Source organism: Pelophylax lessonae (assembly GCF_965119305.1).
Source record: "Pelophylax lessonae genome assembly, chromosome: 2".
Lineage (NCBI taxonomy): Eukaryota > Metazoa > Chordata > Amphibia > Anura > Ranidae > Pelophylax > Pelophylax lessonae.
In genome coordinates this window covers 588,495,902-588,567,990 of record NC_138769.1, presented here as the reverse complement: position 1 = coordinate 588,567,990, position 72,089 = coordinate 588,495,902, and the positions used below count along the sequence as shown (strand labels likewise).

Below are 72,089 nucleotides of genomic sequence, written 5' to 3'. Positions count from 1 at the left end.
CATCAAGACAGTGCTAACAGGCATTTTACTGTACAGTGTCCCATTTGAACCTAGTTGAGCGAGAGGAGTATCCCACTCATTTCCTTCTCCCATCCCCATTACAAAATAAACAAAACAAACACAAGGTGCCGGAATGGTCATTGTCTCAGTTCTCACACTTGGATTTTCAACTTAAATGTGTTGGAAGTGTTACCGGTAATGATGGCAGAACCATATCAGGCCCAATGCCTGGAAATATTGCTACATATGCAAAGAAACAAAAGGAAAAGCAGATGAAAAAGATCCAATAGTAAAGTATTGGATACAATACTGCCTCCTGACTGCTCAACTTATGGAACAACTTTGTACTCCTATTGTAGGAAATTGGATGAAAAAGTTTAGTGATAGTAAAGACATTGAAAACACCTTCTGTTACTACACGAGAGAAATTTTACATACACAAACCAAATTAAAGGCAGTACTTTCCATCTGCCTGTTCAGCCAATACTCTTTTATCCCTAAAATCTTAAAAAGTCAGTCTCTGACTGACCATTTCTACTTTCCTGAATATTGGAAGCCCGATATGTAATAAAAAAGGAAAAGGGGGTACCAACTTCCAGAAAAAATGTACAATTCAAAAAATGGGGAAGGGGATTCCAATTGGGCCTCAGTTCCCCAAAACAGAGACGCCCAAAGGGGAGAAGGGAGAAGGGTCAGGATTTTTGGGTACCAATTAACAGTACGGTACAGAAAGCGAAAAGAAAAGATAAAACTAAGATATCTTTATTAAGTACACATTAAAATCATATATACACACAGAACATTACAAAAAATCAAACAGTACAGTGACAAACTTGTGTCGATACAATCCCATGTTTAGAAGAGACCAGATTGTCTCAGCGTGTTCCTCTACATGTTTCGTGGACTTAGCCGCTTCCTCAGGAGTATTTAATGGGTAAAATATTGTATCTAGAATAACAAGAAAAAGGATGAAAGATATTGTCTATTTCTAAGGTAAGTAGCAATGAATGTGGGGAAATAAAACAACCTCACCCATGGTCACTGGTAGACAGAAACACCCAAGGGGACCGGACCATCAAAATCTCTCATTGGCGAGCATGGGAGAACTTTAACAGTAGTACACACTGGTATGAAATTAATAGTGATGTCAGAAATCATTGTCATTGGAATTTGTATGTAAATGGGAAAAGGGAAGGGGGAGGAAAGGAAGAGGGGAGGGAGGAGTGGGAAAGAGGGAAGGAGGGGGGAGGGGGGAAGAGGGGAAAACAAGGGGGAGGGAAAAACAGGGGAGGGGGAAAGGAAAAAAGGGGAGGAAAAAGGAAGGGGAGGAAGAGGATCAGGGAACCTCAACCCCTGTTCCCTGATCCTCTTCCTCCCCTTCCTTTTTCCTCCCCTTTTTTCCTTCCCCCACTCCCCTGTTCCCCCCCCTGTTTTCCCCTCTTCCTTCCCTTCCCCCTCTTCCCCCCTCCCCCCCTCCTTCCCTCTTTCCCCCTCCTCCCTCCCCTCTTCCTTTCCCTTCCTCCCCTCCCCTTTTTCCATTTACATACAAATTCCAATGATAATGATTTCTGACATCACTATTAATTTCATACCAGTGTGTACTACTGTTAAAGTTTTCCCATGCTCGCCGGTGAGAGATTTTGAGTACAGTCTACAGTATGGAATATATAAAAATATTTATTCACAAGATATGTATTCACAATAAATGATCAAACTGGAAATGACACAAAAAGATAACTACATAAAATACAAACTTCAAACAATCAATGCAATGTGATGTTTAGCTAAATAATGAAAGTGAAAGTGAAAGCAAGATTACCATTTCCCCATGTATAGCATAAACCATAGGTAAGTCTTCTATATAAACAGACCACAATTGTCTGCGAATCGCACAGCCGAAAGTCATTCTACTGCAGATGGAGCGAGAATAAGCCATGCAAAACGGAAGACTAAATTCGCAATAATGCGCTAAATCTGATATTAATAAAAATGTATAAAAACAAAAATCAGCTTTTTAGAGAAAAATCTGCTATGGTTTATACGGCTGGGATTGTAATCTTATTACCCTTAAATATGCAATATAAAACATATAAGGAAGGAAATAAAAAATTGTTAAATAAAATCAAATAACACAGCAAGGTTATATTTACCACACTTAAGATGGCTGCTAGCTTCAAATGGTCATTACCAGAGTCCTAAAATGGCTGCCTTCCCAAGATGGTGGTCAGTGAGGGAGGAGTTTTGTTTGGCTTCCCTCAAAGTTTCAGATAAATGATGGAGCAAGATGGCGTATGTAAAGATGAGTATATTGATGGATGTAGTAGTGTGTATGTTGCAAGTGTAATGTATGTTGTGTAATGTAATGTGTCATGTCTCACATCTGGCTTCTCCTTTTTATATGGTATTGAACAAAGGACTATTAAAATTACCATAAGTTAAACCCAGAGGGATGAAACATTATCCCCATTGGTTGGGACATTCTATACCTTAACTGGTGAGGTCATAGTCACACCTCTCCTAATAACCCAATATTTTGTATAATAAAATTAAAGGATGATTTCTCTATATTTAAGAGTAATCATAAAAGCAACATATAAACTTGTCCATACTCTCAGTACATACATAAATGTCCATCTAATCTCCATAATTCATCTTGGCAAGTAATGCCATTTCAATAATAATTATTTTGAATACAATATATATACTTATATTGGAAAATACTAAATTATCCCAAGACTGCATTTATTAGTATGTCCAGAGGAGGCAGTATTGTACTGTTCATTAAATTCAGTGTTTAAAATACATCATAACATACAATAGCCCACTATTTAAAGATAACCTTTGACTTGTCTGGCTAGTGAAGATCCATTAATTATTTGACCATGCCATATGCTGTCAGACATTTATGATTACCTTAAAAACTTAAACACAAACTTACATAAAGTGAGGTAATTAGTTACAGGATACACATGTCCTTACACTTAATAGAAAAGTATTCTAAGTAAGATTTGTTATTTAGCAAGAATATAAACCCAACATATCGTAGACAGATAATTTCTAAATATGTATATGCCTTACATAATATAATGACATAATTATTGCTAATATCTTCTCACACATGATAATGTATCTTTAAAACTTATATATATATATATTTTAAATGTCTGATAGAGTATACTGGGCTATTGTCCATTGTTGCAATACTTACTACTTACAGACAGGCTGGCACTACCATTATGTCTTATCTGAAGAGATGTCTAAAGGCCTCTTATTTATGACTACATAGATACAGAGATCTTCTATTGCAATTCTAGACTGTTTTGTAAGAGAAATCTTGCAACAGAACATATATGAACTTTCATTCACCTCCAAACAAAATGGAACCTGCACTGTTAAAAATCTATATGAGACTGAATATACATGGCTTTTTAAATCAATTTTTTTCTATTATTTAATCCCCAATAATCCCAACATATCCCCCCCCCCTTCTTCCCAGTATGCAGGTAATCAGCCTAGCCATATCTGGGAAGAAGCTTTAGAAGGAACAGCAAAGAAAAAAATGTCTTGTCCTCTTTTTATAAGAGAATAGTTCATATTGGGAATTGTTCATAACTTTTAAGTAAAGCGGTGAAAATGAATAAAAAAAAATCAGTTCCAAATGTTAGTTCGTAGCGACTTTGCTAGTGTTAGCTATGTCACAAACTGTTCCTTATTAGTTTTTTTTTTTTTAATTTCGATCTCCTGGTAAAGAAACTCAAATTTTCCTTGAAATCTCCATCTCCAGCTTGCAAAGTCTTAATGGAGACAGAAAATAACTGCTGCGATGGTATTAGCAACTACCATTCAAAGCGCAGTAAAACAATGCTGGCAATCAGGAATCCGAGAAATCTGTTTGGACATTCAACCTTGTATGTTGGTTGGATAATGAATGGTTTCAGCATGGTCTACAGTGTCATACACCTAGACTGAGTTTTGCTCACATATGCAATGCACCATTCTCACATCTCCTTCAACTGAAAACAGGAGGTAGTGCGATTCCTCTTAATGGATTTCCTCAGATCAAATGCACAAAGATCTTTGAAACAAATCTTCCTCTCTGTCAACTAGAATCTGGGGCGTCTAGCAGCACGATTCCTAAAGAAGGACCCGATTCAATGAGGGGTTCCGTCCTGAGCTGGGCTCTAAGGAGTGAGATGACCCATCCGATCGCTGCGTTTTTGGCAAACATTATCGTCTGTACCAATCAACGACCTGGCATGGAAGGTTGATCTCCCTCTATTGGATGGAATATACAGTATGAATATATATTCTCATCAATTGACATTTCAATGTGAGGTTGGTAATCTAAGCTTTCTCAGAGTTCTCCTTTAGTCCACCGTGTGATCAGCTTTTTATCTGACCACCAGGGAAGGTGAGACTATATATGTGACCTTTCCTAGGGAGACTGACTTCTGGGGCTCATTAACATGGGGATGTATTTATCGCCATGGATACTAGACATTGAACAATAATACAATGATACAATATTTGGTTAAAATTTACCTACTACTTAGGAGAAAAAATATAATATCTCCCCCTATGGGGCATCAATGCAATTTATTGTAGGCAACAAAACTACCTGACATTGAGGATTCCTTCTTGGTTACTGTATACAACCTTTACCCTCTTGACTGCATTACGTCATTAGGGTTTGATCCTCCTTGGTATCACCGTCATTGGCGATTTTTCAAAATGTGTCCGCTTTGAGCGACCTGTTTGAGTCAGAGGGATGAAGTGACCACTGAAAAATAGGAGGATAGTTAGTATCTAACAACCAAGATCCCCTGGCAGGGATTTCAGGATCCTCAATACTGTGACCTGGGGATAAAATTGTGTTAGAACCTCTGTCTCTTATGCCTCCATTCAGTGTATCCCTCTGATTCCTGACCACTTGGGCATTTAAGGATTTTGTGGCCCTTGGCTGGCCACAGGATTTGTTCCTAAAGAGGAATTATTTTGGTTCTGGGTTGCAGTGCCCTGAGTGAACCTATGCAGAATTGAATTATTGGCTCCGCCTTCTGCGGTGCCTATGTCTCTCGGGTTCAGACGGATGGGACAGATCCCCATCAGAACCAGTTACTCGGTTCTGCCGTAGGATCTGGGCCTTAATGTCTCTCGATCTTCCCGAGGATTTTGGAGAGCCCTAAGATGGGGCAAATCCCTATTTATTTATGGGTGTCCCCCCCCCTTGTTAATGGGATGTGTCCTCCTTGAGGCATCCGGTGCTTCCCTTTGGGGCCTAGGTGTCATGTCACCTGTTACTACCTTAGTGTAAATCTTGCTCCTTTGCCAAACTTATTTTTATGTACATGGGCAATGCCTCAAAGAACAGGAATTTAAATTCCAGGTGGTTGTACTCAAACTCCTTCATTGAAGGGGGTTAGGCACTTTCGAGTACAGCAAAAAAAAAATTCAGTGGGCTTTGGTGCTGTGTACATTTTAGATTGTAGATAACAGCTCTGGCAGCAGTGAGGTTTTTGTATGGGCTGAATTTTAAATTACATCCTTGAGGCACAACACAGAAAGGCTGTTTTTAAATTTCAATACATTTTTATTCGAGAATATCAAGTACAAACAGTAACTGAAATGGTACAGAAATGAAAACTGTAACACAACATGCGGTAGTAGAAATATGAAGTACAGCAAAATGGGGAGGGTATGCAGCAAGCAATGCGTATATATAAAATCCAGGAATAAGTCAGAGTAAGTGGAACCAAAACTTGACCCAGAAAAGCCTAAAAAGTGGGATACCAGCTAGTGGATAACAGGGGCGACCCCCTCAATGGCAGAGCTCCACCCCCGAGACATCCCAAAAGGGAACATACTGTGCCTTGAGGTAAGAGCACCCGACCAATAATATTGAAACGTGTGGAATCCCAATCACCAGGACTCCAAAGGAGAACCGGTTATAGGTAAGCAAATCCCAGTCCCAAGCTAAATCAGAGATGGACCCGTATTCCTGATCATAAAGAAGAACAGAAAAATAAGAAAGTATTGTTATCAAAGAACTATTCCAAATATTTGGCGGGGGCTCTGGGCCTAAACCAAGAGACCCCACCAAGTGGAGTTAGCAACAAAACTCTATGAGTACAACATAAACCATATGTGAGCAATCAAGAGGAAGAAAAGGAAAAAGAAGAAGGCAGAATAGATAGGAAAGGAAACTGACAGGCAGCAAGAGAAGAGAGGAAAGAAAGAGAGGAAGAGCAAGAGGGAGTAGAAGGTTCCAGCGGCCCGACCCCGGTCAAATGGTAACGTTAACATAAGCCGCCCAGGGTTCCCAGATCCGCTCGAATTTCGTTCTGGAGTCATCAAGAATGCTATACATCTTCTCCTGTGCCATTATCCACGAAATCTTACGCTTAGCCAGCTGCAACGGAACCGAAGTCATTTTCCACTGCCTGGCTATAGCACCGAGGAAGATGTAGAAAATGAGGGCCTGGGTGTGTTTAGGAATTTTAGGAATGCGCTGACCCAAAAGAGCATGCGAAGGGGACGGATGTACCGCAAGACCAGTGATTCGCCTGACCATACCATAAATGCGTCCCCAGAACCTCCGCAGCCTTGGGCATTCCCAGAAGATATGGAGGACCGTGCCCGTCAGGATACAATCACGAAAGCAAGTGGGTGGCGTGGAGGGATAGATGGTAGCCAGCCTAGCAGGCACCATATACCATCTCATAATTACTTTTAGGTTAGCCTCCATGAGCCCAACATTGTGAATACCCCGAAAAGAACGTCCTACACATGCGTGCCAGTTAGGGAGGTCCCATTCTATGTTGAGGTCCTGTTCCAATTTAAGCATGTAGGCCGGTTTAGTTTGAGCGTCAGTCAGTGAAGCATAAATTAGGGAAATACCCCCCTTAACATCAGTAATTTGGGCACACCATTGTTCATAAAGCGACACCCGCAGGGGCTCAGGAAAACGGAGCCTGAGGGAGTTAATATAGTGCGAAATTTGAGTCAGACGGAACTTCTCCACAGATGGCATCTTCAGCTTAGAAGTACAATGCGAGAAGGTTATGGGACCCGAGCTATCAACAAAGTGTCCGATCCTATACATGCCCTTGTCAGTCCACCACTTAAATGCCCCTATGTTTTCCCCTGGAGGGAAGGCCGGATTGTGAAATAGATGAGTGAGCGGAGCCCAATGTGAGGTCACTTTGTGCGTCTTATGAATGCGATCACAAATGGAGAAAGAATGTGAAAGGGTTGGAGACAATATTGGAGGGCGGGAAGGGGCAGGACTCCAAACCAAATAATCAATAGTGTGTCTGGGGACGGCCTGACGTTCCATATGGCACCAGTAGGGCTTCCCCCCCTGGAATATATAACAGAAAACTGTGTCAGTTGTGCTGCTAGATAGTAGTTCCAGAGGTCTGGGACACCCAAGCCCCCCTGTTTCCGGGAGCGTAGAAGTGTATGTTTATTGATTCTATGTCCCTTCTGTCCCCAGATAAATTTAAAGATGTGGCCTTGTAAACTCTGAACATGGGATTTACGCACAGGGATCGGGAGAGACCGGAATAAGTAGAGAATCCGGGGCAAAAGAGTCATTTTAACTGCGTTGACTTTCCCTATCCAGGAGATGTGATAGCGAGACCATTCAGAGAGTTCCCGCTTCTGTCGTCGGAACATGGGCGGGTAATTGGATGGGTAGAGTTTGTCTATAGTGGGGGTTAACGACACCCCTAGGTAGGGGATGGAATCCGAGTGCCAAGAGAAAGAGAAGTGGTCTTTCAACCGATCCACAAGAGAAGAGGGGAGGTTGACGTTAAGGGCCAGAGATTTGGACATATTGACTCGTAATCCGGACGCTGCCCCGAAGGCGTCTAGGAGGGAAACGATATTGGGGAGAGAGATCAACGGGGAGGTGACAAAAAGCATAATGTCGTCTGCGAACAGCGCACATTTGTGGGTCGCGGGTCCGCACTGTATACCATGAATATCAGGATGGAGGCGGATGGCTGTTGCTAAGGATTCAAGAGCCACCGCAAAAAGGAGTGGAGAGAGGAGGCATCCCTGTCTCGTGCCTCTCCGGATGGGTATGTGCGCCGAGTAGTAACCCTGCATCTGGACCTGAGCCACCGGGTGAGAGTAAAGGGCCAGAAGAGTGGTGAGGAAAGAGGGGCCAAAGCCCCAACATTCAAGAGTGCGGAAGAGGAACGGCCAAGAGAGGGAATCAAAGGCCTTTTGGAGATCAAGGGACAGGAGAAAACCATGTTGGGGAGGGCCACCATCCACCCAGAGTTCAACAAAGAGATGATGTCAATCACCCTCCTTACCTGGTCAGGTCCCTGCCTACCTGGAATGAACCCCACCTGACCCTTATGAATGTATTTGGTAACAAAGCTGGATAAACGATTAGCGAAATTTTTTATCAGGATCTTGAGATCGTTATTAATAAGCAAAATTGGTCTGTAATTGCCCACCTCGGAGGGATCCTTCCCAGGCTTGGGGATAACCGATATGTAAGCTTTATTAGATGCTTCCTCAAGGCTAGCACCGCCCCTGAGGGCATTAATGAACGTTACCAAATAAGGAGATAGGACCAACACGAAAGTCTTATAATAAGAATTTGAAAAACCGTCAGGGCCTGGGGCGGAATTGGGTCGGAGATTCTTAATAACATCAAGCACCTCCTGTTCATCAATAGGGGCTTCTAGAAGGGATCTATGTGTAGCCGATAGGCGGGGAAGAGGTACTTTGTTCAAGAACGATTCAGGATCATCCCCCTTGTGGGGGGCAGGGGCCGCATAAAGATGTGAATAGAAGGAGTGGAAGGAGTCCATGATGGAGATGGGGTTACTCGAGAGAACGCCAGAGGGAGACTTAATCTTAGGCATGGAGATCGCTCGAAATTTGGGGGAGAGTTTCCGCGCTAATTTCGTGCTCAATTTGTCCCGAGAAGCATAAGAGCGAGCAGTTTGCCACCTCAGGGCCTTCTCCACCCTGGAAGTCAGCTTAACCACATCCAGTTCTGCTAGCGAGGTAGGGTTAGGGGATCTCCTATGGGCTCTACGGAGACGATTGTATTCATTCTCCAAACGGGCAATGTCGATCAGTCTTTCTTTTTTAATTTTCGCCCCCAGTTGAATGAGGTAGCCCCGGATAACCGCCTTATGAGCCCCCCAGAGGGTAGAGGGAGACACGTCAGGAAGATCGTTGAGCTTGAAGTAGTCGCGGAGTGCAGCCTCTACCTGAGAACATCTAGCGGGGTCACTCAGGATGGACTCATTGATTCTCCAAGGCGAAGGGCCTCGGGGAGGCAAGGAGCAGGAGAGCTGAAGCGAAACCATGGAGTGGTCCGACCAAGGAACATCCTTAATTTTAGACTTCTGCGCAAATGGGACGTCAGTTGTGGGGATGAAAATGTGATCTATACACGCAAACGTATGATGGGGTGCCGAGAAATGTGTATAGTCACGGGAAGAAGGGTTAAGTTCCCGCCAGATATCAATCAGACCTAGCGAGTGAAGAGTTCGAGCTACTCGCAGACTCTGCTTGGAGGGACGGCGAAGCCGACCACCAGAGGAGTTAGATTTATCTAGGGAGCAATCAAGAGCTAAATTGGAATCCCCCCCTATGAGAACTCGCCCCTCGAAGTGAGGAGAGAGTATGAGGAACATGTCAGAGAAGAATTTTGCCTGACCCCGGTTGGGAGCATAATAGGATACAAATGTGTATAACTCCCCTTGTATGTGGCCTTTGACTAAGATGAAGCGACCGTGGGGGTCCCGAACCGTTTGCAGATGGGAGAAGGGAAGGGATTTAGCGAAAAATATGGCCACCCCTCTCTGTTTGGAGGGGGCGTTGGCAAGATAAAACAAGGGGTATTTGTGGTGGACATATGAGGGTTGATAAGAATCCGGAAAGTGAGTCTCCTGAAGTAGGAGAACCCCTAGTCCCTGGGAATGATAATGTTGGAATGCCTTCCTACGTTTAACCGGGGAATTTAAGCCCTGGGTGTTGTGTGATGCCACCTGCAAAGAAGATACCGTACTCACGTTAGACGTCATGGTGTGCCATCATAGAGTGCGCTGGGGTGAGCTCAGTAGTGGATTCCCAATGGATCCCCTGGGAGAGATCAGGCTCTGCAACGGCAGGAGAAGAAGGGACATAAATAAACCAGTCGGACCGCAGGAAACCTCTGAAAAGAACAAGAAGCCAGTGAAGGGAGAAAAAGAAAAAGAAGAGGACAGTAATAGAGAAGAAGGGCGCAAGAGCAAGGCCTTGCACAGGGATGAGGTGACCGCAGGCAAAGCCCACAGCCCCCCATCAAACGTACGGATGCGCCCTGATCCAGTCAGGACACATTCCTGTGGGAAGTAAGAGGTAACCAACTTACGTCCGACAGGAGGAGGCGCAATGAAACCTCCCCGGTCAAAGAGCACCAACCCAGCATTCCCATAAAATATTAATACAAAACAACATCAAAGCACTACGATCCCTCTAGTTACAGAGCGGGATCAACTACCCAGCATACACTGTGAGGAGCATGGGAGTAGATGAAATGAGAGGGGAAAAAAGTCTGGGGAGAGGAAGGGAAGGAAGATAAGGGAATCGGGAGGGGGGAAGGGACAGGCAGACGGTGGGAAGGGAGGGAGGATGGGGAGGGGCAAGACTAAGAGGAAGTATGAGGGAGGGGAAGGGGACCAGGAGCAAATTAGCCCAAGAACAGTCAAAGGAAAAAAAAAAAAAAAAGTAAAAACTGCAACCAGTTCAGTCGCCGAAAGTCAATACCAGAAATTACCTAAAGTATGGGAGAGCCAGTTCGCTGGAAAAAAAAAAAAAACGTAGTAAACAGTCCAAACATGGGCCCAAAAAGGGGTTCAAAAAGTGAAGGCAGGGATCAACGGGGACCCCAAATCAGGCTAAGTAGAGTAAACTCTAACAGCCTAGAGGAAGTGTTGATGGAGAATCCACACGGTCATCAGGGTGGCTTGCCATCACGGTGGCGCTTCGTATGCTGTGTGTTCCATACTGAGGACACAGGGCTGATCGGTGGAGGCCGCTTGGCAGATTCTCTCCTGGTGGTAGATGAGGTGGGGACCGGGTCCCTAGTGAGAATTCCCATCTGTAGAAGCAGGTGTTCGCCTTCCTGGAAGTTGGTAAAGCTGTAAGTCTTGTTTTGAAATAGGAAATTCAGGCGGAAGGGGAAGGACCACCAATATTTCAGTGCCCTAGCAGATAACGCTAAAGTAAGCGGCTTCAAGGATCTACGGCGTTGAATGGTGAAGGGGGAGAGGTCAGCAAACAGTTGAATCTTGTGGCCTTGGATGTTCAAATCCTCCCTACCCCTGCTCTTTCTCATGAGCTCCTCCTTAACCCCGTAAAAGTGTGTTTTGACAATAACGTCTCTGGGCAGGCCATCTTTGCGGGGCAATTGCAGGGCCCTATGAGCTCGGTCAAGTTCCAGGCGATGTTCAGAAATGTCCGGTATAAGGTCCTTAATAAAAGCTTTAATAGTGACGGGGATATCTGTGATGGTTTCGGGGATCCCCCTGACTCTGAAATTCAAGCGTCTGCTCCGGTTTTCCAGATCATCCAATTTACTGAGAGCAGTGTCCAACTGATCCTGCATAGTCTGGATGCAAGCTGTATTCTGATTGGCCCGTGCGACTGTTTGGTCCATGGTGCTCTCAATCGCTTCTATCCTGGTACCAAGATTCTGGAGTTCTGCTTTAATGGAGCCAGTAATTTGTGAGGCATTGTGACCCAGGCCAGAGGCTAGCATTTCTGAGAATCTAGCCATCATCACTGACAGGTCCGGGCAGTGACCAGGCGAGTTGAGGCCTAGCTGAAGTGGCAAAGCAGGGGCCTCAGGTGATAGCAGCCCTGGGATCCCTGGGGCCTGCTCTATGGTTCTGCTAAGCAGGGATTCTGTGGACGCTGGAGAGGCCAGTGGGGGCTGATGGATGTATGCGGGGGTGGAAGGTGATGGCCAGGGGTCTGGAGAGGGAGACTGAGAGTCCATGGGATATGCTGCAGCTTCTCCTACCTCCGGCAGGCGGTGGTTTCCTGAGGTGATGGAAGGCGCGGTCGCCATTTTGACTGAGTCCCCCTCTGGGGAAATAAAGAGAAGACGGCAGGAGACCTCGCGGCGGCGGTCCGCCGACATCCACCAGAGGTCAGCGGGAGGAAGGGGCAGCCGAGTGTGCCGTTCGTATGGCGTAGTGCGCAGGAATGCCGGTGCCGGGGCTCTCTGATGACCGAGGAGGCGCGGAGCTCCGGGCTAAGGCGCCATCACGGAGCAGCATGCGCACTCGAAAGGCTGTTTTTATAGGCCTCAAGATGATCAGTAATGTCTAAGGACCCTTTCTTAACAAAAATCGGGACAGTACTCTTTTTAAAACTTTAAAAAAAAATTTGGAGGTGTATGGTATCTTTTTAGGGGTGCTCGTCTTATTTGCGGTGACCTTGATATGACTCATACCTATTTATGCATGGCTGCCTAATTTCTGCCCTCCTATATTTAGAAGATGGCTGGGGTGGGACATGGACTCTTTGCCTGACTCGCCACCCCCCCCCCCCTTTGTCTGGGTCAACCATCAGACTGGGAATCATATCTGGGTCTATGAATAATTATTTCATATTTAATGCAGGATTAATAAAGCATTGCCCTTTTGCATGGACACCATGACCTTTTGGAACTCTCCTATTTATTTACTAATGAGTTCCTGTTCTGACTTGAACTGTTACATTTTTTTTTAATTTTCCACTGCTGATTACTCAGCAACTTTTGCTAGAAAACATTTTTCCTTGCTCAAAACTTCCTAATTGTTGCATTAATCATTTACATTTATCTTTCAAATGGTTTCTTTCATTATGGCTCTCTTGATAAGACTTCTGCCACAGTTCTACTTCATTTTGCAGTTTCACGCTACATTCTCTTAACTAATGTGTCCCAATAGAGGTTACTTTCACCTGCTCAAGGAGGTTCCTTATCTCATTCTCTTTTATTTAGAGCGGAGATTGGAACTTTACTAAATTCCATTTTGCTGAGCCTTCTAGTGCAGTTCCTCATAAAGATGCAGTAAGATTGGCCATGACTCTAAAAGCATGTGATCACACTTCCCGACGTCTTTTGGTGTTAGATAAGCTATTGGTGAGTTCATACATCAGGTTTTCCTCTACCTATGTCAGATGCCCATATTTGGCCCGACGTTTGAGGATTTTGATATATATGACTCTTACCAGCTTTTACATATTCCACCATTTCAGACTCAGAGAGGTGTTTCCACACATTTGTGATCTGTGCCGAATCTACTGGGGTTGTGGCATTACCACTAGGGACTCACACCTTGCCAGAGTTGGCAGCATGAACATTACCTGCTGTAGACATTTTTAAGGCATTTCTATCAACATTCACAAATAATAATAAAAAAAATTAATTTTTTTTTTTTCAAAGTTATTGATTATGTCACCATGATCAAAATTATGATTGGCATATGTAAGAAATTAATAATATCTCAGCAGTGCCTCCATTATCTAAGAAATGAATAATATCTCGCTGGGCCGCCTCCATTATGCCAGAATTTCATAATATCTCGCTGGGCCGACTCCATTATGTCAGAGTTTAATAATATCTGAATATAAAAGTGTCTATTTATGTCAATAAGCAAAGATCTGTGAGGAAGGAGAATCTCAACTTATTTCCACAAATCAATATGTAGCAAATTCTTTTTAATTGATTAATTTCTTTTTAAAAGCATACACCAATCTTAGTGAGTACAGTCTACAGTATGGAATATATGAAAATATTTATTCACAAGACATGTATTCACAATTAATGATCAAACTGGAAATGACACAAAAAAGATAACTCTACATAAAATACAAACTTCAAACAATCAATGCAATGTGATGTTTAGCTCAATAATGAAAGTGAAAGTGAAAGCAAGATTACCATTTCCCCAGGTATAGCATAAACCACAGGTAAGTGTTCTATATAAACAGACCACAATTGTCTGCGAATCGCACAGCCGAAAGTCATTCCACTGCAGATGGAGCAAGAATAAGCCATGCAAAACGGAAGACTAAATTCGCAATAATGCGCTAAATCTGATATTAATAAAAATGTATAAAAACAAAAATCAGCTTTTTCTTTTTTTTTCCAAATATTTTATTTATACAAAATCACACCTACAGGTTATTAACAAATCAATACATCACTTTCCTTGCTTATCCATCACTTTAATGTGATATATCAACAAAGCAAAAACAAAACAAAACTAAAAAAAAAAAGAGAAAAATTCAAAAATGAGGGGGAAAGGGTAGAGAAAAAAGGGAAGAAACAGAAGGGAAAAAAAAAAAAGGGGAGGCCGCCTTGGATTCACCTAGAATAGTACTACTCAAACCTAGGGACTAATTCCCTGACCTTCCAACTCAGTAATGGCTGTTAAACTCACGGAGCACAATAAATTCCTCCCCCGTTCTGTTAAGACAAACCTGTTCCATGCACCCCATGTTTTTTTATAAAATTGCTTTTTAAATTGTGCAGAGAGACGTAAGTCTTCCATTTTATTGATATCTTCAATTTTACGGGCACAATCACTAATCGTTGGAGGAAGAAGTGTCTTCCAACAAGATTTAGCTGCGTTCAAGATATGGAACAGGATCGATTTCCTGTAACTCTCAAAGGGCAGGGTGGAAACATGTAGTAAAAAAAAGCCGCATTATTCGGGATCTCCCTCTCAGAGAATTCTTGGGCTAATGCATACACCTCTCCCCAGAAATGAGCCAGGCGAGGGCATTCCCCAAAAATATGTAAAATAGTCCCCGGTTGCTCCTGGCTTCGCCAGCACTGATCTGAGAGACTTGCAGAAAACTCATGCAGTAAAAAAGGCACCCGGTACCATCTTGTAAGTAATTTATAGTTCATTTCCTTCACCTTGGTACAAACGGGGGTTTCCAGTGCCAAAGTAATTACCGTATTTTCCGGCGTATAAGACGACTGGGCGTATAAGACGACCCCCCTAATTTTCATCTACCGGTAATACTTATACTTAGGTTACCTTGGAGATATTATACTCGGCGTATAAGACGACCCCCCATTTTTGGGGGATTTTTTGGAGGTTCAAAAGTAGTCTTATACGCCAGAAAATACAGTATATCCCTTTCTTGTTTCGCCGTGAACCTACAGGCAAGGTCTCTTTCCCATTTATCCAGGCAGGGCAATCGTTTGCCCTCTGGAGGTAACGCCAATAGATGGTAAACTTTAGATAATAAATTCAATAGTACGTCATTACCCACACAATATTTTTCAAACGACGTTAGGTCCCTAGTTAATGACTTAGGAGCAGGAAGAGTTTGTAAGAAATGATGCAGCTGGATGGCGTTCCAGAATGGTAGACGATAGGGGCCAGATGGGTCGGTAAGGCCTGCGATAGTAGGCCAGTTATTGTCCCGAATGAAAGTTGAGGCCTGTCCAAAACCCTTTTTCTTCAAGTCTCGTAAAGGTTGAACTGTAATCCCCGGGACGAAGGCTGAGTTACCCAGTACTGGGATCAGGGGAGAATAAACTGAGGTTAGCGCTGATCGTTTTATTAGTAATCTAGCGACCTTCAAAGTTGAACAGATTATAGGGTGTTGCACAATATCTTGGGGTAGATATTTATAACACCATATAGCCCCTCCTAGATCTGCCTCTGATTGTAGTTGTTCAATCTGTGCCCATTGTTTAAAACTGGAGTGTCATCTCCAGTCAATAATTCTTCCCAAGTACGTTGCCTGATAATATTTATAAACATCTGGGAGAGCTAAACCACCTTTTGACTTAGGCCAGGAAAGCTGGGCACGAGAGATGCAAGGTTTTTTATTGGCCCAAATGAAGCGAGTGAATAGCGAGTGAACTCTTTTAAAAAAAGAGGGGGGGATGGTAATAGGTAATGTCTGAAATAAATAGAGCAACTTGGGGAGTATGCACATCTTTAAAAGATTGCATCTCCCGAACCACGAATGAAAACCCGGTTGCCAACCTTCCAGGAGTGCGCTTATGCTGGTTAGTTGAGCAGGAAAGTTGACCTTATAAGTTGCGGCTAAGTCCGAGGGGATATTTACGCCCAGGTACTGAAGAGCTATATCAGTCCATCGAAACGATGTAGTGGATTTAAGATGAGAGAGTGCACTTGACATTATGCCAATACCAATGGCTTCCGATTTATTATAGTTTATTTTCAAATTGGATAATCTTCCGTAAATATCGAATTCGCCTAAGAGGTTCGGGATGGAAATCATTGGTTTTGTTAGTGAGAATAATAGGTCATCGGCATATGCCGAGACCTTGTGCTCCGTCTTCTCTACCGAAATCCCTGAGATATCTGAGTTTAAACGTACCCTACGTATAAAGGGCTCTAAGGACAAAACAAAAAGTAAGGGGGATAGCGGGCAACCCTGACGCGTGCCATTAACTATATGGAACGAGTCAGAGAGAAGTCCGTTGGCCTTCACTTGCGTTGAGGGGTCAGAGTAGACTTGGGAAATCCAGGATATCATATTTGCTCCCAAGCCGATCTGACGTAAAACTGCAAACATGAACCGCCAGTTGACCCGATCGAAAGCTTTTTCGGCATCGGTGCTCAAAAAAATGCTAGGTATATTAGATTTCGCAACTATATGAACAAGATTTAATACTTAAATAGTATTATCTCTTGCCTCCCTCTTTGGGATAAATCCCACTTGGTCCAGATGGATCAGTGATTTCAGATGGGGCGAGAGTCGTAGTGCCAGGAGTTTCGTGAAAATTTTCAAATCAGAGTCTAAAAGAGATATTGGGAGATAACTGCCGCATGCTGATAACTCCTTCCCTTCTTTTGGGATGAGGGATATGTGAGCCCTCAAGGTATCAGGGTGGAGAGAAGCACTCAGTCCTAAGTCATTCAATAGGGAAACCATATAAGGACCAAGTATCGAAAAAAATGTACAATAATAAGATACTGAGAAACCGTCAGGCCCAGGAGCCGAATCCAACTTCATGGAGTTTAGTGCGCACCTTAGTTCCTCTAAAGATATTTTCCTCTCAAGTTCTTGTTGAACTTCTGGCGAGAGAACTGGGAGCTCAGCTAACGTAATATATTCGTCCATTTGCAATATCGGTACCCTACTATCTGATAAATCATATAGAGATGCGAAAAAGTTGCGGAAGGTCTGAGTTATATGTTGTGGCAGGGACACTTTCTGTCCTGATGGGGTAAGAATGTGAGGGATATACGCTACCCGCCTCTGTTCCCGTACTGAGCGTGCCAATAATTTTCCACATTTATCTCCTGAGATGTAGGTATGCTGACGGCACTTCTGCAGATCTGCCTTCACTTTGAAATATAGAAGATTGGTAACTTGTTTGCGTAGTGAAAATAATTCCTGTTCTACCTCTAAACTTTGACATTTTTTATGTGTTGATTCTAAATCGTGTATCCTAATAAAGAGAGAGTTCAGGATTTCATTTCTCGTTTTCTTAATATGGGCGCCGTTCTTAATTAAGATCCCCCTGATTACTGCTTTGTGTGCTTCCAACACCACGCCTTTATCGCAGTCCGACGTTTAATTAGTAGAGAAATAGAAATTAATTTCTTTTGATACCTCCTCAACTACTGACGGATTTTGTAAAAGGCTTTCATTAAGTTTCCAGAATCGCATACCTGTCGAAGCCACCTCCGACAGGGTGTAATTTAACGTAATCGCTGCGTGGTCTGAGTACGTGATAGACTCTATACCGGTCTTTTTAACTGCATGTAGATCTCGGTGTGGAATTAAAAAAAAATCTATCCTAGAATAGGATCTATGCGGGTGTGAGAAAAAAGTGTAATCCCTTTCTCCTGAATATTGCATACGCCATATATCTACAAGTTGGTTATTGTGTATCGTCTGCAAGATCCGCTTATGTATGCCAGGAGAGACCGAGGAACGCCCTGTTGAGGTATCAACTGCGGGAATCAGTGATATATTGAAATCACCTCCGGCGATCAGTCGCCCTTCTGAGAACTTTGACAGTTTAGAGAGAGTACGTATGATAAAATGATCTTAATTATCATTGGGTGCATAAAGGGTCGCCAGGGTGACCACATCTCCCACCCTGCCCTTGAGGAACAAGAAACGACCCTGGTCATCCTTATAAGTCTGAATTAGTGACCATGGTACCCTGCCCGAAATTAATATTGATACGCCCCTGGATTTTGCCGTCGCGCTGGTCGAGTAGTAAGTCAGTGGGTAGTGCCGATTTCTCAAGATCGGTAGTCTATCCTCCCTGAAATGAGTCTCCTGGATAAAAGCTATATCCACTTTACGATGTCTAAGGTCATTGAGTAACAACTTTCGTTTTTCTGGGATATTAAGTCCCTTTGCATTTAATGAGAGAATCCTAAGTGAATCCATCTGGCCAAGGAAAGAAAGAGGGAAAAGAAAAAAAAAAAAAAAACAACCTAGATACGCAGAAAACCTGCGAAGTGCGCATTAAGGTGGATCTCACCTAAAAAAAAAAATGTGCTGGCCTAAAAGGGGCGGTGAGGAGGAAAGAGAACAAATAAATTTATAATCCCGTTCTCAATCGACTCTTTTAGAGAAAAATCTGCTATGGTTTATATGGCTGGGATTGTAATATTATTACCCTTAAATATGCAATATAAAACATATAAGGAAGGAAATAAACAATTGTTAAATAAAATCAAATAACACAGCAAGGTTATATTTACCACACTTAAGATGGCTGCTAGCTTCAAATGGTCATTACCAGAGTCCTAAAATGGCTGCCTTCCCAAGATGGTGGTCAGTGAGGGAGGAGTTTCGTTTGGCTTCCCTCAAAGTTTCAGATAAATGATGGAGCAAGATGGCGTATGTAAAGATGAGTATATCGATGGATGTAGTAGTGTGTATGTTGCAAGTGTAATGTATGTTGTGTAATGTAATGTGTCATGTCTCACATCTGGCTTCTCCTTTTTATATGGTATTGAACAAAGGACTATTAAAATTACCATAAGTTAAACCCAGAGGGATGAAACATTATCCCCATTGGTTGGGACATTCTATACCTTAACTGGTGAGGTCACACCTCTCCTAATAACCCAATATTTTGTATAATAAAATTAAAGGATGATTTCTCTATATTTAAGAGTAATCATAAAAGCAACATATAAACTTGTCCATACTCTCAGTACATACATAAATGTCCATCTAATCTCCATCATTCATCTTGGCAAGTAATGCCATTTCAATAATAATTATTTTGAATACAATATATATACTTATATTGGAAAATACTAAATTATCCCAAGACTGCATTTATTAGTATGTCCAGAGGAGGCAGTATTGTACTGTTCATTAAATTCAGTGTTTAAAATACATCATAACATACAATAGCCCACTATTTAAAGATAACCTTTGACCTGTCTGGCTAGTGAAGATCCATTAATTATTTGACCATGCCATATGCTGTCAGACATTGTGTCTGGCTTGTAGTATTTATGATTACCTTAAAAACTTAAACACAAACTTACATAAAGTGAGGTAATTAGTTACAGGATAAACATGTCCTTACACTTAATAGAAAAGTATTCTAAGTAAGATTTGTTATTTAGCAAGAATATAAACCCAGCATATGGTAGACAGATAATTTCTAAATATGTATATGCCTTACATAATATAATGACATAATTATTGCTAATATCTTCTCACACATGATAATGTATCTTTAAAACTTATATACAGTGGGTACGGAAAGTATTCAGACCCCCTTAAATTTTTCACTCTTTGTTATATTGCAGCCATTTGCTAAAATCATTTAAATTTATTCTTCTTCCTCATGAATGTACACATAGCACCCCATACTGACAGAAAAACACAGAATTGTTGACATTGTTGCAGATTTATTAAAAAAGAAAAACTGAAATATCACATGGTCCTAAGTATTCAGACCCTTTGCTCAGTATTTAGTAGAAGCCCCCTTTTGATCTAATACAGCCAGGAGTATTTTTGGGAAAGATGCAACAAGTCTTTCACACCTGGATTTGGGGATCCTCTGCCATTCCTCCTTGCAGATCCTCTCCAGTTCTGTCAGGTTGGATGGTAAACGTTGGTGGACAGCCATTTTTAGGTCTCTCCAGAGATGCTCAATTGGGTTTAAGTCAGGGCTCTGGCTGGGCCATTCAAGAACAGTCACTGAGTTGTTGTGAAGCCACTCCTTCGTTATTTTAGCTTGTGCTTAGGGTCATTGTCTTGTTGGAAGGTAAACCTTCGGCCCAGTCTGAGGTCCAGAGCACTCTGGAGAAAGTTTTTGTCCAGGATATCCCTGTACTTGGCCGCATTCATCTTTCCCTCGATTGCAACCAGTCGTCCTGTCCCTGCAGCTGAAAAACACCCCCATAGCATGATGCTGCCACCACCATGCTTCACTGTTGGGACTGTATTGGACAGGTGATGAGCAGTGCCTGGTTTTCTCCACACATACCGCTTAGAATTAAGGCCAAAAAGTTCTATTTTGGTCTCATCAGACCAGAGAATCTTATTTCTCACCATCTTGGAGTCCTTCAGGTGTTTTTTAGCAAACTCCATGCGGGCTTTCATGTGTCTTAAACTGAGGAGAGGCTTCCGTTGGGCCACTCTGCCATAAAGCCCCGACTGGTGGAGGGCTGCAGTGATGGTTGACTTTCTACAACTTTCTCCCATCTCCTGACTGCATCTCTGGAGCTCAGCCACAGTGATCTTTGGGTTCTTCTTTACCTCTCTCACCAAGGCTCTTCTCCCCCGATAGCTCAGTTTGGCCGGACGGCCAGCTCTAGGAAGGGTTCTGGTCGTCCCAAACGTCTTCCATTTGAGGATTATGGAGGCCACTGTGCTCTTAGTAACCTTAAGTGCAACAGAAGTCTTTTTGTAACCTTGGCCAGATCTGTGCCTTGCCACAATTCTGTCTCTGAGCTCTTCAGGCAGTTCCTTTGACCTCATGATTCTCATTTGCTCTGACATGCATTGTGATCTGGAAGGTCTTATATAGACAGGTGTGTGGCTTTCCTAATCAAGTCCAATCAGTATAATCAAACACAGCTGGACTCAAATGAAGGTGTAGAACCATCTCAAGGATGATCAGAAGAAATGGAAAGCACCTGAGTTAAATATATGAGTGTCACAGCAAAGGGTCTGAATACTTAGGACCATGTGATATTTCAGTTTTTCTTTTTTAATAAATCTGCGACAATGTCAACAATTCTGTGTTTTTCAATATGGGGAGCTGTGTGTACATTCATGAGGAAGAAGAATGAACTTAAATGATTTTAGCAAATGGCTGCAATATAACAAAGAGTGAAAAATTCAAGGGGGTCTGAATACTTTCCGTACCCACTGTATATTTTAAATGTCTGATAGAGTATACTGGGCTATTGTCCATTGTTGCAATACTTACTACTTACAGACAGGCTGGCACTACCATTATGTCTTATCTGAAGAGATGTCTAAAGGCCTCTTATTTATGACTACATAGATACAGAGATCTTCTATTGCAATTCTAGACTGTTTTGTAACAGACATCTTGCAACAGAACATATATGAACTTTCATTCACCTCCAAACAAAATGGAAGCTGCACTGTTCAAAACCTATATGAGACTGAATATACATGGCTTTTTAAATCCATTTTTTTCTATTATTTAATCCCCAATATCCAGACAGCCCGTATTTATTACTTTCATATTAAGGAGAAGTAAATGGCTGCATTCAGACAAATGGACCAACTTCCAGGCTGTCAACGATCGCTCTCACTATTCTCTGACCTCTCGGCACATACCACGCAGCAATGTAGGAAACTAGCTACCATAACTAAGCCTTTACGTAATCACCATATCTCCTACCAGTGAAGATTAACCAACCAAACTTCTTATCACCAAAAACGACCGAACCTTCACGATCAATTCTCTTTCAGACGGAATCAGATTGCTCTGAGACTGGCGAATCCTAGAACCAGAAGCCGACAGTGAGAATGGTCCTCTATCACCTCATCTGTATCGACCGGAACGAAGGGCGTCTTCTTCCAACCAAAGGCCTGTATAAGTTAACTCTACACCAAATCGACTCCTCTCCGGTGTGCATTGTGCATACAATACAATATTTCTACCTGTTCGAGTTTGCATTTGCTCCCCCCAAGCTTGCGGTATACATTCCGCTCAGATTCCATTTGGAATCGCATTTTTGGATTAATCTATTCAGATTCAGCAGGACAGTGAGCCTTACCATCTCTCAGCTTGTTTTACCCTTCCTACATTTCTATTTTTTCTTTTCCTTTTCCTTTCCTGTCCTCCAGACCTAACATTCAGAACTTTCTGGACCTTGAAGATTTATCGCTAACCCTCCCCTTTATTCAGGTTACTGTACTTTCCAATAGTTCCTCAGTGATCCTCCTCCACCAAGATGCAGTGTAAGCTCTCCTCGCTGAACGTGAAAGCTTTGAACAACCCGGCTAAACGTCACATGGCATGGAAAGATGCTCAAAGGCTAAACTGTGACATTTTCTGTTTGCTGGAGACCCATTTCACCTCCTTAAAGCCGTCTACAGCCAGAAAAAACCTTCATAATATCTTTCAAGCTAACTCTCCTTCAAAGAAGAGAGTTCTCAAAGCAGTTAGAGATACAGTGGCTTTCACCTACATCTCGCACGTCTCTGACACATAGGGGCGATACGTGATCCTGATATGTAAGGTCAATAATGTCCTCTATTCCATTATCAACTTATACTTACTGAATGTCAGACCGATTTCTGCACTCAAGAAAATCTGGAAAAAGGCACAACCTACGTGCCAGGGTCATGTTATTGTCTGTGGTGACTTTAATCGCCAAATGGATACTTCCTCCTCTGTAGGGAACCGCTCCCACAGAACCACCTTATCATCATTTCTGGATTCATCCTCTCTTTTTGATGTGTGGTGTTGTCATCACGCAACAGAAAAGGATTTCACTTTTTTCTCTCATGCTCACAAGTCTTATACAGGTATAGACCTTTTCCTAACGGATAGATTCCTTCTGCAAAACGCATCCAAGGCTGGAATACGGAACAACACTTATTCAGACCACGCCCCTGTGTCGATTACGGTGGGGAGGGGTGGGCTGGCGTCGAGAGCAAACAGATGTCCTGTTTATGTCTCGACCCGAGCATAAACGAACTATCCAACAGGCTTAACAAGAAATTTTTTTATCTAAATGCTCCGACATCGGGTGACCCCTTTATACTGTGGAACTCCCACAAAGCTTACATCCGGGGTATTTTGATGCAACAGAGCTCTATTGAGAGGAGGCGGAGGACCCAACAGTTAACGGACGTCCTGGCCACCAAAAAAAAACAAGAACAAGCCCACAAACAAAACCCTAATCCACACATTTTAGACTAATTAACTCAGGAGAGAATGAATCTCAGAAATCTTACCTTGCACCAACATCACAACCAGTTGAAATCCCTGAAAGCCAACTGTTACCTTCATGGCAACAAACCTGGCAAATTCTTAGCACAACACCCCAAAATTAGAACCAATAAGCAAAAACTCACTCATATAATACACCCTCAATCTGGTCAGAAACTCTTAAACCCTCAAGACATGGCTGACGCCTTCAGCACTTATTATATTTTCTTATACAATCCTCAGCAGGACTTGAACATTTCACAACCTACTCCTGACTCGATTGAAAAATTTCTAAACCCGATCTCCTGCCATCTCTGTCTCCTGAGGAAAGGACAAACCTTAACCAACCCTTCACACGAGAGGAGATCCTCAAAGCTATACAGACACTCCCACATAATAAAGCACCTGGCCCTGACAGATTTTCATCCGAGTATTACCAACTGTTTCATCAAATTCTAATACCCCACATAGAGAGGTCGTTCAACACCGCTGTGTCCAATGCCTCCTTTCCAGCTGAAATGTTAACTGCTAATAATATAACTATACCTAAACCAGATAAAGATACCACACATTTACAAAATTATAGACCTATTTCACTTCTTTATGTGGACTTGAAACTGTATGCCAAAATTATCTCATGTAGACTACAGCAGTACCTGCCTAATTTGGTGAGTTCAGATCAGGAAGGCTTTGTACCGGACCACCGGCCCCCCCATGCCATTAGGTGTCTCATCTCATCTCATGTCTCTATCAAGCCGAGACCAGTTGCGGGCCTTCTCTGCTCCTAACGTTGGATGCGGAGAAGCCCTTTGAACAGGGTACACTGGAAATATCTGTCCAGGGTCCTAGAGAAATTCGTAATACGTGATGAACTCTTCTCAGCGATTATGGCCCTATATTCGGTACCATCAGCATATGTATACACGGAAGGTCTGTTTTCCAAGAATTTCAAGATCACTAATGGGACGGGGCAGGGCTGCCCGCTGTCCCCACTCATCTTCACCCTTTTAATGGAACCCTTGGCAGAGAAAATGAGGTCCCATCCCTCTATCAAAGGCATATCCTCTGGGAGAAAACCACATGCCATCACACTTTTCTCAGATGACATAATCTTGTCTCTGGCAGACCCGGCACAGTTACTACCGGCTGTCCACCAGATATTGGTATCAGTATCCTTTTACAAGGTGAATTATTTCAAATCCTGTATCATGGGAATTAATGTGGCCAATGTCTTGAAACACAGCTTACAGTTACGTTTCCCTTATACTTGGTATGTGTTGCCATATCTGGGTATCTCACTCACCTCTCCACTCTCCGATCTGTATAGGGAGAACTTTCTCCCCCTGCTGACAGAGATCCAAAGGGAAATCAGTAAGATGAGCAAGCTATTTTTATCCTGGTCTGGGAAACTAGCCGCATTCAAAATGACTATCTTGCCTAATATACTCTAAGTATTTAGAACAATCCCGATCCAAATACCCTCAACATTTTTCAAGAGCGCACAAAAAATACAGTCACTCTTTATATGGTCTAAAGGCAGGGGTAGGTGCTCCCATGACTCCTTAAAGAAACATAGGAAAGCTGGTGGAATGGGAGTGCCAGATTTGCATGACTATTATACAGCCACTCTTTTGGACCAACTTAGATTCTGGTTCACACACTCAATCTCAAAACAGTGGTGCACTTTGGAGCAAGGAATGATGACAATAGGTAACATGCAGTCCTTACTATTAACCAAAGCCTTCTGCCCGAACCTCACAATAGCTCTAACTCATCCCACAATATTAGCTTCCAATTAGCGGCATGGAATATTTTTCTAGAATATGGCAACCACTCCGATAACACTGTGACGATCGCACTGACCCTGGAAATACCTAAATTCGGAGGGATCAACTAAATTTCGTTGCTACTCAGCGACGATAAGTTGATGTCATTTGAGGATATTTCCTCGAAGTTCAATCTACCAAAGAGTGAATTTCTGACATACGCTCAGTTGAAATCCACTTTCTCCAACAGGCCTTACTATGAGGTAAAGATTTCCCATGAATATGGAAATGTTTTACTTCACCTGACACTAAACAGAAAGGCATTTCCATTATGTTATAACTGTTTGCACGATAAAACCTCCTTCACTCCATCTAAATCATTATTTAAATAGGCGGCCGAATTCAATATTGAAGTAACTGATCAGCAATGTCATTAAGCAATTACTAATAATCTCTCATGCTCCACTTATTGGGAGATTGCACAGAAAATTAATCTACGGTGGTACTACACCACTTACATGCTTGCCAAATTCGACCCTTCCCACTCAAATGCATGCTGGAGAGGCTGTGGCATGGTGGACACCTTGCTCCACATGTTGTGGTACTGCCCTAGCATTCGTAGCTACTGGAACTCTATTTTAAGGCTTATTTATAAACTGACAGGTTATTTCCAGACCAAACCCAGCACTGGGTATACTCAGTATTGGAGTTGAAACATTTAATGGGGACCTTAGATTGATAGTTCTGCAGGTCATATTCACAGTACGTCTAACTCTGGTGAGGAGATGGAAATCTAACCTGGCCCCAATACCAGGGAGGTAATTAATCTTATCTCCAAAACATATTCCTTAGAACAAATCATGGCATATAAACACGGATGGATCTAAATTCCATAAGAAGTAACACCTCTGGAGGGACATGCATTGTAGATCATAATATCTTTCCCCAAAATGGCCAAGGATTGAGCACCAGCAGTGCTCCTCTTTATTGTCCTGTTGTTATTCATAATGAAATCTCCTTTTCCTGCATAAGAAAATCCCCTTTTCCTCCCCCTGTGTATATCTTCTTCTTATTCTTTTACCAATTTTCAAATGTAAGATTGCACTTATTCAAGTAGGTTCTTATAAGCTAATATTCGATAGAATGGTTGGTTTAAGCACCCAAGATAGTTACTTCTAATAATGAAGTGTTTAAGTAGTCCAATTTCCTGTTTCTGAGCATATTTACATGGTTTGATCACTTCCAATATGTTCATAGGACTATCTCTGCATAAAGACTTCATGCTATCTTGACCTATTGTGGTTAACACTATTGTTTTTCTTCTTTGTACCTTTCAAAAATTTTCAATAAAGATTATTAGAAATAAAAGATGTCTACACCATGACAGGAAACAGTAGACTTATTCCAGAGAGAAGGAAGGGGAGGGGATATACACAAGTACGGTGAGAGAAAGAGTTCAGCTTGGACAGGAGAACACAGCTTAAAGACAAATAGCAATGATAAACCAAATAGTGTAACACAACACTGCCCATCTAAAATCTTTAGATTTCATAACCTTAAACTTTATATGTATTCAATAAGTCCAATACTGATAAATGTCCTGGAACCTGTAACAAGAAACATGCAAAAAGCAAACAAACATAAGTTTACCTGGATGGCAGAACATGTAGTAATCCAACAAAGGACGTCTTTGGAGAATGCCAAAGTTCCAAGCAGAACCTGTAAAGAGCAATGTATTCCCTGCCATGCCAATAGCATGGCTAGTCCTTACATATATCACTCACCTGGCAAAAGAAGTACTAACTCTGTATTTGGTCGAGTAAAGGTTCATGTGGATCCTCCCTTGGTTAACTTGACATCTACCTTTCGGGCCTTGTTATCTCTGGGAATAAATTTAGTAATAAGACCTATAGGCCACTCATTCTGACAAACTTCCTTGTCCATAAGAAGGATGAGATCTCCAACATAGTGAATCTAAGATGGAAATGAACCTGGGGGTCCTAGTGGACAACAGGCTTGGCAGTAGCATGCAATGCAAAGCTGCTGCAAGCAAAGCCAACAGAATTCTGGCATGTATAAAAAAAGGGGGATTCACTCCAGAAATAAAGAGATTATTCTCCCACTTTACAAGACTCTGGTCCGGCCACATCTGGAGTATGCCGTCCAGTTCTGGGCACCGGTCCTCGGAAAGGATGTGCTAGAACTGGAGAGAGTCCAGAGAAGGGCAACAAAAATAATTAAGGGAATGGAGGACATCAGCTATGAGGAAAGACTGCAAGCATTGAACTTATTCTCTCTGGAGAAGAGATGCTTGAGGGGGGATATGATATCAATGTACAAATATTGTACGGGTGACCCTAGCATAAGGAACAAACTTTTCAGAGAAAGGGAATACAATAAGACACGTGGCCACTCACTAAAATTAGAGGAAAAACGGCTTAACCTTAGAATACGTAAGGGGTTCTTTACTGTCAGAGCAGTAAGGATGTGGGATTCTCTTCCAAAAAACTATTAGATGGGCACCTTAAAGACCACAACATAAAGGGGTATACCGAGTACAGTTAACAGCAAACACACACACACATCATAGGTTCAACTGGATGGACTGATGTATTTTGTAACCTAACTATGTAACTACAGTATGTAACTATGTTGGTAGGTTTATTCATTTTACCTATACAGATGTTGCCTATGATGACCCAACCTAGTTCCATGCGCTGGGCAAATGGCACATCTGTCTTGTCTGGTGTACCTTGTTAACCCTAAGAATGTCTCTTTCCAACAGAAGAAGGATCTGAGCATATTTGTCAAGCGGTGGTATCTCATTTGCTATTACCTTCAGGTGAGGGTGTTGGTAGGCAGCAGCTGGAGTAGGGATTTCTTCCCTGTTAGCAGGTATCTGATTGCACTCAACCAGTGTAGGTAGGGATTATTGCAGGTTACCTCTGAGAGAAAATACCATGAGTCCATGAGCCCTTCTTCTAGAAGCCTCTGTAGTTCCACTACAAGTACTCAAGGTGTAAGGATGAGCTTCGCCTTTTATTTCAAAAAGGTCAAACAGCTTAGACTTTGCAAGTGATCTGATGCTCTGATCAGCTAAGATAGCATATGCCTTTAGAGTCTTTTCTGGTTGATCCTTGTGGGATATGTTCACTAAGCATAGTTTAGCACAGGACTTATCATAGCAATCTTCCCCCAAAACATCAATGCAGGATGAAGAAATGACGGTGCAATTAGGCACTTGGTCTGTATTCTCCCTGCCATGCAGAGTTAGTAGGTTGTGAAGAGCTGGGCTCAAATAGATGGAGGGCTTGCACATGTTCTTCAGAACCACACTCTATTTACTTGATGGGCATAGTACAGTCCTTAGCAAAATGTTCAGTAAAAGCACAAAACCTGAAACATTCCCGAATATATTTTTTGAGCCCCTTATGCTCTTCAAGAGGCCTTTTCCTAAAGCCAAAACATTTTTTGAGGGGGTGTTGCTTCTTGTGAATGGGACACTCTTGGTTAGGGTTCTCAGTCTTCCCACTCTGTTTGTTTGCAGACACAACTGTGGTAGAAGTGGGAAGGATGTAATTCTTTTTCAGATACTGGGCCTCTACAGTTCTTATACTTGCCCTGAAGACTGGTACTGTTAGGAAACAGTGAAAAGAAACTGTACTCACCATAGAAAAAATTGGATCATTCTTGGTCTCTGCAATAGTCCTGATGAATTTGCAGAAGAAAGAGAATGGAGGGAAGGAAACCTTGCTCTCTTTTTTGTATGATGACCCTAGCGCAGACCATTTTTCTTGCAAATCATACGGGAGTTTGGAGACAATTGGGTTTACCCCTCTGGCAGTGTCCAGGTAATGGAATCCAGGTAATTTTGGGTCTGCCTTGGCTAGCTAAAGCACATAGAGAAGGTCACTCTGGAACTCCTTGTTTCCCTTACCAGATAACTTTGGGAAAGTTTCTAGACGCATAAACAAAACATTTTCTATAGCTTCTGGACTGCCATAACTTTTCTCTAGTCGATCCCATGATGCCTGCTGTAGGATTGTCCATGAAAACTGATCTTAATGGCTTAACAAATGCAGCAGATAGAGGACCAAGCCATATGATCAGCAAATCCAATTCTTCAGCAGCTGTAATACCAAGATCACTGATTGCAGTTCTGGAGGCACATTTCCAACTTCTGTAGTTTTTAGGTCAATCATCAAAACTTGAAAGACCGGTCTTTGTGAGCTCTCAGCGAAGTATGTACTGTATCTTACAAACTCTGCTGTCTCAGTTGTCTCCGTCTTTATTCAAGACTTTGTTGGCTGAATAGTGCTGATTGCCCTTTGACATTGTTGTTTAAAGAAACAGGGAAATATGGTGCAGCAGATGCATTTAGGCGAGTTGCTTCCAATGGTACGTTGATTTGAAGCTGTACTGATGACAGGGGATTGATGACTTGCTTGCAGCTTGCTTTGATGCTCTGTGAATTATGAAGGAAGGTTGGGTAGGTAGGCAGGAAAGTCACTGGAGGATGTTGCTGGAACCTCTTTATCTAATGCTGTGAAGAAGTCTCTTTGCTGTCAGGAGCATTGGGGGTGATGGAGTGTACACTACAGTGGCTTAGGACATACTGTAGTCTTTAGTGCATTTGAGTGGATCTTCCATAACTGCTATGTTTAGGTTGATGCTGTCTCTCACACCTGCACCTTTGTCTGCACTGATAGCTTGCTCTAGGACCCTTAGTTTTGCCATAGCTGCATAATTTTTACACTGTTTAAGATTTCTATTGCTGCTTTTTGATGTGCTGTCTGAGTTTCCAACTATGTTCTCTTTTCTGCTTATGCAACTTGCACTTGGAACTAATAATCGGCTCACTGAGTGTTGAGTATCTTGAACTGTGGGATTTAGAGGACATCTTAGAACGTCTGGTGGAAATGGATCTGTGAGATGCAGTGTCTTGTAGCAGCTCTATCTTTGCTTCTGCCTTTAATTTGGTTTGCTGGATAAAACCATCTCTTTCTAGATTAAGAACCTAAAAGCTGTTTAATTCTTCTAGTGAATCTTTTGTGTTTATACTTTGTAAAACTTTAATAAAGTCGTTGCTGGTAAGCTGATAAAGCTCATATGAGGCAGAAAGTTCTTTAATCGCAGCCTCTAGTTGCCGTAGCTCACGTTTAACATACAGTGTGTTAAAAAATTATTAGAAAAAGGGAGGTGCCAACTTAAATCACATGTAAGAAAGGTGCCTACATCCTATCGAAAATGGGAAAAGGAATAGATTGAGGCTAATGTGGACTTTCATGGTACCATACAAAGGCTTAACAAAATCATTATGTTTAAAATTGAATTTTATTCCAACATTTGTTAAAACTTATTAACATCTAAAAAATAGACACAAAGCACTGTGTCCTAAACATTTAACTCATGGGATGACCTTTAGAAGATAACCATTGTCAGTTTTTACAAATACCATCTGAGTGTTGGGCGCTCATGTTTTGTGGGAGATCACCGCTTCTTCAGGAGCTTATAACTATATATTATAGAGCAATAAACATATTTGATGCTGCAATACGGAACTTCAGAGAAAAGGATTTTACGGTAAGTCCAAAATCCAGTTTTCTTTATTGTTCATTGATAGACGCAGCTCCATATCTTCTTGACCATTGGGACGTCCCAAAGCAGTATTTGCATGAGGGGTGGTAAAAACAACGCAAAGAAAGAACGTAATTCGACAAAGGCTAAACTTAGCCAAAAAGGTAACATGGAGCTCAACCAGGAACAACTGGAGCTCACCTCAAAACAACATACACTATCCAAGACTCGCATATATGGAGTGTTAGGGGGATACATTACTTATCGCATATTTTGTCGGATGGAATTCTTTTAAGTCGTTCGAGAGAGAGGAGTTTCATTTGCCAAATAATATGTTTTTCAGGTACCTGCAATTTCGCCATGCTTTTCACACACAATTCGCTGGTACTTCTCCACAGAGATTCCATCTCTGTGTTGGAGATGATTAAGGGTAGCGAGCCTAGGGGTCTGATCTCAGTTTTTTATGCGGCTTTACATGTGCCCCCCTCAACAAAGCTGGCATAGACACTTAAGTCCAGATGGGAGAGAGATATGGGGTGCATTGAGGATGGGGAATGAGGGGAGGCATTGGTTGCCTGTAAAAATGGTATCTCCCAGACTCTCGGACTGTCTTACACAACTGTATATTCTACACTGCTCATACATTACCCCTGTCTATCTGGCAAGGTATAAACCAGAACAGACTTCTCTTTGCCCAATGTGTGGAGATAGTTCAGGCACTTGCTACCACTTAATATGGCAAAGTGTTAAAATTCAGGGATATTGGAAACAAATTATTCAGTTTCTTCACAACAACATGGGTTCCCCCCTTACTAAACTCCCCAAATCCTGCTTGTTGGGAATCCTTCCAGAGGTAAATTTGGATAGGTCCACCAAAACCTTTCTTCATGAAACTATCTTTATAGGTAGAAAACTCATCGCAAGGCAATGGATGCGTGCACGACCACCTTCACTTATAGATTGGATCTCTGAGATAAATAATACTCTGCCATATAAAATATTTCTATATATGCATAGAGGATGCCCCCATAAATTTCACAAGGTATGGGATAGATAGCTTCAAACCGCAAAGACATGTGAATAGTAGACTAGTCAGTGGACCAAGACCCCCTATGTGCACAACACCACACAATAAATATAACAGAATTTATGTTTTTCTGTATGTATACCATGACACACGGGTTTGAGGTAACCATTTCCTTTTATTAGTGTAAATTTAATTTTATTATTTTGCGTATGATGTAGTGTTATTCTGAGATGACAATATTGATGGAATGCTCTGAATGTTTATTATGCTGTTAAGCAATTATTCATTAAGCCACAACTGTATCTTTGTACCATTTTTACAAGTGTATAAAGTTTCAATAATAAGACAATGTTGAAATTAAAAAACAACATACACCCTCAAAGAGAATAGTTTCTCTTTTAGACAGCAGCCTGCAAAATCTTGCGGCCAAAAGAGGCATCCGAGGATGCCAACAAATCTACCTTGTAGAATTTTGTGAATGTGTGCACCGATGACCAAGTTGCCGCCTTGCAAACTTGCATCACTGATACCTGGTGGCGAAAGGTCCAAGAGGCACTCAGCGCCCCAGTAGAATGCGCCTTCACAGGGAAAGGTGGAACCTGACCTTTCAGTGAATAAGCTTGAACCACCGTCTGCCTGATCCATCTGGATATGGTGGCAGCAGAAACAGCCAATCCTTTTCGAGGTCCTTTGGGGAGAACAAAGAGAGAGTCTGATTTCCTGAAATATTCAGTAGCCACCAGGTAAACTATAATTACCCGAACCACATCCGAAGAATGCAAAGCAATTTCCTTGGGATGCTTGGGCTTAGGACAGAGTGAAGGCAGCACAATGTCTTCATTCAGATGAAAATCAGAAACCACCTTAGGAAGGAACGACTGATTAGGTCGAAGTACCACTTTATCTCTGTGGACCATCAGATAAGGTGAATGGCAGGACCGCGCCACCAATTCAGATACTCTGCGAGCAGAAGTAATAGCCACCAAAAAGGCAACCTTCTGAGACAGTGTATGCAGAGGGATTTCCCTAATGATCTCAAAAGGAGGTTTTTGAAGAACAGATAATACCAAATTAAGATCCCATGGAGGTAGCAGGGATCGCCTCAGAGGCAATCCCCTTGTATAAAAGTGCGAATCAAGGCATGCGTAGCTAAAGGGCGTTTGAAATACACAGTGAAGGCCGACACTTGCCCTTTGATAGTGTCCAAAGCCAACCGCTGTTCAACCCCTTTTTTGAAGAAAGGTCAAAATTCTAGCCACCGAAAAACAGGCAAGGAGGCACCATCATCGATTCACACAATGAGATGTACGACCGTTTCAACGTACGGTATTAGATCTTCCTGGAAGTAGACTTCCTGTCCTTCAGAAGTGTAGGAATTATAGAACTAGAGGGGGCGTGGCTTGGCGCGCAGCGTGGATGGCTGCCTGAGAGCGGAGCTCCGGACCTGAAGCGGCTCCTTCTGCATATTCTGCGGCCTCACGAGCATCGATTCTTGCCGAATATGGGCAGAATCATTAAACCAAACTCCCAGGGCAAGAATTTGAGGAATTCCAGGACCTCAAACGGCAAGGTGATTGCCGAAATCTTCAGGACACAGGCACAGCTGAAAAAGCACACTAAAGGATCCAAGATGGCGAGGAGACTGTCACAGGAGATGGAGGAGGACTTTGAAACTGAATCATTGGCAGCTTCGGAGGACACAGTAAGTGATCTACCACCTGCTGACAGACAATTGACATTCAACGACATGACTGCTATAGCTGCTGACATAAAGGGCTCATTTGCAGCTGCGATCACCGATCTTAAGGCAGACATAGTCAGCCTCAAAGAGCAGATGGCAGGAGTGGAGAAGGCGGGCAGAAAAAGGGACAAGGCCATAGACAGACTGGAGGCCATCACAAGCACTCATTCCAATCATTTGATTGAGATGAACAGACATCTGGAAGACCTTGATAATCGTGGTAGAAGGAATAACATCAGGGTGAGAGGTCTTCCGGAGTCTGTGGATGGAAATAATATACGTTCTGCCTTAACCTCCATATTCAATAATTTATTGGAGAGACCGCAGGAATCCCCAATAGAGATGGACAGAGCTCACAGAGCCCTAAGACAGAAAGCTTCAGACTCCATGCCACCCAGGGATGTGATCTGCTGTTTAACAAGTCACATGTTGAAGGAAGAAATACTCACAAAATCTAGACAAAGTGATCAAATCCTGTTCAATGAGGCACAAGTTTTATTATTCCAAGATTTGTCACCAATCACTTTGAAGAACAGGAGGGCAGTGAGACCAATTCTTGAAGCATTGAAAGACAAAAGTATCCCATATAGATGGAAATATCCCTTCGCTGTCCAAGCTACTTTCCGCGGCAAACAATTTTATTTGCGTACCCCAGAGGATCTGCCCTCTTTTTGTACCAATCTTCAGCTGGATCACATTGACCTCCCAGAATGGTACACAGAATTTTTATTGCCAGCCTCACCGAACAACCACATGGCTCGAGAGGGACCGTCCTCTAACTACAGATCACCCTCCACTAAAGATGGGAGAAAGACCAAAACCAAAAGCCCTCACATTCAGTCTCCTTCGCCTCCTAAAACCCTGAGATCCAGGAACTACAAATAAATCGTAGATGAGCTATAGCCTGGAATAATGTCACCCTTTTAATTTTAATTTTGACTTTGGGACTTTTTGCCCAGGACACTTCTGACTTTCCCCAGTAGATGGCAGTCTTGGACCTCTTTAATACATGTGTCTTACAGAGGATGCTTTTCTGCAACAATTATCAGTTATTTAGTATATTCTCCATTCAATTAACAGAGGATGTTCACATTCACCTACAGTTCTCTTGTTTAATAGATTCTTGACTGATAAATTACCACAGGGAAACTGCTGTTGGATCGTATCAAGCAAACAATTACACAAATCTGATGGCTTACGGTTTGATCCAGATTTACTAACACTGACTACCATCATCCTCAATGTCCATGTTATTGGAACTTCCCTGAAGGTCACTGATGGGAATGAAACTTGTAGCCTGGTTATTGTTGGTTATTAGACCATATACTTTTTCCTTTGGTGCTTAGACACGGTCACCTGAGGGACAGAATCCTGCTGCTTGCTAACTCCTTTTTCCATGCACACCCACAATTTCGAAGAGGTGATTTGCGAAATTATCTTGTGCTCTTACATTTCTAACACACCTTTGTCTCTTTTGTTTCTGATACTCAAGAGGTTCATTCTCAGAGTCCTCCCTCAGAAATATGCTATGCTTGGACAACCCAGGAGAGGTAAGCAGGAAATTGACATGCTGATGAAGGAAGATTTCAGTTACCTCACCAACAATAATCACCTCAAGGTACTGTCTGTTATTCTACAGTTGCTAGGGTATACACGTTTGTCTACCTTGCCCCTGTTGTAGAGATTCTGGCAGATCTACGTGCAAGACACTCTACTGTGAACTTCCACCACAAATATCACTAAAGCATAAGCTCCTCTGTCAATAACATGGTTTCTTACTGAATGTTCCTGACGTCCAAAGACTACTCCCTATGTTTTTCTTCCCCTTTTTGTGTTCCTGGGACCTCCCCTTCAAGGTTTTAATTTTTGGTGACCATGGACTGTAATTGCTCTGGTTTATGTTTTTATTTTTCTATTTTTCATTGCCGCAGAACACAATTAATATAGTTGATTTAGCTATTTTATAAGGAGCCGTCTTCCCCACGGTTCGGGACATGTATCTTGATTCATAGGATCTCAGATACTGTTGGTGACATTCGCCTTCGCTCCTTCCATATTACCCGAAAGGCTATTATCACAGTTGATATTTATCATATATTATTTGAATATAAAGCCTAATACTATAGTTGACAGGGAGTTTCTCTAGTCAACCGGTCTTGACTTGTGTCTTTCTTCTTTTCCATTCTCCTTACCTTTCCTTTCTGTTTTCTCTCTTTACCCCTCCCCTCCCACCCCTCTCCCCATTGCTGTACACGAAATATTCTGGTAAAGATGGCTTTTTCACACTTGGGGAAACAACCCACGATTATCTCATATAATGCAAATGGACTCAACATCCCCGAAAAAAGGAGGAAATTACTAAACGAACTTAGAAAAAGTAGAGCCCAATTTGTTTTCGTGCAGGAAACTCACTTTCATGGGAACAAAACACCAAAATTAACAGACAAACATTTCCCTACGATTTACACTGCGTCAAATCCACTTGCAAAAACAAAAGGAGTCGCCATTTTAATTAGTAAAACTGCCCCCTTTACTATAGACAAGCATTACGCGGACCCTGAGGGTAGATATATCTTTTTGGCAGGGACCCTAAAAGGCCGTCCAATAACTTTAGCTAACGCCTATTTCCCAAATAAGGCCCATGTGTCTTTTTGCACTAAGCTTATTGAGGACTTGAAGAGTTTTGCAGTGGGATGCATTGTGCTGGGGGGAGATTTCAATATCCCTTTGGACCCACTTCAGGATTCTTCCACTGGTAAATCCAGTGTGACTTACAAAAAGATCAAAAAAATTAGGACCTTACTGAGATCTTTGACCCTAGTAGACACTTGGCGCTCTCTACATCCTACGGAGAGGGATTTTACACACTTTTCCGCTCCACACAACAAATACGCCAGTATTGATCTTCTTTTTATATCTCAGAGAGATATCCCAGATCTAGCAGAAGCCGAGATTGGTGTAGCGGCGTTATCTGATCATGCTCCTGTTTCGATAACAATTGCTACAGATAAAGTCAGTAAACCAATATTTAACTGGAGATTAAACCCCTCCCTGTTAACTGATCCTACAATCAAAGAGAAAATCTCAGATTCCATAATAAACTATTTTAATGAAAACTCCACGGCGGACGTTTCCCCAATAACTACCTGGGAAGCTCACAAAAGCGTAATAAGGGGAGAGTTTATTAAATATGGAGCAAGGAAAAAAAGAGAGAAGGAAAAACAAATAAACGACCTTATTGCTAATATCACACGCCTAGAGACCCAACACAAACTCTCACTCGCTAAACCTCTCATGCGGGAGCTGACGGATGCTAGAAAAGAGCTGGCAAATATTCTCAACAATAAAACTAAAAGAGCCCTATACTTCAATAGGGCAATTTACTATGAGCATGGGGATAAGGGTGGCAAATATCTTGCTAGAGCCCTCAAGGATCTCCAATCTGCCTCTAACATCTCCTGCCTGAGAGACAAGCAAAACAATAAGATACACGATTCCAGGTTCATTGCCGAATCCTTCCGCTCCTTTTATGAGAGCCTATATAATCTACCACAGCAATCACGCCCAGCTGACCTTAAGGGATCGAGATCCTCTCTCATTTACCAATATGTTAAACAGAGCGGTCTCCCAAATTTACCTAATTCGGATATTGCTAATCTTGAAAAAGATATCTCCACTGACGAAGTACAACAAGCTATCAGCTCCATGAAAAGTGGCAAGAGTCCTGGGCCTGATGGATTGACCTCCCAATATTTTAAAACATTTGAATCTGCCTTAACTACCCCCCTAACAAAAGCATTGAACGTCCTCGCCAAAAACGGTAAACCATCCCCTGAATTTCTAACAGCACACATAACAGTGATCCCCAAAAAGGATAAGGACCCTACTTTATGCGCCAATTATAGGCCCATCTCTCTTCTCAATCTGGACGTTAAGCTGCTGGCAAAAATATTAGCAAACAGGATTAGACCCCTGCTACACCTCATCATTGGACCAGAACAGGTGGGCTTTATGCCGGGCCGGGAAGCCAGAGACAACATCATAAAAACACTGAATCTGATTCATGAAGCACGCAAAAACAATTTAGAAGGGCTACTTTTGTCAACGGATGCCGAAAAGGCTTTTGACAGAGTGGCCTGGGATTATCTCCAGGCCACCTGTCGCCACTTGGGTTTTGGCTCCAACATGATGGGCTGGATCGGAGCACTGTATGCAGACCCCATTGCCAAAGTGAAGGTTAATAACACTTTCTCCACGCCCCTACATTTGAGAAACGGAACAAGACAAGGGTGCCCCCTATCACCTATACTCTTTATCTTGGCCTTAGAACCGCTAATAAGACATGTCAACGCAGAACCGGCAATTCATGGCTTCCAGATTGGGAACAGGGATTACAAAGTCTCTGCATACGCAGATGATTTACTTTTCTACATTACCCAGCCACACATTTCGATACCAAACCTTAATTTGAAATTTCAAACATTTAGATTTTTATCTAATTTTAAAATAAATCATTCAAAATCAGAGGCCCTAGATATATCATTACCCACAGGCATGAAATCACTAACCCAACGCAATTGCCCCTATAAATGGGAGACTAAGTCCCTCACATATTTAGGCATTCAGCTCACCTCTAAAATAGAATCCCTTTTTGAAGCAAATTTTATTGCACTTATAAGAAACATAAAGAAAGATCTACATAGCTGGAATACTAAGAATTTCTCTTGGTTCGGAAGAGCGGCCATCTTAAAAATGGTTATTCTACCAAGGTTACTTTATTTGTTTCACACTCTTCCGATTAAAATTCTTAACGTTTTCTTCCGCAACCTTCTCTCCATACAGAGACAATTTATCTGGGCCCTCAGGACACCCAGAATCAAGATGAAATTCTTACAGCTACCTAAGATCAAGGGTGGAATAGGCTTACCCAATTTCATCAAATATCACCAAGCATCCCACATAACTAGGGTGGTTGATTGGCATTGCCATTCCCACCACAAAGATTGGGTAGAGCTCGAAATAGGCCTATCGAAGTACCCAGCCCACCAACTTATATGGACAGACCCTTCTAAATATCCATCTGATGTCAAGAAACACCCCCTAGTCTCCACCACCTTATCAATTTTCAACAAAATAGCTCCGGGACACCAATTGGTTTCCAATCCTGGCCCTATGACTCCAATTACCGGAAACCCAGATTTTCCTCCTGGTCTGGAGTTTAAAGCTCATTTAACAGATACACAACAGAACTGCACTCCGTTAAGGGTGAAAGATTGTCTGACGAACTCGAGATTGCTATCCCTACAAGAGTTCAATGAGATCAAACCTAAGGGTTACACAATTTCACACTGGAACTACATACAACTACACAATTTTGTTCAGAATAACAGGCGCAGGTCCCTTTTTTCAAAGCCAACAACTGCTTTCGAGAAAATTTGCGGGGACCAAAGACACTGCTATAAAACCACGTCTCAAGCTTATAAATGGATCTCTCATGGCCCTGACCTGGATCTAGAGGGCTACAAGAAATTATGGGAGAGAGACTTAAACCGCTCTTTCACTGAAAAGACTTGGGAGAAAGCTTGTGTATTTACGCACAAGTGCTCTCTTAGCACCAAGATCCAAGAAACTTCGTTCAAAATAATGACACAGTGGTATTTGACACCTGTGAAATTAAAATCGTGGTCCCCGCAGAGCTCTGACAGGTGCTGGAGGTGCTTAAAGGTAAAAGGGAACTTTGCCCATATCTGGTGGTCATGCACTAAAATCCAAACATACTGGAAACAGATCATTCACCTGATTAAAACTATAACAAACAATTCTATGTTGCTGGATGCAGCGACTTGTCTATTACATGTGAACACCCTTTCATACAAGATGTATAAGCATTCCCTGGTCAGACACCTGCTGAACGCAGCTAAGGCCATTATTCCTCTTTATTGGAACTCTCAATCCACTCCTTCAATTAAGGAATGGGCAGACAAAGTAAAACTGATACATGAAATGGAAGAAATTGTTGCTATCAAAAAAGAAAATTGCACAGCTTTTCATGAAATCTGGAGACCCTGGATAGCATTCACGTTATCCGCCAACTATACAAGGCTTATTACTCGTTAGTCGACTGACCTGCGGTCAGACTCCACCTACTGACTTGATCTGAGTCCACTCATCTCCTTTGTGTACTCCCCCCCCAATTTTCCTTATACCCCCTTCCCCTTTCTTACTCTCTCCTTTTTCTTTTTCTTTCCTTTCCTTTCTATTCTGTCTATCTTTTCTTATCTTGGGCCTAGGCCCTTGGTATGGGCCATCTGGTCCATACCCCATTGTATTTTATGATTTCTTCGATGTACATCTAGGTTTATACAAGTTGCACATTTATGTGCCATATTTTTGTACCGCGTTTATTGGATGTATGTCATTTCACTACTGTTATATGGCGCTTTACTTGATATGCAATTTTATTGTTATTTTTGTACTTTTTCATTTGACTTCAATAAAGCACCTTATTGGAAAAAAAAAAAAAAGAACTAGAAAGACCTCTATCCTTCAATACCTTGCTTTCAACAGCCATGCCGTTAAAGCCAGCGACTGTAAAGCAGGATGGAAGATCGGCCCTTGAGACAGCAGATCTTCCCTGAGAGGAAGTCTCCAAGGAGCATCAGCGACCAACCTTACCAGATCTGCGTGCCAAGATCGGCGAGGCTAGTCTGGGGCCACCAGAATGACTGGAATCCCTCCCACCTCTATTCTGCGCAGAAGCTTTGGCAGGAGTTTCAGCGGAGGGAACGCATAGATCAGCCGATACTGACCCCAAGGAGCCACCAGTGCGTCTGTGGCGTCGGCCAGAGGATCCCTCAACCTGGCTACAAACCTCTGAACCTTCTTTTTGAGTCGAGAAGCAAACAGGTCGACATTGAGTGTCCCCCACCAGACACACAGGAGGTAAAACACCCCTGGGTGCAGGGACCACTCCCCCTGATTCAACACCTGATGACTCAGGTAATCCGCCTGCCAGTTTTTCACACCTGGTATGTGCACTGCCGAAAGGGCTGGAACAAATTTTTTGTGCCTATTCCAGGATCTCGGACACTTTCCGGGCCGCCAAGACACACTTGGTGCCCCCATGATGACTGATGTAAGCCACGGCCGTGGCATTGTCTGATTGAATCTAAACTGGACAACCCTGTAAACGAGTTTTCCAGTGACTCAGGCAAAGCTTTATCGCTCTGAGTTCCAGAACATTGATCGGAAGTCTGGACTCTTCTACTGTCCAGGACCCCTGGACGCAGAGCTTCCTAAGCACTCCTCCCCAGCTGGACAGGCTGTCATCTGTGGTTACCACAGACCAATACACTGGAAGGAAGGGCTTGCCCTGGCATAGTGCTAATGAGTGAAGCCACCATAATAGGGCAGTCCTTGTGTTGTGACTCAACCGAATAATAGTGTCAAAGGACTTTGGATCTTTGTTCAATTTGACAAGAATCTCAGGCCCAGATAATCCAGTCTTAAGGATGGTATTAGGGCATATTTTTTAAAATTGATGTTCCAACCGAACTCTTGCAGAGTCCGTACAGTAATTGTCAAGTCGCCCAACAGGGCTGAATGTGAGTCTGCTCTTAATAGGAGATCGTCCAGGTACCCTAGTACCGTAATTCCTCTTTGTCGCAGTAATGCCAACACCGGAGCCAACACTTTGGTGAAAACCCTGGGGGCGGAGGCGAGACCAAAGGGTAACGCCAAAAATTGATAATGCTCTTCTCCTACAGCGAAGCAAAGGAAACGCTGGTGTCCAGCGTAAATAGGGATGTGTATATATGCATCCTTGGTATGGAGGCCAAAAAGTCTCCTTGGTGTAGAGATGCAACTAACATGCGAATGGACTCATTTGAAACCTATGTACCCGAACAAAGCGGTTCAGAGCCTTGAGGTCCAGGATTGGACGTACTTTTTCTTCTTTCCTGGGCACAGTAAACAGGTTTAAATAGAACCCTGAAAGCGTTCCCGAGAAGGAACCGGTACAATCATCCCTTGGGACAGCAGATCTTGTACCGCCTCTCTTATATCCCTTACCTGGTCTGGAGATAGGCGTAGATTGGACGGGAAGAACCTGTCCGATGGTCGAGACCAGAATTCAATCTTGTAATCTGTGATCAGATCAGTTCGTGGACCCATTTGTCCTGAATCAAGGAAGTCCATGGTTTCCGGAAAAAAGCAAAGACGTCCCCCCACCCCAGAAAGGGGTGAGGGTGTCCCTTCATGCAGACGAGGATTTGTCAGCAGATCCAGATTGGCCTGTTCTTGGCTTACCCGACCATGTCTTCTTGAAACCTCCAGAACATCTAAATGGCTTAGCTTCATTCTCCTGTGACCTGGAGGTACGAAAGAATACCTACTGTATGAGCAGTAAATGAAGGCCCCCGTTTATTACGTGGTGCCTTGCCCTTGGTGGATTGGGGTAGAAGAGTACTCTTCCCACCCGTAAGGCCTTTGATCAACTCATCCAGGAAGGATCCAAACAACCTGTCCCCCATAAAGGTAAGGGCAGAAAAAGCCTATTTGGAAGCCTGGTCCGCAGACCAGCTTTTCAGCCACACCATGCGTCTAATAGCAATCTCCACCGCAGAAACTCTGGCTACCAATAGAGCCGCACCCAGCGACACATCACATACAGTATATACAGAAGGGCTTAAACCATTTGGTCCATTAGCTCTATCAGGCCTGGTGAGAGCTGCCCTGTTTCCAATCACCTTTTAGCAACTTTGCCCATTTTGTGATGGTCTGTGACACCAGAGTGATCACAAAGACCGGTTTCAGTATTGAGTCAGCTAACACATGCAAATGGGGGGACAGAGGCCCCCGGCAGCTGCTGACCAGCACTGTGTCTGGCCAGCTGTCATGCTGAGCGGCGGGGGGGGGGGATGCTCCCTGTAGTGCAGTGGACTGAAGCAGCCATCGCTACCGATTGCTCCTGTGTCCACTGACAGTTCAGCTGATCGCATAGTGAACCAAGCGTTTACTATGTGTCAGACTGAACAGTTTATGAATGAATAAGGAGTCTCTAAACAGACTCCTTATTCATTCATGTAAAGTGCTGCAGAGAAAGGGACTTTCTCTGTCTCAAAAAAAGGGATATGGGGGTCTGTTAAGACCTCTGATATCTCATCAAAGACCCCACCCTCCCCCTCAAAAAAATATATATATATAATTGTAAAAAAACAAAGTAAAAAATAAATAAAAAATAAAACATGGAGCGGTCTCTGTCAAGCAGATCCGCCTGCTCAGCGAGGGATCTCTCTGCTGATCCCCGCTGAGAAGGTGGATGACAGGTCCACCTCTGCTCCGCTGATGCAGAACGGACACAGCCCACTCTTCTCTATGGTGCGGTCAGATAGAAACGGGCCACCTGTCAATTTCCATCCAATCTGATCTGCTAGATGGATGGGGAATGGGATCCCCATCTGTCTTTTTTTAGTGGACTGGACCGGATCGGATCAGATGCAGGCGGGTTTAAATGGACACGTCCGTATACATCAGCCTCTCCATAGAAAACAATGGGTGGTCTGATAAGGCCTGCTTGAAAAGCAGACAGGCAGACCCGATCGGTCTGCTTGTGTGAAAGGGGCCTAAGGCCTTGTTTACGCCGTGCATACACAGCGTACCTTTACAGGGATGCACAGGTGTTCCGTACATCCCTGTGCAGGCAGTCCCATTGATGTAATTTGGGATGTAGCAACTGCACGAACTGAGCCATCGCTCCCAATTTGACATCCATGTAGGTCCGCGTGCGTGTCCCTGAGCACACACTGTCTGCGTTCGGGGTCATGTACCCACACCCACACGGCTGTCAGATTGAGAACAGCAGCTATGCCTGTGCAGCTGTTGCATCCCAATTGACATAAATAGGACTGCCTGTACAGGGATGCACGGAACACCTGTGCATCCCTGTGCGGGTAAACATCCTCCATGGGCATACACTTTTGTATGCCACATGTGAATGATGCTTTAGTAGTATTCAGCAGGAATTTTGCAAGTTATGTTGTGTTTATGTGCACTATTAATGATTTTAGTGTATTTTTAGTGAAAATAGCGATATGATGAACATTTGCGCAATTATTGCGGGGCCCAAAAAATCTGTCGCACATTTTTTATTCCACAAGTCATGTGCTTTCAGAAAATGTCTGGTTTGAGGGCCAGTTCACACTGGTGCGATGCCAGACATCGCATGTGATTGCATTCAAACTGCGTGGCTGAATTTGCATTGCACTTGGACCAAACTCGTGCAGAACCCTTTTTTTTTGTCCGCACCAGAATCAGAACGCATTCAATTCGATTCCTTTCTGAAATAGGAAATCACAATTCCTTTCCGAAATCACAGTTCGCACTGCAATCTGCAAATCGATCTGGGGGTGTCATTAACTTTGTATTGACACCCGCAGCAGTGGACAGAACTGCCAGCGATTCAGGTGCGATGTGGGAACCCGCACTGGATTTGCAGGGTTTCCCGCATCGCACCAGTGTGAACCGAGCCTGAGGAGACTTTTCAAATTCTGAAAACTGTAAGTGAAAAAATGGTTACCTCTGGATTTTTAGAGTAAATTGTTTTTATTTACAGTTTTGCATACATTCAGTTTTCACCATTTCACAAAAAGGTGCAATTTAAAATGTACAATTGTTTGTTATTTATTAACTCAATACAGTTTTAACTTTTATATTTAGTAGGAATTTTGTACATTTTGCCATGTATGAATCCACTAATAATGTGTATTTTTAGCAAAAATATTGGTTTGATAAACATTTGCGCAAATATCGCAGTGCCTTAAAAATCAGTAACATCTTCTTTTTATTCTACTGGCCATGTGCTTTCAGAAAATGTGTGGTTCGGGGGAGTCTTTTATAAACTCTGAAAGCTGTAAGTGAAAAACGAAAACCAGATTTTTATAGAATTTTTGGCTCACGTCTGATTTTTACTATTTCTCAAAAAGGCGCAATTTAAAATGTGCAAATATTTGTTATTTATTACCTCAATACAGGTTAAGCTTTTATATTTAGTAGGAATTTAGCATAAATTTTGTGAAATTTCCTGTGTTTGTATCTGCTAATAGTTAATTTAGAGAATTTGTAGCGAATATATAGTTTTGATAAACATTTGCACAAATATCGCAGGGCGTTAAAATCAGTAGGACCTTCTTTTTTTTCTACAGGTCATGTGCTTTCAGAAAATATATGGTTTGGGGGTCTAAACCAGTTCTGGACCAGAAGGATTTGCCCCCTTAAAGACCATTTATTGCGATTCAGTACTGCGTTACTTTAACGAACAATTGAGCGCTCCTGCGACGCTGTATCCAAATAAAAAGTATGTCCTTTCTTTCCCACAAATAGAGCTTTGTTTTGGTGGTATTTGATCACCTGTATATTTTTTATTTTTTGCGCTATAAACAAAAAAAGAGCGACAGTTCTGAAAAAAACAATAATTATCACATTCTGCTATATACAGTTGTGCTCATAAGTTTACATACCCTGGCAGAATTTATGATTTCTTGGCCATTTTTCCGAGAATATTAATGACACAAATGTTTCTTTCACTCATGGTTAGTGTTTTGGCTGAAGCCATTTATTATCAATCAACTGTGTTTACTCTTTTTAAATCACAATGACAACAAAAACTACCCAAATGACCCTGATCAAAAGTTTACATTCCCTGGTGATTTGGCCTGATAACATGCACACAAGTGGACAAAAAGGGTTTGAATGTCTATTAAAGGTAACCATCCTCACCTGTGATCTGTTCGCTTGTAACTAGTGTGTGTATATAAAAGGTTAATGAGTTTCTGGACTCCTACAGACCCTTGCATCTTTCATCCAGTGCTGCACTGACGTTTCTGGATTCTGAGTCATGGGGAAAGCAAAAGAATTGTCAAAGGATCTGCGGGAAAAAAGGTAGTTGAACTGTACAAAACAGGAAAGGGATATAAAAATATATCCAAGGAATTGAGAATGCCAATCAGCAGTGTTCAAACTAATCAAGAAGTGGAAAATGAGGGATTCTGTTGAAACCAAACCACGGTCAGGTAGACCAACTAAAATTTCAGCCACATCTGCCAGGAAAATTGTTCGGATGCAAAGAAAAACCCACAAATAACTTCAGGTGAAATACAGGACTCTCTGAAAACATGTGGTGTTGCTGTTTCAAGATGCACAATAAGGAGGCACTTGAAGAAAGATGGGCTGCAGGATCGAGTCGCCAGAAGAAAGCAATTATTACGCAAATGCCACAAAGTATCCCACTTACCATACACCAAACAGCACAGAGACAAGCCTCAAACCTTCTGGCACAAAGTTATTTGGAGTGATCAGACCAAAATTTAGCTTTTTGGAAACAACCATAAATGCTACATTTGGATAGGAGTCAGCAAGGCCTATGATGAAAGGTACACTGTTCCTACCATGAAACACTGAGGTGGATCGCTGATGTTTTGGGGATGTGTGAGCTATAAAGGCACAGGAAATTTGATCAGAATTGATGGCAAGATGAATGCAGTATGTTATGAAAAAATACTGGAGGAAAATTTGCATTCATCAGCCTGGAAGCTGCGCATGGGACGTACTTGGACATTCCAACATGGCAATGATCCTAAACACAAGGCAAAGTCGAACTGTCATTGGCTACAGCAGAATAAAGTGAAGGTTCTGGAGTGGCCATCTCAGTCTCCTGACCTCAATATCATTGACCCACTCTGGGGAGATCTCAAACGTGCAGTTCATGCAAGATAGCCCAAGAATTTACAGGAACCGGAGGCTTTTTGCCAGGAAGAATGGGCAGCTTAACCATCTGAGAAAATAAAGAGCCTCATCCCCAAATACCGCAAAAGACTTCAAGTTGTCATTGATGTTAAAGGGGGCAATACACGGTATTAAGAACTGGGGTATCTAAACTTTTGATCAGGGTAATTTGGGTAGTTTCTGTTGTCATTATGATTTAAAAAGAGTAAACACAGTTGATTGAAAATAAATGGCTTCAGCCAAACACTAACCATGAGAGAAAGAAAAGTTTTTGTGTTATCATTCATATTCTCTGAAAAGGGTATGTAAACTTATGAGCACAACTGTAACATTCCCCAAAAAAAAATTAAAAATCAAAATTTTTCATCCTTATAGGCCAATTTGTATTCTGCTACATATTTTTGCTAAACAGAAAAAATAAATCGCAATAAGCGTATTTTGATTGGTTTGCGCAAAAGTTACCGCGTCTACAATCTAGGGGAAAGATTGATTTCATTTTTACTAGTAATGGTGATGATCTGCGATTGTTAGCAGAATTGCAACATTGCGGCAGACAGATGGAACCCCAACTGACATTTTTTACACTTTTGAGGGGACCAGTGACATTACTACAGTAATCAGTTCTAAAAATATGCACTGTTACTGTAATAATGACACTGGCAGGGAAGGGGTTAACACAGTGATCATCAAAGGGTTAATTGTGAGCCTAGGGGAGTGTTTTCTAACTGTGGGGGGAGGGACTTGTGAAATGATCATAGAGGCCTGTGCTGCTATATAGAAGGATCACAGGTGCTCTGTGACCATTTCAGAGAGAACAAGGGTCAGCTGTGTTTTTCAACAGCTAACTGTCCTCTCTCAGTGGGGAGCGATCGCGGGTGTCCGGCGGCAATCACGGCCGCCAGCCCTGTGGACCGGCATTCCTGCTGCCTAGTGAGGATGGGAACCCATACGTCGATTCCTGCAGCCGAGCCAGCCTGCCGCAGTATATATGAGGCGGGCGGCAACCGCTTAAACAAACTCTCAATGCTTTAAGGGGACAATATAAACCTCTAGACTTTTTTAGAAATTTGGATATTTCCATTTTTGCATATGTTCGAATTTTCACCATTTTGCAAAAAGGTGCAGTCTAAAATTTACAAATAGTGGTTATTTATTAACTCAATACAGGTGAGCTTTTATATTTAGCAGGAAGTTTGTAAAATGTGCTGTGTTTTTATCTGCTAATAATGATTTTAGTGTATTTTTAGTAAAAATATTGTTTTGAGAAACATTTGCCCAAATATTGTGTCCCAAAAATCAGTAGCACCTACTGGTCGTGCTTTCAGAAAATATATGGTTTGGGGGATCTTTAACAAACTCTGAAAGCTGTAAGGGAAAAATAAAGTAGAGGAAAAATTGCAAAAATGGCCTGGCCAGCTAAGTTTAAAAGTGGAGCACAGGGCCTGGCTGTGAAAGGATTAAATGTTCATGAGTTATATTATCAAACGTCACATGCCTAGGGTGGGCGGACAGGTTAGAATATAATGTTCTAATTTATCAGGTAGATACATCAAGCACATAATGTCACTTTTTTTTTTTTTTTTAAAGCAAAAACCTCTATAGTTAAAGCTCACCTTGGGTGGTCAGTACAGGCAAAGAGAAGAGGGGACTGGTTACAGTAGTGAATTCCAGAAGAGGATAAGACTAATATGCAACAGTGCATCTCACACACCAACTACCTTGGAGAAAAAGATACAAACAATTGCAGTAGTCACAGGTTATATCCATAGAGGGATGTGTACAGCATAGTTATCAATGTTCTGGGGAGTTTCATCTCACCTGACAGTAAGGAGGAGCTATCTCAGGGCTACAGCAGCAGAGGGGACTGGCTCACAGCCCACCCCATTTATATGGGGCTCCTGCCCGGAGCCTATAATGGCGTGTGATGTCGCTGGGCCCGGCCCCATAGTGCGCATTCAAAGACACAGACATTTTTTTAGGGGAGAGCCAAGATAGTGGATTTAACTAAAATATAGCTTGATAGTAAAAAAAAAAAAAGGTTTATAAGAATTAACCTCATTTAACCCAGGGGGCTCGATCCATAAGGTCTCACGCTGAAGTATACATTTGTCCCAGTTTCCTCCCCTGGGCTCTTGTATAATGACTTCAAGGACAAAGGACAACACCATTTCTGTATGGTATTTAAGATGAAGACCTATATGTCTAGTGACTGGAGTGATAACTTTTCCACTGCCTAAGTAATATCTATGGTCACCAATCCTTTGTCTGAGCGTTTGTTTAGTCTTGCTGACGTAAAAAGCTCCACATCGGCAAGTCATGATGTACACAACCCTCTGAGTTAAACAATTCGAAAAAGTACTTGATTTGTGCCACTGCCCATTGGGTAGTCTGATGCCTGGACCTTCATGAACTCACGGGCAATGAGCGCAGTTACCACATCGGTAAGTTCCACGCGGTAAGGATTGTAATTCTTTTTGTGCGGTGTATAGTGACTAGATGTCAACTGTTGCCTGAGTTTAGTCGCACATCGAAAGAGGAGTTCAGGGGTCTGTTTAACATATTTAGAAATGGTGTAATTGTTCTGTCTCAGCATCGATTGTACCTGTGACCTTCTTGTAGACCCAGTCTGAAAGTGTGTGCAGCAGGTTGAATGATGACTTTAACAGATAGTTTTCTCAATGAATAAAGACTCCAGAGGTGTTCTCCAATGCTTCTTTATGCTTCAAGTTAGCAAAGGCATAAACATAGAGGCTTTTCCATAGATAAATTTCCAATAAAGTTACACAGCTTCCACACTCTGCAGTCTCCTCATAACAACTAAACAAAATGGGAGTTACAGCAGGAAATGGAGGTGGGAGCAACCAACTAGCCGGAAACAGCAGGGGTGCAAGGAAGATTCCAATAACATAGCATAACATAACATGTAATAACAACTGCTAGACAGTTAAAGCTGCGTGGCAGCACACTCCCCGCCTGGTATCGTGAGATACCACTACACAATTATTTTCCATAAACATACAATTAAAATTGCATACAGTAGAATGCTATGTAGCCCTCCAGTCTAAGCTAACTATACTAGAGGTCTAAGTGACTCCTTCACATAACACTGAATCAGAATTTTTGGAAGCAGGCACAATTAGGACTGTCTCAGTGACTGGTCTCAGGAAGGTTTTTGGGCTCCTGTCCTTTACAATCCTGACTTCCACACTTCGGACCTTTCCATCATCACTAGCAATGGCCTTTGTAATAACTCCAACTGGCCACTGGATCCGGTGAGTTTGCTTGTCTTTCATCTTCTCTTGTTTCTGTAACTCTTCTACATACGCATCATAAATTTCCCACTGGTTTGCAGTGGCGGAGAAGGTGGCCCTTGGAGGTGGCTCTGTCTGAGAAGCTCGCTCCCGCAGGGGGTTGTTAATGCTCTGGGACGCTCTCTCGCTATAATTGAACTGGTTGGTCAGTTTTCTCTCCTTCTTGTTCCTGGATGGTATTTCCTCACCTTCTGTCCATTCTTCACTAGCCTGAGCGTTAGACTTCCCATCTGTATCTTTGTCTCCCGGCTCTGTGGAGTCGTTGGTCTGAGTCTCTTCAATGACTCCCAACTTCACCCTCTGTCGCTTCGCTTCATCAGAATCTTTGTGTAACATGTTTCCTTCCAGGGAGAAGTGTACGGCCAGCTGGTCCACTATGCTAATGGGTTTGTAGGCCCGTTCCTTAAAACTGTACCTCACAATGTTCTGGGGGGCATGAGGGTTGTTTGCAGTCAGGATACGAGTGAATTCCTCCTTAAGTTCAGCCTCGCTGAGTTCCAGCTGGTCCGGAGGCTTAACCAGAGTCTTGGCCTGCATCCATTTATCAGCTCCATCCCCCATATCTGTGGAGTCATCTTCATCCTCCAAATTTCTTCTTGAGCAGATATTGGAACTCAATGCTACAACTTCAGGCCGGATTTCCGTATCAGTATCTGGATCCTCCAGGTGGAAATCGATATCTTCATCTGAGTTTGTAGAAGACTGGTCCATTAAAAACTTGGGTCCTGAAAACCAGATGGTTTGTGTGAGGACAACTGCTGGCACTGACCTAGTAGCAATGTCTGCGGGATTCAAACCGGTCGGGACATAGTTCCATTGTTCAGGTCTACTGTTTTTCCTTATTCGTTCTACTCTGTTGGCCACATACACATAGAACCTTCTCACACTGTTGCATATATAACCAAGCACTAACTTGCTGTCAGTGTAGTACTTAATCTGATCAATTTCAATGTCCATTTCATTTTGCAGGAATTCTGCGACTTCAACCGCTAGGATCGCACCACACAATTCTAATCTTGGGATAGTGTGAGCAGGTTTTGGAGCTAACTTGGCTCTTCCTAGTAGAAACCCGACATGGGGTCTCCCGGACGGATCTATGATCTTGAGATAAGCCACAGCCGCTATGGCTTCGGTAGATGCATCACAAAAGATGTGAATCTCTTTCCTCAGACTTCTTGAAACTGAAGTGGGTGAATAGCAGCGTGGGATATTAAGTTCTTCCAGTACCTTCAAGGAGTTTCTCCAGTTCTCCCATTTAGGCAGTAGGTCTACTGGCAGAGGGGCATCCCAATCTGTCACTCTCTCAGTAAGCTGACGAAGTATGGATCTCCCTTGGATGGTAACTGGAGTCACAAAGCCTAGGGGATCGTAAAGGCTGTTAACAGTTGACAAGACTGCATGTCTGGTGAATGGCTTCTTAGCGTCAGAGACCTGAAAGGTGAATGTGTCTGAAGTTACATTCCAGAGAAGACCGAGACTTCTTTGCATGGGCAGGGAATCTACTCCCAAGTCCAAATTCTTCAAATCCTTAGCGTGATCTTCTGGATTGAAAGCCCTCATTACTTCGCTGCTATTAGATGCAATCTTATGAAGCCTCACGTTAGCAGTCAACAGGAGCTGTTGGGTCCTTTTTATCAAATTGACGGCTTCTTCAGGTGTTGAGAAGGATTTCAGGCCATCGTCTACATAAAAATCTCTCTCAACGAATTGCCTGGTGTCAGATCTGAATTCCCTTTCACCTTCCTGCGCTGTTTTTCTCAGTCCATAAGTTGCCACGGCAGGAGATGGACTATTTCCAAAGACATGGAGTCTCATGCTATAATCTATTACCTGATCATTAATGTCATTGTTGCGGTGCCACAAGAACCTGAGATAATTTCTGTGTTCCTCTTTGACTATGAAACAGTGGAACATCTGTTGCACGTCAGCTGTCACGGCAATTGGTTCCTTCCTGAACCGCATCAACACTCCTATAAGGTTGTTCATTTGATTTGGACCAGTTAGAAGAACGTTATTTAAAGAGGTTCCCTGGAACTGAGTGCTTGAGTCAAAGACTATTCTGATTTGCCCCGGTTTACGAGGATGGTAGACTCCAAAGGATTGAAGGTACCAGCATTCTTCACCTTTCTTAAGGTCTGGTGCTGGCTCAGCGTGATGGTTATCTAAAATTTTCTGCATGAATGCTAGAAAGTGCTCTTGCATCTCAGGTTTGTTACGGAGAGTTTTCCTAAGTGCAGCAAATCTGGTTAAAGCTTGTTCTCGATTGTTAGGGAGAGTAAGCCTTGGTACTCAGAAGGGTAATGGAGCTACCCAACTGTTGGAATTGTCCTTGAAGAACTCTTCATCCATAATCTTGACGAACTCCTTGTCTTCGACTGAAGGGGCAATCTTGTTGTCATCACAAGTAGTCTTGTACACTGAATCACCAAAATCCTTTTGAGAAGTGAGCTTGCAGTTAATGCTTTGGAGTGCTTGATATGGAACTTCGTTTTTAAAATCAAGTCTTTCCTTTACATAATAGTGCAATGGACATTTCATCAATCGATAGGTAACATTAGATTTGTAGGAAGCTACATCCAAGAGCTTGTGAGATTGATCTAAACAGACTTCTCCTATTATCACCCATCCAAGATCAAAGTTTCTGGGCCTGAGGAGCATCATCTGGACCGTTACATAACTCTCTTATTTTATGAACTCTAGGAATGTCTCTCCCTAGTAGAATCAAAATCTTAACATCCTTGTTAAGTGGTGGAATGTAGTTAGCAATCAGGCTCAAATGAGGGTGATGACGTGCAACCTCTGGTGTGGGGATTTCTTCTCTGTTGTTAGGTAGCTGATCACATTCGATTAGAGTTGGAAGAGGAAACTCTGTGCCCTCATATTCTGATGCAACTATGAAGCCATGGGCTCTTCTTCCAGAAGTATTGACCTTTCCTGCACATGTCTGCAAGGTATAAGACCAGGTCTCTCCTTGAATGTTGAATAGGTCAAAGAATTCTGTACTGGCCAATGAGCGATTGCTCTGATCATCGAGTATGGCATACATTTTTATGGAATTTTGTGGACATCCTTCAGGAAAAACCCTTACAAGACATATCTTGCTACAAGACTTGCTATGAAGCCCTTCTCCACATACCACTGTACACCTTGTGGTTACGGGGTTGGCATATTGCTCAGTTCTCTCCCCGCCATCATCTAATGTAGTCTTGGGGTTGCTGCCGGGTGAAGGTTTCCTTTTGAACAGGTCTGAATGAAGAGCGTCCACATGTTTGGCACTGTTGCAGAGAGAACATCTGATGGCGATCTTACAGTCTCTAGCTAAATGATCGGAGGATGCACAACACTTAAAACAGATATTATGCTCTTTGTGAAATGACTTGCGTTCTTCAATAGGCTTGTCCTTAAATGCACGACATTTGGAGAGAGAGTGTGGCGCATTATGAATAGGACACTGTTGATTAAGATTGCTTGCTTTGATGTCTGTAGCTAAGACGTTGGATGCTATCGCGGTCTTCCTCAATAGGATGCCTTAAATCCTTGAATTTGCTGTTGGTGGCAATATCCCTTGAAGTACTTAAAGGAATGGTGGTTGTATCTGGATAGAAGAAGCTTGGGTTATTCTTGGATCTTGCAACCTTCCGCACGAACTCTGCTAAATAGGAAAAGGGAGGGAAGGAAACATGATGTTCATACTTATACTTTGATCCTACACTAGTCCACTTTCCCTGAAGATAACTAGGCAACTTTGCTACAATAGAATTTACGCCCTGAGCAGTGTCTAAATAGCTAAGACCTGGTAAACTAGGATCTAACTTAGCAATTTCAAGTTCATGAAGGAGGTCACCTAACTCTCTAAGCTTACTGTATGATTGTCCTTAACAGAGATCTTAGGAAAGTCGTTTAGTCTCTGGAATAAGGCAGATTCAATGACTTCGGGGCTCCCATAGTCTTGTTCTAGACGTTCCCAGGCAGCATCAAGGCCTGCTTTAAAGTTATAGATGTAGACAGATTTAAGTCTCTTTACTTGTTCTGAAGATTGACGCCCCAACCACTTTATTAGTAAGTCAAGTTCTGCTTGAGGTTCAATGTCCAAGTTCTTGGTTACCGCCTTAAATGTAGATCTCCAACTCCTGTAGTTCTCTGGGCGGTCATCAAATCTAGACAGTCCAGTTGTAATCAACTCTCGTCGAATCATATACTTGCTGAACTCTGCAATGTCAGTGCTCTCAGTTTTTATAGCCACAGGGGGTACTGATGGTGCGCCGTCTTGGACCATGGTTGGTATATGATGTTGGCTGGTAGGTAGAGAGAAAGGTGTTGCAGATGGGTTTAATCTAGGTAAGGGTCTGTCGTCTGAAGGTCTCTGAGCATTGAAGTTAAAGAGAGCTGTATCAAAGGGGGTAAAGAGTTCATTCTGTAGTCTTCTGCTGTGCCCTTGTAATCTCTATGCACATAGAGTTGTGGTGGCACATGAGCTGCGTAGGTTGATTCACTTGATTTTGTGACGTGCGGTAGTTGTGGAGGGTCTCTGTTAGTAGGTGTGTCTAGTTGACCAGCTTGCTTTGGCGACCCATTGCCTTCTGATCCACTTTCTGGATGATTATGAGAAGAATCTCCAACTGTAGGTGGGACTGTATTGTCATGGTTCTGAGTTAAGACAAACTGTAGGGTCCTTTCAACAGGGTCTTGACAAGCAGCCAAGCTGGTACAAGCTGCTCCTTCTTCTTCCAATAGGGCTTGTTCCAAGACAGACAAACTCTGCTAAAGCTACTTCCTTTTCTCTATTCTTCTGAAGAATTTCTAGCTGAGCCTCTGTTTCTGCTTGTATTCTTGCTTGAATGCGTTTAGCTTCTGCTTCCTTGCATTTAGCTTCTGCCTTGAAGGCTGCTTCTTTTTCAGAGCAGGCGGCTTGAACCTGGGCTACTGCAACCTTTTGGCGAGCTTTGAGTATTTGGTCGCTCAGTATTGACCTTATAGAGCAGGACCGTAATGACTTAGAAGAAGATTTATGATATGAGTAGGCAGACCTAGAAGATTTTCCTGAGTGTCTGGAAGAAGCAGATTTACAGGATGTAGTTTCATGTAGATGTGCTAATTTACCTTCTATCTATGCCTTTGCTTCAAGATATGTGCTATGCCTCTGCTGGTCAGTAGAATTAAAGTCCTTTAATTCCAATGCAGCTTCCTCTATGTTGGAATGTGACAATAGGGAATAGTACTTCTCAGAAAGTCTTTTATAATTCTCAAATGCCTTCTTAACCCTTGAGAGAGCAGTGTTCAATTGCTCAGAATTGTTGCTAGTTTCATTAGTGGCTGTTATACAACTTAAAGTCTTTTCCCATAATGCAGTCAGGTTACTAGATGTTTCTTCCTTACTTGCTTCATAAACCTCCCTTGCCTTCAAGGATGGATGAGGGGCTCTGAGAGGACGAGGAGAATGAAGTAAGGAGTCTGCTTTATCTTGACTAAATGCAGGTAACTCTGTGAGATCTCTGTCAGACATAATAAGTACTGTATTTTTGGTGTCTTGTTAGAAATCTGCCAGAGCTCAGCTCTGTAAGTAGTGACTTCTGTTAGTAAGCAGGCTGAGCTGAGGAGCTGGGTATTTGTTGTTACAATAGCTAGCTAGTGCTGCAACTGGTTCAGACTGGATAGCTCATCTCAGAAGGCTGTAACAGTAATGAAGCATTCAGTAGGTGGCTGGTTTCATATGCAGAGTAATGCTTCTGGTGACACACAGGCAAGTGTTTACTCACGTTTCTGAAGCTGCAGATACCTGTGATGGATGCTTCTGTAAATTTACTTTCTGGAGCTGCACAGATAACCATGTGATGGATTCTTGGAAATTTACTGTTCTGTCTCAGCATCGATTGTACCTGTGACCTTCTTGTAGACCCAGTCTGAAAGTGTGTGCAGCAGGTTGAATGATGACTTTAACAGATAGTTTACTCAATGAATAAAGACTCCAGAGGTGTTCTCCAATGCTTCTTTATGCTTCAAGTTAGCAAAGGCATAAACATAGAGGCTTTTCCATAGATAAATTTCCAATGAAGTTACACAGCTTCCACACTCTGCAGTCTCCTCATAACAACTAAACAAAATGGGAGTTACAGCAGGAAATGGAGGTGGGAGCAACCAACTACCCGGAAACAGCAGGGGTGCAAGGAAGATACCAATAACATAGCATAACATAACATGTTATAACAACTGCTAGACAGTTAAAGCTGCGTGGCAGCACAGTAATCATCCATAAGAAAATGCCAATTTGTTGCAAATATTGATCGCAATTGTGATTCATTTGATGAGTATCTTGTAACAATACCCACAGTTTGATTGCGCTGTTTGGAGGGAGTACCATACAGAAGAAAGGTTCTTAATCTATATTTGGCTCTATTATAGGAATGTCTCAAGAGGGTCTGTGAGCATCCCAGTGCGAAAAGTCTTTGTTGTAATAGATCTGTCTGTTTTTTAAAATCTAAATCAGAGGTACAAATTCTCCGTAACCGTATATATTGGGCATAGGGGATACTTCTGACTAGTGATCTGGGATGTAGGCTGCTAACATGAAGTAAAGAATTGCCCACACTGGGCTTGCAATTAAGGTCCGTTTGGATGTATCCATCAAATCCAATTGTTTAAATCTAAGAAAGAAACCTGTACCTTACTAACAGTATGGGTACATTTCAGATTATATTAGTTGAAGTTGTTCCAAAAATAGGCCAAGTTCCCTCTCTGAGCCAGTCCATATGACCAATAGGTCATCTATGTAACACAACCAGTATAAAATACATTTGAGAATACTTCCCTCTCCCAACCACCTAGATATAAATTTGCGTATTACAATGCACAAGTGCCTATGGCTCCCCCCTGGATTTGAAGAAAGAGCTGGTCCATAAACACAAAGTCGTTTTTGGTCAAAATAAAAGTAAATATGTTCAAAACAAACTGGTTCAGTGACCATAATGATCTATGTTGCTCCGTGAGAAAAGACCTGATCATCAGGATGCCCCATTCATGTGGGATACTAGAATATAAGGACATATAAAGCCTGTTTCAATTTGGGACATAAACCCGCCCAAGAGGTACCAAGAAGATACAGTGTGTTAAATTGATTAACAACTTTTTAACATAATAACTTCAGGCTAGTTGTCAGTTCAGTTCTTCAGTTTAACTGAGCGTTTGGGGGACACAGCTGGCTCAAGGTATTGTGCTTCTGTGTGTGAGACGGAGCCTTTGTAACTCATGTTGACGCAGGCAGATAATGACTGAGTGATAATCAAGCAGGTGTAACGCTCCTGCGTTTCATGTATGGTGTGGATTTTCAGCTGCAGAAATATTCCACTTCAGTAGTCATGTAAAAGAGTTGCTGAGATACCATTCCCAACCTCAATGACTCATCATATGTGGAAGGTCTTAATTCAGCTAGTAAATACACACACCTGGTTCCTAGAGTGACTTTATGTATGTAGTAACACAGTGATGAAGATTTAAGAGACAGGTTGAGTGGAGGTGGTAGGTGACAGACACTTGAAGGTAAGACAGTAGCAGATGGATGCAGGTAGGTTTAGCAATCATGTATGGTAGCAGATGACAGAGTAGCAGGTGGACATACAAGAGAGATCAACCCAGTGCAGGAATAAGTAGCAGTAGTCTTAAGAGCTAGCAATCTAGATATGCAGATGTGATAAATAGTCTTTACTATGCAGAGCTAGATAGTGTAAGCTTAGTATAAGTTTATAGAGGGTTCCCCTGCGGGGTACTTAGCACTAATAGCAATACAGCCGAAGGTTGGTTCAGGAGGAGCGGATGATCCGGAAGCGGGATGCAGGGATCAGCGCAGCGAGGTTCCGTCAGCGAGGTATGCTTGCAAGCACGAAAGCTTCAAGCCAAGTTAGCATCCAGGTAAGGGTGTTTGAACGAACACATGTGAGTGAGAACCGGCGATTTAAATAGCCATCTAGTCCGGCGCTGAGTGATGACAGCTTCAGTCTTAAAGGTGTATGCGCACCTTTCCAAAAGAGAATGGTGGGGCGCATACACTTGTGAAAAGAGTAATTTAGGGTACCAAAGGTACCGGAACATTACAATACCCCCCCCTTAAGGCCGGCTCCTGAAGGCCTCTGGAGCTGGTTTGTCTGGGTATCTCGCATGAAAATTGCAGATTAATCTAGGGGCATGTATTTCAGAGGTGTTTAGCCAGGTGTCGTCTTGGGGCCCATAGTTCTTCCATCTAACCAAGTACTGAAGTCTTCTTCTGTAGATACGAGAATCCAGAATCTCTTTTATCTCGTATTCTTCTCCACCTTCAACTTGTACAGGAGGCGGAGGTGGAATATTAGGCCTTATTCCTTGGTCCGGAACATGGGGCTTCAGTAGCGACACATGGAAAATGGGATGGATTTTTAGGTCTATTGGCAATGTAAGCTGTACTGCAGCTTTTCCAATAAGTTTTTTGATTGGGAAAGGTCCCAAGAACAGAGGTCCAAGCTTTTTGCTAGGGATCTTCAGTCTTAAATTTTTTGTTGAGAGCCAAACGCGGTCCCCGATAGTGTACTGTGGAGAAGGTCTTCTGCGAAGATCATAGTACTTCTTTTGTTGACTGTGAGCGTGTGCAATGGTAGTATTTAATAAACCCAGAGAATCCTTTATTTGGGTAAGATAGTCTGAGGCTACTGGGTTGTTTGAAGGAAGGATGCGTGGTGGAAGAATAGAGGGATGAAACCCATAGTTCAAGTAGAACGGACTCTGCTTGGTTGTACTGTGGGTTGCGTTGTTGTAGGCAAATTCTGCCAGAGGGAGAAGATCCACCCAATCATCCTGTTGGTAAGCAGTGTAACAACGTAAATACTGCTCGATGCATTGGTTGACTCTTTCAGTCTGTCCGTTGGTCTGCGGATGGTAAGGAGAAGTGAGCTTCCGCTCGATCCGTAGTATGTGACATAGTTCTTGCCAGAACTTAGAAATAAATTGGGATCCACGGTCAGACAGAAGAGTTTTTGGGATACCATGTAATCTAAAGACATGTTTCATCAGGAGTTCTGCCGTTTGTTTGGACGAAGGTAGTCTGCGAATAGCAATGAAATGTGCCATCTTTGTCAGATGGTCCACTGACACCAAGATGGTATTAAATCCTTTGGAAAGAGGCAATTCTACGATGAAGTCCAAGGACAAAACTTCCCATGGAGTTTGGGGTATTGGTAGACTGCATAGTAGACCGGATGGTCTCGTAGTGTCAATTTTGGACCTGGCACAGACATTGCATGAAGAGATGAATTTTTGTATAGATGTTTTCATGTCAGGCCACCAGAATTGCCGGGAAATCAAATTAAGAGTCTTTGTCATACCCATATGTCCTGCCATAGGCACATCATGAGATAATTCCAAGATCTTGGTGCGTAGGGTAGGTGGTATGTAAAGTTTGTCGTTGTAGTAGAGGAAGCCTTCTGCATCAGTATTTAGTTGTGGTGGGGGTGAATCCAAACTTATACCATGCAAAACCTCTTCCTTCAAGGAACGGACAACTCCAATAATGCGTTTGTGAGGTATTATAGGAACGGAAGGGATTTCAAAGTAGTTTTCTTCAGTTAGTCGTGATAGTGCATCCGCCTTTTTGTTCTTATCTGCAGGTGTGTAAGTCACTAGGAAGTTAAACCTTAGAAAGAATAGTGACCATCGTACCTGTCGGTGCGAGAGAGTTTTGCTAGTCTGAAGATATTGGAGGTTTTTATGGTCCGTGTATATAATTATTGGTAATTGGGTGCCTTCGAGTAAATGTCGCCAATTCTCCAGAGCCAATTTTTTAGCAAGCAGTTCCTTTTCACCCACGGGGTAATTTATCTCGGGACTGCTTAGGGATTTAGAAAAAAAGGCGACTGGATGAAGTGGTGAAGTGTGGGTTGGTCGTTGGGAGAGTATTGCTCCTACTGCCATGTTTGACGCATCTACCTATAGAATGTATTGGAGGGATGGGTCTGGATGGCGTAATATGGGAGCGGAAGTAAACCTTGTCTTTAACAAGTGAAAAGCTTTATTGGCTTCTTCTGACCATTTGAATGGTTTTTTTATGCTAGTGAGCTGTGTGAGGGGTCTCACAATAGCAGAAAAGTTTTTAATGAACTTCCTGTAGAAATTTGAAAATCCCAGGAATCGCTGTAGCGCCTTGCGTGTGGTTGGTGTAGGCCAATCCTGAATGCAGGATATTTTACTCATGTCCATCTCGATTCCTGTTTTGGATATGATGTAGCCTAGAAAGAGTACCTCGTCTTTATGAAACAAGCATTTCTTCAGTTTCACATAAAGGTTATGTGCAAGCAATCTCGATAGTACAAGTCTTACATGTCTTATGTGTTCAGACAGGGTCCGTGAATATATAAGTATATCGTCCAGATATACCACAACACAGACATCTAGTAAGTCTTTAAAAATATCGTTTATAAATCGTTGGAAAACTGCAGGGGCGTTGCATAGCCCGAATGGCATCACAAGATATTCGAACAATCCGTATCTGGTTCTGAATGCAGTCTTCCACTCGTGTCCATCACGGATTCGAATGAGATTGTATGCTCCTTTCAGGTCCAATTTTGAAAAATAGGTAGCTCCACGCACCTGCTCAATGAGCTCAGGGATAAGCGGTAGAGGATAGCGATCTTTTATTGTGATAGCATTCAATTTCCTGTAGTCGATGATAGGTCTGAGACTTGAGTCCTTATTGCGAACAAAAAAGAGTCCTGCTGCTGTGGAAGAAGTGGAAGGTCTAATAAAACCTTTTTCCAAATTCTCATCCAAATAGGTTTTGAGATGGGAAAGTTCATCCTGTGAAAGAGGATAAACATGACCGAACGGCAATTTGCTATTTGGGAGTAGATCAATGCTACAATCATAGTCTCGATGAGGAGGTAATGCTTGAGCATTTTTCTCAAGAAAAACCTCAGAAAGATCCTGATAACATAGTGGTGCAATCTCATCTGTCACCATAGACAGAATCTTCCCGGAAGACGGGTGGTTACACGTATCCTGGCAATAGCAAGAGAGGAAGGCCAAGGACCGTTCCTTCCAATCTATGGTTGGTTGGTGTGTGTGTAACCAGGGAAGTCCCAACACAATGGGAAAGTGGGGTGAAGGTATTAAATCGAAGGTAGTAGTCTCCCTATGAGACTCGTTAATAGTGACTAGAAGTGCTTGTGTCTGATCGGTGATCGGACCAGAGGATAACGGAACACCGGTAATAAGACTTACTGAGACAGGTTTAAGTTTAGAAATAATAGGAATTTTATTTGAAGCAGCAAAACATATATCAATATAATTTCCACAAGATCCTGTGTCAATCATGGCCTTAGTAGTAATCCTGTTCTGGTCCCACTGTAATGTCAAACAAACAAAAATGTAAGGGTTAGTGAATGAAGTTGTCAATCCCCCTAGGAGGACATGTGAACACTCACCCTTCTTTTTGTTGACTAGGGGACAGACATTTATCTTGTGATCCGGGGATGCACAGTACAAGCAGAGATTTTCATATCATCTTTTGGCTTTTTCCATAGTTGATAGCGGTGGGCGTATGGTTCCTACCTCCATAGGAACGGGGTTAACGGCCGGAATCCGAGAGGAAACGGATAATGGCATTCCCATTTTCTCAGCCTTTCTTTCTCGTAGTCTTCTATCTATGGTAATACTGAGTTGTATTAATGCATCCAGGGTTTTTGGTAGATCCGCTCGGGCGAGCTCGTCCTTAACGGCTTCTGATAGGCCAAGCCTAAATTGGGTTTTCAGAGATGCATCATTCCATTCAGAATCAAGGGTCCATCTCTTGAATTCCGCGACAAAGTCTTCTACAGGCCTCCTTCCTTGTTTCAAGGATCTTAATTGAAGATCGGCAGTACTCTGCCTATTGGGGTCATCATATAGGCTAGTGAGTTCTGCTAGGAACAAGGCATAGGAGTTGAGAAGCTGGTCGTTTTTCTCAAAAAGAGAGTCTGCCCAGGCTCCAGGATCGCCTGTTAGGTAAGAAATAATAGTACAAACCTTAATGTGATCAGTAAGGTAGGTACAAGGTTTTAGCAAAAAAAGTAACTCACGTGCTTTTTTAAATTCGCGAAATTTTTTGCGATCGCCTGTAAATACCAAAGGGGGATTTATCTTGGGTTCAGGGGACTGAGCAGAGGTAAGTTGTGTCAGTCTAATTACCTGCTGCGACAGAGCCTGATTGTCTTCTTTTAATTCAGCAAGTGCGTGTATTAACGCAGTTACTTGCTGTTTTAATTGTGTCACCTGAGTGGTTATTTCTGCTGAATCCATTTGTGGGTTCGTTCAATCTGTAACGCTCCTGCGTTTCATGTATGGTGTGGATTTTCAGCTGCAGAAATATTCCACTTCAGTAGTCATGTAAGAGAGTTGCTGAGATACCATTCCCAACCTCAATGACTCATCATATGTGGAAGGTCTTAATTCAGCTAGTAAATACACACACTCAACAAGCTGGTTCCTAGAGTGACTTTATGTATGTAGTAACACAGTGATGAAGATTTAAGAGACAGGTTGAGTGGAGGTGGTAGGTGACAGACACTTGAAGGTAAGACAGTAGCAGATGGATGCAGGTAGGTTTAGCAATCATGTATGGTAGCAGATGACAGAGTAGCAGGTGGACATACAAGAGAGATCAACCCAGTGCAGGAATAAGTAGCAGTAGTCTTAAGAGCTAGCAATCTAGATATGCAGATGTGATAAATAGTCTTTACTATGCAGAGCTAGATAGTGTAAGCTTAGTATAAGTTTATAGAGGGTTCCCCTGCGGGGTACTTAGCACTAATAGCAATACAGCCGAAGGTTGGTTCAGGAGGAGCGGATGATCCGGAAGCGGGATGCAGGGATCAGCGCAGCGAGGTTCCGTCAGCGAGGTATGCTTGCAAGCACGAAAGCTTCAAGCCAAGTTAGCATCCAGGTAAGGGTGTTTGAACGAACACATGTGAGTGAGAACCGGCGATTTAAATAGCCATCTAGTCCGGCGCTGAGTGATGACAGCTTCAGTCTTAAAGGTGTATGCGCACCTTTCCAAAAGAGAATGGTGGGGCGCATACACTTGTGAAAAGAGTAATTTAGGGTACCAAAGGTACCGGAACATTACAGCAGGATCTGTGTGCTGTAATATGAAACCAGGCAGCCTGGGCTTAGGTAATGAGGCTTACCGGTGCTGCTCTCTTGTTCTTCCTTGCACTGAGGGCAGTAAATCTTTTCTGCATCAGTACTGTCACTCAGAAATCTTGTAATTAGGCTGTAAACCCCATTTTTCTACTGTTCTGACTCAACTACAAGACCATAAACTTTATCTCCAGCAACATATAGAGTGTTGTGGAATTTTCCTCAGGTACAAAATACCTGTTACCTGTTAGTCAGTGATACCAAATCAGACAATATGTAATTACATATATAATGAGATCAGAATAAGACCCAAAATAATTAAATCAAAATGACCCGATTTATTACAGTGTGTTGGAGTTGGACTATATGACGTATAAACGTAGGTTGTATTAACATCTGACATATACATTATTGTCCAATCAGGATTAGCAATTCATTATGGTAAGCATAGGGTAAATCTATATTGCGATTTTCTGTCATCAGGGAATTTTATGTAATGTTCATCAAGGAATTTTCCGGGGACATTTGATTCAGATATAAATTGTTCTGCGGTCAAGATGTCCAGATGGAGTTCCTCTTTATGAGATATAGGGACTTTTTGGAAGTGCGGACATATCTCAGCTTATATATATTTTTAGCTTTTGAAAGCTCGTGATACATGTAAGAGAATCATAAAGAGACAAAAGGTTAATTTCTTGAAAGACATTTTGTATACAATCAGACATTTTGTATACGAGCAGACATTTTGTATACAAATCAGACATCTTTTCCACCTCAAGAGCTTATACGACCTGGTGTTCTATTTATCCCTTGCACCTATTCAGACAGTTTAACTTGACGAATAAACTCACATGTTAAGGAAGTCAGACGAGGAAAGCCTTTTGAATGTTCCGTTTAATGGAGGATACTCATAGGTAGAAAAACATGGTAAACAAGGTAAGCCACGTGGAAAGATGTCTGCACCATGACAGGAAACAGAAGAATGATTCCAGAGAGAAGCAAGAGAAGGGGATATACACAAGTATGGTGAGAGAAAGAGTTTAGCTTGGACAGTAGAATACAGCTTATAGACACAGAGCAATGATAAACCAAATAGTGTAACACAACATGAATGTTCTAAAAGCTATTGTAGATGTTTCAATGGCTTTTGAATTATTTATATATGAAGCATATATGCAGTTTGTGCTAAAATATTACATTTTATGTTTCATAGCTATAGGATGAAACTGCAGTTCTTCACACAATGCATTTACTATCCTAACATTCAATTATCTGAATTTTCCGGTGCCTTCAGGTTAAATAACTAATCATATGATATATTTTGAGAAATTCCAGTTCCATTTGCACTCTTAAGCTATTGTTCCTGTAGCAGCCAAGGAGACACTGAAATGTTCTGTGAAAAACCAGTTCAAATATTAAGCCCTGCATTGAATCTGCTCTACCACTTGGGAAAAGCCTACATACATTTTCACTATGTAAAATTAGAAAAGATTATAGCTTACAAGTTTTATCAGGGAACTGGCACATTTTAGAGGGGGGAAGTTCAGAGAAAATGAATTTTTTTTTTAAATGTTTATATAACCAGAGGCTTAAAGAAAACCATGTTTCCTTGTAACATGCAATTTAAATTCTAGAGGTATTCTAGGTCAAACTTTTAGTCAAACTCAAAGTTTGTGATTTCAAGTTCTCCAGCAGTAATGTAATCTTCAAATCATGTATATTGTAGTCTCTAAAGCAGAAATAGCAAAGGGGTGCTACTTATTTTGCTTAATGAAAGGAAAATAGTTAAAAGCAATAGCAAATGAACTAGTGTCACTTAAAGCGGAGTTCCGGCCTCGGGGGTCAATTTTAGCTAAAAATACCCCCGGGACATTTAGGGCTAGTACATTCCATAATGGATAGCCTCTGAACTGTCCCGGGTAGCACTTACCTGTAAGAAGAAATACTTACCTTGAAAAGTTCTTCTCCAGCGCTGCCATCTCAGGTGTGGGCAGCTGAAGCCACAGCATCCCTCTTCGTGTCCTCTTCCGTGACGTTGGAGTCCCACAATGCACTGCACCGGCCCCGCTCATCACTTCCGGTGCAGGCGCGGCATCCCTGCACAGCTTCTGGGCAGGCCAGGTGCAGCCGTGCAGACGCATTGACTCCTGGGAGCAATGACGTTTTGCTCCCAGGAGTCATCGTAAACCGGAAGTGACGGTGCGGGCCGCGGCTGCAGAGGGAGGAAGTGGAAGCAAGGTAAGTATATTTTCTTCTATAATAAGGTAAGTGACCAAAAAAAAAAAATTGCTAGTATCCATTTCTTTTGCAGGTTGCACTCAGCAAGCGGATGGCCCAAAATCGATTTTTTCGATTTTGAGGCCGGAACTCCGCTTCAAGGGGGGGATCAGATTAAAGCATACACAACAATTTGACCAATAATAGAAACCACCCTGTCTACATTTAGACCCAAACAAACACTGGAAAAATACACTCTGCTAATAATGTAAAAATAAAAAAAAAGTTTTATAATAGTTTTTTGAGATAATATATTACAGTGTCTATTACTTCTTTGTTTCTTAAACTGTAAATGATCGGGTTCATCATTGGAATGACCATTGTGTAGAATACAGACACCACTTTATTTTGACTGACAGAATAGTTGTTAGCTGGGCGGAGATACATGAAGAAAACCGTTCCGTAAAATAGGGCAACACACAGAAGATGGGAAGTACATGTGGAAAAGGCTTTGTGCTTCCCTTCTGATGTGCGGATATTCATTATAGTAAAAAATATGTAGAAGTATGATAATAAAATGACCATAACTGAAAGGAGCCCAAGGCAGGAAACTACACCAAATATAACTGTCTTACTGGTATAAGTATCAGAACAAGAAAGTTCCATCAGTGGTGGAATGTCACAGTAGAAGTGGTTGATGATGTTAGGTCCGCAAAAATTCAAAATAAATGTGGAAGATGTGTGTACTCCTCCTGTGCATAAACCACCAAAGTAAACAATAAGCATTAACATTATACATCTTCCCTTGTTCATTATAAGGGCATATAGTAGAGGATGGCATATTGCCACATAGCGGTCATAGGCCATTGCAGACAAAATATAACATTCAGTGCTGGCAAACACAGCAAAAAAGTACAGCTGAACCACACAGCCAGTATATGAGATAAATATTTCACGATGTTTGGAAAACAAAGCATACAATGTTTTTGGCATAACTACGGTAGAATAACAAAGATCGGAAAAAGACAAGTTGCTAAGTAAGAAATACATAGGGGTGTGCAGACTATTTATGATCACAATGATGAAAATTATTGTGCTGTTGCCAAACACAGTAATAAGATATATGAGCAAGAACAAAATGGATAGGTAATGTTGCAGTGTTGGATCTCTAGTGATACCCATGAGTATAAACTCACTGACTTTGGACTGGTTAATGGGAGCCATGAGCTGGATGGTTTTAATCAAACCTGTACAGGAATAAACAAAGATAAATGTCACTATTTGACAATTGGAACACTACAGAAAATATGAAATGGATTATGCTAAACTAAAACGGTTTGTGATATACTGTATATATGATTCATTCAACCAGTTATTTACTATATACAGTATCTCAAAAAAGTGAGTACACCCTTCACATTTTTGTAAATATTTTATTATACCTTTTCATGTGACAACATTTAAGAAATTACACTATGCTACAATGTAAAGTAGTGACTGTACACAGCTTGTATAACAGTGTAAATTTGCTGTCCCCTCAAAATAACTCAATACACAGCCATTCATGTCTAAACCGCTGGCAAAAGTGAGTACACCCCTAAGTGAAAATGTCCAAATTGTGCCCAAAGTGTCAATATTTTGTGTGGCCACCATTATTTTCCAGCACTGCCTTAACCCTCTTGGGCATGGAGTTCACCAGAGCTTCACAGGTTGAAACTGGAGTCCTCTTCCACTCCTCCATGACGACATCACGAAGCTGGAGAATGTCAGAGACCTTGCACTCCTCCACCTTCCATTTTAGGATGCCCCACAGATGCTCAATAGGGTTTAGGTCTGAAGACATGCTTCGCCAGTCCATCACCTTTACCCTCAACTTCTTTAGCAAGGCAGTGGTCATCTTGGAGGTGTGTTTGGGGTCAATGTGTTGGAATACGGCCCAGTTTCCAAAGGGAGGGGATCATGCTCTGCCTCAGTATGTCACAGTTCATGCTGGCATTCATGGTTCCCTTAAAGAACTGTAGCCCCCCAGTGCCGGCAGCACTCATGCAGCCCCAGACCATGACACTCCATGCTTGACTGTAGGCAAGACACACTTGCCTTTGTACTCCTCACCTGGTTGCTGCCACACACACTTGACACCATCAACTAAATAAGTTTATCTTGGTCTCATCAGACCACAGGACATGGTTCCAATAATCCATGTCCTTAGTCTGCTTGTCTTCAACAAACTGTTTGCAGGCTTTGTTGTGCATCATCTTTAGAAAAGGCTTCCTTCAGGGATGACAGCTATGCAGACCAATTTGATGCAGTGTGCAGCATTTGGTCTGAGCACTGACAGGCTGACCCCCCACCCCCCCCCCCCCACCCCTTCAACCTCTGCAGCAATGCTGGCAGCACTCATACGTTTATTTCCCAAAGACAACCTCTGGATATGACGCTAAGTATGTGCACTCAACTTCTTCGGTCGACTATGGCGAGGCCTGTTCTGAGTGGAACCTGTCCTGTTAAACCACTGTGCTGAAGCTCAGTTTCAGGGTCTTGGCCATCTTCCTATAGGCCATCTTCATGTAGAGCAACAATTCTTTTTTTTTCAGATCCTCAGAGAGTTCTTTGCCATGAAGTGCCATGTTGAACTTCCAGTGATCAGTATGAGCGAATGAGAGCGATAACACAAAATTTAACACACCTGAAAGCTTGTAACACTAACGAGTCACATGACCCCGGGGAGGGAAAATGGCTAATTGGGCCCAATTTGGACATTTCCACTTAGGGGTGTACTCATTTTTGTTGCCAACGGTTTAGAAATGAATGGTTGTGTGTTGAGTTATTTTGAGGGGTCAGCAAATTTACACTGTTATACCAGCTGTACTCTCACTACTTTACATTGTAGCAAAGTGCCATTTCTTCAGTGTTGTCACATGAAAAGATATAATAAAATATTTACAAAAACGTGAGGGGTGTACTCCCTTTTGTGATATAGTGTGTGTATGTATATTTATATATATATATATATATATATATATACACGTATATATACACACACACACACACACACACACACACACACACACACATGTGTGTTTGAAGCTTTGGTGTGCACACTCTAATGCAATAGGCTGCGCACACCCATTTGTGTTAGGACCGAATGGATGCCACATCGTTTGATGGAAATGAAAATTATCAACCTACAGAAGGCTTAATTCAATGACACCCCAAAAATCAAAGTGAAGAAATGATGCAACAGGCTAGTCCATTTTGCTGAAATTTCATTGCAGCAACTCATAATGATACTCAGTAATTTCGTATAGCTCCCACGTGCTTGTATGCATGCCTGACAGCGTCAGGGCATGCTCCTAATGAGACAACAGATGGTGTCCTCAGGTATTTCCTCCCAGATCTGGACCAGGGTATAACTGAGCTCCTGAACAGACTGAGGTGCAACCTGGCGGTGTCGCATGGACCGAAAAAATGTGCAAGAGGTGTTCTATATGATTTAAGTCAGGCGAGCAAGAGGGCCATTCAATGGCATTAATTCCTTCATCCTCCAGGAACTGGATGCATAGTCTCGCCACATTAAACCGGCCATTGTCATGCACCAGGAGGAACCCAGGACCCACTGAACTAGCGTAGGGTCTGGCAACGGGTCCAAGGATCTCATCCTGTGATACCTAATGGCAGTCAGGTTGCCATTGTCTAGCCTATAGAGGTCAGTGCGTCACTCCATGGATATGCCTCCCCAGACCATCACTGACCCACCACCAAACCAGTCATGCTGAACAATGTTACAGACGGCATAACGTTCTCCACGGCTTCTCCAGACTCTTTCACGTCTGTCACATGTGCTTAGGGTGAACCTGCTCTCATCTGTGAAAATCACAGGGCGTCAGTGGGGGACCTGTGAATTCTGGTGTCCAATGGCAAATGTCAATCAAGCTCCATGGTGGCAGGCAGTGAGCCAGGGCCCACTAGAGGACGTTGGGGCCTCAGGCCACCTTCATGAAGTCTGTTTCTAATTGTTTGGTCAGAGATATTCACATCAGTGGCCTGCTTAACACGCACATGAACTTTAATGGCATCCTAGTCCACAGTGTTTAATATTGAGTTGGCCCACCCTTTGCAGCTATAACAGCTTCAACTCTTCCGGGAAGGCTGTCCACACGGATTAGAAGTGTGTCTATGGGAATGTTTGACTATTCTTCCAGTAGCGCATTTCTGAGGTCAGACACTGATGTTGGACCTGTCCAGGTTACCTCTGTGAACTACAGAACACCTACCTGCCCTATTCTGGAGATGAGAAGAGGTGGAGGAGTTCTTCAGTAACAGTAAGATACAGTATGAGTCTGTCTTAACCACTTAAGCCCCGGAGGATTTGGCTGCTAAACGACCAGGGGGTATTTTGCGATTCGGCACTGCGTGACTTTAACGGACAATTGCGCGGTCGTGCGACGCTGTACCTAAACGAATTTGGCGTCCTTTTTTTCCCACAAACAGAGCTTTCTTTTGGCGGTATTTGATCACCTATGCGATTTTTTGATCACGCGCTATAAACAAAAAAAGAGCATCAATTTTGCAAAAATAGCAATATTTTCCCATTTTTTTATATGAAATTCCCCCAAAAAAAAATGTAAAAATCAAAATTTTTTAACATTTTCGGCCAATTTGTTTTATGCTACCTATGTTTGGTAAAAAAAATCGCAAAAAGCGTATTTTGATTGGTTTGCGCAAAAGTTATTGCGTTTACTAACTAAGGGAAAGATTTTTGTCATTTTTGTTGTTTTTTTTTTAACGCGTAATGGCGGCGATCTGCGATTTTTTTTTCGGTACTGCGACATTGCGGCGGACAGATCGGACCCTTGACTGACATTTTTGACACTTTTGGGGTTACCAGTGACATTTCTACAGTAATCAGTGCTATATATATGCACTGTTACTGTAAAAATACACTGGTAGTGAAGGGGTTAACTTTATTTGAGAGGGAGGGGCTGTGTGTGTCCCTAGGGGCGTGATTCTAACTGTGATTGGCTGTGGCTTCAGCTGTATGCAGAGTGATCAACGGAACTACATAGTAGATCCATATGATCAGCTCTCATACAGAGGGGAGAATGACAGGCAGCTTGTTTACACAAGCTGCCTGACTTTCTCCCTCTCCCCCGCCGATCGCAGAGTGGCCGGTGGACATCCGGTCCGCCGGTCACACGCGCGGGGGGGTCCGTGACCACGCGGGAGCGGGAGCGCGCCTCCGGCGGCGCACGCTCGCTCCCTAGACCCTCACAAGCTAGTGACGTAGCCCTACGTCACTTTGCCTGTGAGGGGCTGACCGCCGATGTAGATAGTTGTGCGGCGGTCGGCAAGTGGTTAAGGTGACCATGCACAAAGTGTGTCACTGACAGGTTACCAGGTGAAAATAAAGGAAATAAAACAGAAGGGAAAAAAAAAGAGAATTCAACCATTACATTTAAGGACTGGTAGGTTTCAGTAGATTATATTTTTTGATTTTAATTTCTGCTATAGTAGGGCTATAAAACTATTTTCAAACGTTTGAAATCTACCCCTTTAAAGAATATGTTACTCCAACATTTCATATTTCTTACATGTGTCCTTTGTACCATGTTCCTGATGTAAAAAAGTATCCTGTTCTCTTTGTATTGCTTCCTTTATGTGAAATACCTGGTGCTCCAGTCAGTCCCCCTGCTTTACTATTTGAAACTGACCACACTAGGCCTGAGAGCACATACACCCGAGGATGGTCAGACTTGTGCCTACTTTCCAATGATCAGACTTGTGCTTTACAAAATGCAAAGTGAGCGAACAGAAGAAAAATCTTCATCAAATCAATATTTGGTGTGACCACCTTTTGGTTTCAAACCAGCATCAATTTTTACACTTGCACAAACTCAGGGATTGCAAAGGCAACCAGACACAAGGTGTATTTACTGCACCCGCAAGGTCTCTACCAGGCAAAGATTATCAAAGCAGGATGTGCTGTTCAAGCGCTTTTGAAGAAGCACAAACAGGCAACATTGAGGACTGTAGATGCAGTGGTCAACCAAAGCAATCTAATACCGTAGATGAAAGACAGATCATACTTACTTTCCTCCATCATCGGTAGATGTCCAGCAGTGCCATCAGCACAGAACTGGTGGACTGGTGGACCCAGGTACACCTGTCTACAGAAGTATGGCCAGAAGTGGTCTTCGTGGAAGAACTGTGGCCTAAAACCCATACCCTAGACAGAAACAAAGGCTAAGCGACTCAACTATGCATGAAAACATGGGAACTGGGGTGCAGAAAAATGGCAGCAGGTGCTCTGGACCGACGGGTCAAAAACGGAAACATTTGCCGGTAGCAAGAGGCAGTTTGTTCGCCGAAGGGCTGGAGAGCGGTACAATAATGAGTGGCTGCAGGCAACAACAAAATATGGTGGAAGTTCCTTGCAAGTGTGGGGCTGCATTTCTGCAAATCGTGTTGGTGATTTGGTTAGAATCAATGGTGTCCCCATTACTGAGAAATACAAGCATATATTTATCTATCATGCCATACTATCAGGGAGGTGTGTGATTGGCCCCAGACTTATTCTGCAGCAGGACAACAGCCCCAAGCATACAATCAATGTCATTAAAAAATATCTTCAGCATAAAGAACAACAACTGTGTGCAAGTGTACATAGAAGAATTGATGCTGTTTTGAAGACACAGTACCGTATGTGTGTGAAAAAAGAATTATATATATATATATTTCAGCTAGCCAGTGGCAGAGATATCTTCCAGATATGATGGCTGCACTAGTTTTTTTGTTTTTTTTTAGGTTAGGTTTTCTTTTTTCTATTTTCATCTGGTGATCCTGTTTTTTTTTTTAAAGAACAAGCTCTCTAGCACAATGTATCAGTTACAGAGATGAGACAAACAAGTTATCACAAGCAGGGATGTTTACAATGATCTGTATGATTTAGGAACAACTTTTTTTTTGCTTTACCTGTGTTTCATCAATTTAAAGATTTTTAAACATATACGTGTTACATTCGAGTAATTTTTAAAGAAAAAAACTGCAACTCTCCAAGCATTACAGCAACACATTTTTATCTTCAATGTCCCATGTTCAAGTTGCTTTATAGCTCATATCAGATCTACAG

The 72,089-nt window shown here is 42.4% G+C and overlaps 2 protein-coding genes across 2 annotated transcripts; both read right to left on the bottom strand.

The window, feature by feature from the left end:
• Positions 1-44,412: 44,412 nt before the first annotated feature.
• Positions 44,413-51,526, bottom strand: LOC309548197 (uncharacterized protein; the record flags this gene model as incomplete). The annotated part of the gene is made up of 3 exons (XM_082248152.1): positions 44,413-44,428; positions 50,316-50,698; positions 51,176-51,526. The coding sequence occupies 3 exons, from the start codon at positions 51,524-51,526 to the stop codon at positions 44,413-44,415; spliced, it is 750 nt and encodes a 249-aa protein (XP_082104278.1).
• Positions 51,527-65,248: 13,722 nt separating this feature from the next.
• LOC309548467 (olfactory receptor 5AR1-like) lies at positions 65,249-66,184 on the bottom strand (the record flags this gene model as incomplete). The annotated part of the gene is made up of 1 exon (XM_082248413.1): positions 65,249-66,184. One exon carries the CDS (start codon positions 66,182-66,184, stop codon positions 65,249-65,251), a length of 936 nt encoding a protein of 311 aa, XP_082104539.1.
• Between the last annotated feature and the right edge of the window lie 5,905 nt (positions 66,185-72,089).